Source organism: Dermochelys coriacea, chromosome 9 (genome assembly GCF_009764565.3).
Source record: "Dermochelys coriacea isolate rDerCor1 chromosome 9, rDerCor1.pri.v4, whole genome shotgun sequence".
In the NCBI taxonomy this organism is placed as follows: domain Eukaryota; kingdom Metazoa; phylum Chordata; order Testudines; family Dermochelyidae; genus Dermochelys; species Dermochelys coriacea.
The window spans coordinates 104,579,042-104,649,999 of record NC_050076.1 but is presented as its reverse complement, the minus strand read 5'-3'; the positions used below and the strand labels follow the sequence as shown (position 1 = coordinate 104,649,999).

Genomic DNA, 70,958 nt, shown 5'->3' with positions numbered 1-70,958 from the left:
GGCTGGCATAAAATACACAGTACAGAGGGGGCTTCCGGGGGGGGGTATAGCAACACTTCCTTCCCCCACAGACCAGACCCGGGCTGCAGCTGGCTCTGTCCATCAATCCCCCCCTCACTCCCCAGAGACCCACACAACCCTCTGCCCCCCTAGAAGATCCCCACCAGCCCGTGTCCCCATCACCCCTCTCCAGAGAGCCCCCCCCTTTGTGCCTCCAGAGACAGCTCCCCTCATTCCTGCTCCAGAGCTCCCTACTATCTCCCCCTTTGCCTGCTTTTGTAACTATTTTTTCCCATTGGTCCAAAAACACATGGAAGATGTTCAGATTTTTATTTCTGTGGGCCAAACCATGTAGAAATGTAAATGTCAGAGCTAGAAAAGCTCTGCAAGGGTATGGGTCCCTCAGGAAATTGTCCTCAAGTCATTCATTCTTCTGGGCATTCCATTCTATTGTTCCCTCTTACAGTGATAGAGATCAGCGTCTCCACCCTCAGGGGAGATGCAGAAGACTGGGCCAACCCTGCAACCACTCTGCCTCCACCCTTGTTCTCTGTCTGCTGCCTCTACCAGCCCCTTTGGTCTCCCTGGGATTCCCGCTACCATTACTCCCTCTGGGTCTTCTTTCTGTGGACCTTCTCATGAAGTAAAGTTGTCATTACAGGTTCTTAGCTCTGTAATGTATTTAATTTTGATGTATTTATTAAGTGTTAATTAATGCCTTATGGGAGTCTCCCTTCAGCCCGCTGTATAAATTGATCCTCTTCTTTCCATATGTTTTGCCCATAGGGTTTTCTGCAGCCCTAGGGCAGCCAGCAATAACACCTGTGCCATGGCAATGGGATGAAGGAAGGGGACCATGAGATCCCTATTTATGTGATTTGCAAGAAGTGTTATCATTACTTAGGGTACCAAATGTGTTTAAATGATGTAAGTGCCTTGTAAAATCCCAAAGCAAGCTCATTTTCATGTCTCATATAATAATCTCATATACAGTATACACACATTTTTCATTAATTATGAGTTGGTTTTATTATTATTTTATTATTATTAATAATTATTATTAACTATGTTACTGGGGTTTTTTCAGTGTGGAAAATTGTGTGCTATTTTACAGGTTGAATGACATAATACCCCCTACGTCCATCACTAAGTCCGATAACTTTGTCAAGTGTCTGTCGTGCAACATAGTGGTGCCTAACCCTGTCCCATTCTTCAGGGGGACAAGGGGTCCAGGGCAGCCTGGGGGGTTAGTGGGGGGGCCTGGTGCTGGCAGCAGCAAGTGACCTGGCCTCAGCCCGCTCTGCTCCACCCCATCGGTTCCCAGTGTTGAAGGGCAAGGGTTTAGGGGAAGGGGTGGAGAGGTAGCGGGGGTGGGGGAGAAAGAGGTGGGGCGTGCTGAGGGCGGGGTGTGCTGGGGCCTGATTGCTTGCTGGGGCCAGGCCCCCCGCTAAGCCCCCAGGCTGCCCTGGACCCTCTGTCCCCCTGAAGAATGGGACAGGGCTAGGAATCAGATCGGTCTTCCATGTTCCAGGCCTTTTACAAATCTATTCAATGCTTTGCAGTCTTACCCATTACAAGCTGCTCATGTGAAAGAGACTTTTCGAAACTAGCACATGTAAAAAACAAACAAAGAAGTACAATGTCCCAACAGCACCTTGACTCATTCATGATTTTGTACATTGAACAAGAATTGGCTTCGTCAGTTAATTACAACGATGTGATTGAGGAATTTAAGTCCATAACACCTGGTGAGCAAGGTTTCATTCTCTAGGACAGGAAGATGAAGAAAACTTAATCTGTTTTGGTCAATTTGGGTTAGCTCATTATCTGGTTAAAGATAATGAAAATTGAATGTATCTTTGTATACACCTGGTTATCACTACAGCAAAAATTTGGTATTTTGTGTCTCATTTTTTAAGTTTGTATTTTTTAAGTAAGGTTTAGTTGTTAATTTAAAAAAAAATAAGTTTAGGTTTCTTTAGTTTGTTTGATGAATAAAAATAATGTCCCTTATGACTGAGTATTCAATAAATGTTCACCTTTTTAAAAAAAATAAAATAAAATTCCCTAGGTACACACCTATGGGCAGGCCATTCATCTGGTAGCCAAGTACCTGCCTGGAACCAGGAACATCTTGGTGGATCACCTCATGTGACATTATGGACTTGAACAGGGACCATATAGAACATGGTTGCAACCAAGGTCCTGTAGTGGCACAATATCTTTTATAAAGGGGGTCAAATAAGGTGTTTTACACAAGGTTATGGTTTGCTGGTTATGATTATACTGTCTATATGTGTGGATAATTTTTGTAGTTAAAATTATGAATATTGGCTCTATAGTGTCTGTAGTTCAAACTCTGCTTCTGGGTGACACCCCAGACAAGCTGGTGTCAGCTCTGCCTAGCCTGCTTGATGGCGCATTAAGGACCCCATCAGCTATACAATTGACCCATTGAAAGAAGGTAGATACGCCTTGCGACTCAGCAAGGTATGCAGGGACCTGCCTATGGACAGAACTCTGATGGACATGTGATGGACAGCTTGTCCTTGGGACAAAGAAAGCAGAGACCACATGGCAAAAGACTATGAGAAGCTGCTGCAGCTCCTCCATCTTGTCTTCAATCCTGCTTCTGACCTCTGGAGGGACTTTGCTACCAAGAACTTTGCCATTCCTGTATGTAATTGATTCCATTTAACCAATTCTAGCTCTCATCTATATTTCCTTCCTTTTTTGAATAAACCTTTAGATTTTTAGATTCTAAAGGATGGGCAACAGTGTGATTTGTAAAAAGAAAAGGAGTACTTGTGGCACCTTAGAGACTAACAAATTTATTAGAGCATAAGCTTTCGTGAGCTACAGCTCACTTCATCCGATGCATTTGGTGGAAAAAACAGAGGAGAGATTTATATACACACAGAGAACATGAAACAATGGGTTTATCATACACACTGTAAGGAGAGTGATCACTTAAGATAAGCCATCACCAGCAGCAGGGGGGTGAGGGTGGAAATCTCTCCTCTGTTTTTTCCACCAAATGCATCCGATGAAGTGAGCTATAGCTCACGAAAGCTTATGCTCTAATAAATTTGTTAGTCTCTAAGGTGCCACAAGTACTCCTTTTCTTTTTGCGAATACAGACTAACACGGCTGCTACTCTGAAACCTGTCATTATGCAAGGCACTGAATTTAGCCGTATAGAGTGGAAATCTGTCCTCTGTTTTTTCCACCAAATGCATCTGATGAAGTGAGCTGTAGCTCACAAAAGCTTATGCTCTAATAAATTTGTTAGTCTCTAAGGTGACACAAGTACTCCTTTTCTTTTTGCGAATACAGATTAACACGGCTGCTACTCTGAAACCTGTCAGTGTGATTTGTGGGTAAGATCTGATTTGTATATTGACCTGGGTCTGGGGCTTGGTCCTTTGGGATCGAGAGAACCTTTTTTCTTTTACTGGGGGACTGGTTTTCATAACCATCTGTCCCCATAACGAGTGGCACTGGTGGGGATACTGGAGTGTCTAAGGGAATTGCTTGTATGACTTGTGGTTAGCCAGTGGGGTAAAACCAAAGTCCTCTCTCTCTGGCTGGTTTGGTTTGCCTTGGTGTGCACAGAAACCCCAGCCTTGGGCTGTGACTGCCCTGCTTTAATCAATTTGTCCTGAATTGGCACTCTCCATTGGGTCCTGCCAGAACCAGCATCATTACATGTCATCAGAACCTTCTCATCTCACCACAAGTGGTCACTCAATCTGGATACGGTCAGCCTGATCTTCCTGAGGTGGAGGACTCCCTAGGTGGACCTGTTCGCATCCAGGCAGAACAGAAAATGCCATGTGTTCTGTTTGATCCGGGGGATGGGCAGGGGCTTCCTATCAGACTCCTTTCTCATTCCGTGGTTGGGGGTGCTGATGTATGCCTTCCTGCCAGTGCCACTGACACACACAGTCCTTTTGAAGATCAGGCAAGTCAGGATGAGAATTATCCTAATAGCCCCCGCATGGCCTCGCCAGCACTGGTTCGGCATGTTGCTGAGCCTTTTGGTAGCCACCTCGCTGCAGCTGCCCCTCTGGCCGGATCTGCTGTCCCAGAACCACGTCAGCCTTTTGCACCTGAAGCTGGCAATGCTGCCCTTGATAGCTTGATTACCGCATGGCTAAACACGGATGAACGGGCATGCTTGGCCTGTGTCCAGCAGGTCTTGCTGGGTAGCAGACAACCCTCCACCAGAGCGACTTACCTGGCCAAATGGAAAAGGTTCACATGCTGGGCCTCGGAACAGCATATTCGGGCTGAGCAGGCCCCATTGCAGGAAATTCTGGATTATCTGATGCCCCTCAAACTCCAAGGTTTGTCCATGTCATCGATCAAGGTCCACCTGACTGCTATCTCAGCTTTCCATTCTCTGTTCCAAGGCAGGTCAATCTTTGCTCATATCGTGACGGCCTGGTTTTTGAAAGGTCTGAAGCATGTCTACCTCATGTCTGGGATCCCGTTCCTCCCTGGGACCTGAAACTCGTGCTGTTGAGACTCATGGGGCCTCCATTTGAGCCTCTGGCTTCTGGCTCTCTCCTGCTTCTCTCCTGGAAGGTCTTGTTCCTGGTGGCGATAACGTCGGCCCGCAGGGTGTCCAAGATCAGGGCGCTCACTTTGGAGCCGCCCTATACGGTCTTCTACGAGGATACGGTCCAGCTGCGACCTCACCCAGCGTTTCTGCCTAAGGTCGTTTCCCAGTTTCATACTGGCCTGGACATTTACTTATCTATCTTTTTTCCAAAGCCTCACGAGTCAGCTGAGGAGCACAGGCTACACACCCTGGACGTCAGGAGGGCGCTGGCCTTCTACATAGATAGAGCAAAGCTATTCCGTAAATCAACACAGTTGTTCGTTGCAGTGGCAGACAGAATGAAAGGTCATCCAGTGTCTGCTTGGAGGATTTCACCCTGGATCACGGCCTGCATCCGCTACTGTTATGAGCTGGCGAAGGTGCCTCTGCTGGTGACCGTGATGGCTCACTCGACTAGGGCACAAGCATTGTCAGCAGCCTTCCTGGCACAGATGCCAATCCAAGAGATCTGTAGGGCCACTACCTGGTCGTCTGGCCACACGTTAGCGTCTCATTATGCGCTTATCCAGCAAGTTTGAGACGACACTGGCTTTGGCAGAGCAGTGCTGCAAGCCACACGACCGTAAACTCTGAGCCCACCTCCAGGGATACTGCTTGTGAGTCACCTAGAATGGAATCGACATGAGCAAGCACTCGAAGAAGAAAAATCAGTTACCTACCTTTTTCGTAACTGTTGTTCTTCAAGATGTGTTGCTTATGTCCATTCCATTACCTGCCCTCTTGCCCCTCTGTCGGAGTTGCAGGTGAGAGGGTGCCTAATATACCGACACATGAGTGCGGCACTCAAGGGAGCGCCACAGCCAAGCCAACCCTATGGATACCGCTAAGACAAAAATCTCCTATGACCGTGCACATGGACACACACCTAGAATGGAATGGACATGAACAACACATCTCAAAGAACAACAGTTATGAAAGTAACCGTTTTTTCTTTTGAAATGAAAGCAGTCTCACATGACTCCAGGAGCTGGGGGTTTAAGAAAACACCTCGGAGACTGGAGCTTATCCTAAAGGCGACGGCTGTAATCTATCAAGTAGATGTCTGCACTTGTAGGATGGGATAATCCAAGTGACTGGATTGCCCAGACCCTGCTCCACACCGGAGAGCTGAGACGGTGACTCATCAGCAGCTAGGGTTCATGGCTGACTGATTCATTCCTGTTAAAGATGTTTGTACCGCCAGAGGTGAGGGGGTGTGGTGGTTCTTTAAATCTTCAGGCAGGAGGGTGGGGACGGGCCTAGGCAGAAGCTCTGCAATGAAGCAGAGAGAGAGAAAGAATCAGCTTTAGGGATTTACGCTGGTTCCTTATTCTGCTAAAGCTCCTTGTTCAGGGGCACTCCGGGGGGAGGTGCACGGGGGTGGCAGGTGGGGCCGGGGGACGCTCTGGGGGAGGCGCGTGGGGGGCTGGGAGAGACACCCGGCCCCGAACATTGGTGAAGCCGAAGCCCGGGGGCCTGAATTTGCTGGAGCCCAGGCCCCCCAGGCCCATACAACTCACTGCCCCTGGCTGGACCGCCCTGCTGCCGGAGATTGGTGTATGAGCATTCATCATGTTTCTATGGCAACAACGGGCCCTGAATAGATTGATATCAATTTCCATCCGAGTTTCCAGTAGGTCACTAAAATAGCAGCATCTCTGCTTCCATGGCAATGGGGGGAGACCGTGCCCAGGGCCAGCGGCTGTGCCCGGGTCCAACAGCAGGGGGCGTTGCAGGACTGGCATGAGAGCGGGAACTGCAAAGTGAGGGTGCGGGCCAGTGGCAAGGCGGGGGGAGGGGACCCAAGAGCTGCAGAGTGGCGTTGGGGCCCTCCCCACCACTCTGCGGGAAGGGAGGTGCTAGGGCTGGGGGGAGCAGGGGGAGCAGCTGGTCAGGACTGGAGGCTTTGACAAGGATGGGAGGGAGCCAGGACGGGCAGCGCTACAGAGCCCCCAGCCAATGAACACGTTGAACACGTTGCTTCCAAGCCTGGCTCTCGGCTGCCTGCTGCGTGGCCTTCCTTCCACAGCCCGTGTCCAGGCTACTCCAGCCTGCTGCTCCCGGTTCGCAGGGCAGCCTCCGGCTCCCTCCTGCACCTGGTGCCCGCAAGGCTGCTAATTCCCTTCCCTCGTCCCTCTCCGGCCGGAGTCTGCACAGGCTACTGCTGAGCTGGCTAATGTAGTGCTGGGCCCTGGCCCGATCCCGCCCCAGCCAGGGCCCAGCAATGAGGGGCAGGTTGGCTGCAATAATTCTCCTCTCAGGCTGTGCTGTGGGAGCAGACAGACCTGGGTGGACCAAACCCAATCCAATGCCATAGGTACAGGGATAGACAATGTAGTCTGAGTGGGGCATGGTAAAGAGAACAGCCCCCAGTCCTGACCCCCACCCCATACCCCTCAGTCTCTCACAGCTGTGACAACCCCCAATCCTCCCAGCCCTAACCCCCCACCACTCTAATCTCCCAAGGCCCATAGCCCAGCATAACAAACCAGCCTTCCTGGTGCCCTTGCCCTGACCCCCCGACCCTCCAGCCTATTGTGTATCTGCCCACAATGGGGAAACACTGAGCCAGCCCTGGGGTAGACAAAGGCTGCTCTCTCTCGTGTGTCTTTACACAGGACACTCTGCCAGGCAGGACGTCCAGCCCACACGGGGGCCAGAGCCAAGATTCGGGGCACAGGAGGCTCCCTAGTGAGCAGTGAAATCTGGTGCATCAGGGCTCAGGGTTCATACCCAGGCTGCCCGGTGGCACCAGCACCTGCCTGTCCATGGGCTCAGCTGGCCTTGCACACACGTGACCGCAACCTTCTCTGGGGATGTGCCCTCATTTCCTTACACACCAAATTAGCCAGGCAGCCTTGAGCTCCAGGGCAGGAGTACATTTGCGTTAGGCTCTATTTTAATCCCAGAAGTCTCAGTCATTCTCCCTTGTGGGGGGGCCTGATCCCACACCCAGGGCTGAGGGAGGCACCAACGTCCCAGACTAAAGGAAAGGGAGAAATTGTGCTGATAGTTGCTGTGGCGAACTGCGGGGGGGGGGAGGGGGGGGTTAGCCTGTCTCTGAGGCTCCCCTTAGCCATGGCAAACCCAGCCTGTGCTCCCCGCTGGGGCCAGCCCCCCCATTCCTAGGGCTCCCCTCAACCATGGCAAACCCGGCCTGCGCCCCCTCGCTGGGGCCAGGCCCCCCCCATTTCCGGGGCTCCCTTCAACCACGGCAAACCCAGTCTGCGCCCACTCCCTGGGGCCAGCCCCCGCATTCCCGGGGCTCCCCTCAGCCATGGCAAATCCGGCCTGTGCCCCTCGCTGGGGCCCCGCAGCCAGCCCCCGCCGCTGTCCCTGCTGATTCCCCTCAGCTAACACCCTGATGCTGACACACCTTGTACACTTTCCCCAGGGGTGTATGGCTGTGGCTGGCTCAGGTAGTCAAGCACCAGTGAGTGTCGGGGTGCGGGTCTGGCCATGGGTCCTATTGGCACCGATGCTGGGCTCCCACCCGTCCTAGGTGTGCATGCCATAGCCTGGCACAGCTGCTTACAGGGAGGCGTTCCTAGCTCCGTCCTTTGGTAGTGACACCCCTGGTCCCACCACACAGTGCGCTGAGTGCAGCCTGGCTGCCCTGCATCGCTAGCCAGTGGTTACTCACCGATGCGTCCCTTACATCTCAGGCCCTCCAGCCCCAGAGCATCTGAGCTCTTTGGCTGGCATCGCTCATGGTGCAATGCAGCCCGGCCGGGCCTGGGGCAGGCTTTGGCATTAGTGGCACTGCCCTGCACAGCGCTGGGGCTAGCAACAGCAGGAGAAATAATGACTAATTGCTCTAGTCCACACACCCAACAAGCTGTCTCTAGCCCCCTGGTGCTGAAGGACCGGGGGGGGGGGGGCAAAGCCAAGGACCCACATGCCACAGCTGCATGGCATGCCTGTCCTCGCCCAGATGGTACTTGGTGTGTGTGTGTGTGTGTGTGGGGGGGGGGGGTTCCTGTCTTTTTCCTTTAGTGCATTGGCTGCCTAAGCACATTCTTATGAAATTCAGAGCTAAGCAATGCCCCGGAGATGGCTGTAGCCCCTCCCAGCCACATCATTAGTGCCGTAGTAAATCAGGAAAAGACCTGGACAGCCTGGCGAGCAGTAGGCCAATGAGATCTGCATGCAAGGGCCTGTGTCCCCCGGGCAGAGACACAGCCCGTTGCTTGGCTCAGGGCCCCAGCTCTGGCTCACCAGGCCTGAGCAATCGCTGGAGGCGAGACAGGCCCCCCCCATGAGTGGTTTCTATGGAAACCCTGTTTGAAATTACATTAAAAAGAAATTAAATTAGCGGCTTTTCTGCTTGGCAAGAAAGTGGGGGGCAGTGGAAGGAGGCAAACGGGAGTGGGGGAGGGGCGCAGGCATGTGATTTGCTATGGGGCTAGAGGGCAATTCCCCTCTCCCACCTTGGTTTGCCCCCCCCCATTATCTTTCATTCCCCCCCTCACCCAGCTGTTGCAGACGATAACATAATTAACTCTAATGCTGTATATGCTGGCACAATTCCTCTCCTCCCCCCGCCCCCGCCCATACGATTTTGTCTGACTGATGCCTAGGAGAGACGGGGTGATTGGGATAATAAATGGGGGGGGCAGTGAGACGGGTAGGGCAGCGCCAGTGGGGGATGGGCGCGCATGCCCACAGTTGCCTCTTCCCCAGCACAGAGCGTGATGCAGGAAGCTGCAGCCCAGCTGGTTGGTGCAGGGTGCTGTAGGGCACTGGCAGACCCTGCTTTACACAGTGCTCATTGTAAGGGGTGGGGAACAAACACCAGGGCCCATTTGGGGCATAGGAACATCCAGCCCTGTTCTCCCATGTGGGCCCAGCTCGCAGCAGGGAGATCTCAGAGAGCTGGAACTCTGTTGGCTGATGCCACCCAGAGGTGCCTGGGACTTCACTGCTGGGCCACATGCCCTGCCCCCACCCCAGAGATGCGCCAGGCCCCCAGCCAGCACGGCGCTGGCAGGTCCCTTCGCTAAGGATGTGACGTCACTGACATAACCGGTAACCGCACAGATCATTGCTGCAACCACTGTTATATATTCGCAAAAAGAAAAGGAGGACTTGTGGCACCTTAGAGACTAACAAATTTATTTAAGCATAAGCTTTTGTGCATAAGCTTTTGTGAGCTACAGCTCACTTCATCGGATGCAGTCAGTGGAAAAAAGCTGAAGTGAGCTGTAGCTCACGAAAGCTTATGCTCAAATAAATTTGTTAGTCTCTAAGGTGCCACAAGTCCTCCTTTTCTTTTTGCAAATACAAACTAACATGACTGCTACTCTGAAACCTGTTATATATTTGCAGCAAATATTGTACAAAGGTTGTCATGTAAGGTGTCTATGGAAAGGTTATAATTCGCTGATTACGATTATGCTATCTGTATGGGTATATCAGTTTTGTAGTTGAAGTTATGAATATTGGCTATGTACTTGTATCTCAGTGTGTTTTTATTTCTAAGTAGCTTCAGTGAAGCATTTGGTCAGCTTCTTGAGAAGGGACCAGTCTCAGCAAGTCCCCAGTCAAGAAACACTTAGCTGACAATGAACTCTGGGAGACGCCAATCCACATCTGAGCTTTCCACCTAACATGTAAACAATGGTGTGGGCCTGTAATGTACTGAGTCAGGCATGGACATGTGACTTGCCATTGTGACTCCAAACTCCATCTTGCTGTGATCCTGCAGGGGAGAACCAAGGGGTTTCCACCCACAAAAGAAAGACTATAAAAGGCTGCTGCAGCTCCTCCATTTTTGTCTTCACTCCTGTTTCTTGCTTCTGGAGGAACTTTGCTACACCCTGCAGTGCTGAACAAAGGTCTGATGACCCATCCCAGCTGTGGAAAGCCACTTAGCAGCTTCAGCACTGCCTCGGATGCCACCAGTGGGGCCCTGCCCAATGGCCCTAGGGGCTGCTGCGCTGCAGGGCTTTGGAGCTGGGCTGTCAGAGGACGGATGGGCCAGTGGGCTGGGCACTAGCCTTGAACTATGACTCCCGGGGTGCCCTTGGGCCTCTGGGCTCAGGCCCCAGCTGTATGGTGGAGAGGGTTGCCCTGCCCTGAAGGGTGCAGGGGATGGGCTCAGCAGAGTATGGGAGTCACCTGGGAACCGCCAGCAAAGTGCCATAGACAGACACTGCCCCTGTTGGGCAAAGCCTGGTCTGACCCTGACCACTGGGCTGTAGCCAAGGCTAGGGACCCACCCTGCCCGAGCCGTCCACCTTCTCTGAGTTGCCAGTGGCCAATTGCCTGATGCCTACTTACCCAGGACCCGTGATTGCTGGAAGTGGTGGGGGGCAGATGCCAGGGTGGTGGAATGGGGGGGAGGAGTGGAAATATTGTGGCATGTTGCTGGATGGTTACACCCATGCTGGGGCAGCAAGAAGGGACCTGGAGGGGCTGGAGCAGCTGCAGTGGTGCCTGGGAGTGGGCTGGGGAGTGTATGAGATGTAAGACACTGGACCCCTCTGCCCCAGCCTGCAGCCAGCTGCCACCCCATGGCTCAGTAGCTCCCCTCACGCCCCATGCAGAACCCCCACCCGCTGCCCCTCTTAGCCCCCCCCATGCAAAGGGAGCATCTGCTGCCAATGGCACTATCTGAGGGCTGCTCCCCAAGGCTCCTGGTGGCAAACCAGGCACAAGGCCTGTGTAGCTGGTGCTGGTAAATGCCAATGAACCCCCATGTTGGGCTGTGGTTGCCCAGTCCCTTACCTGGCTTTGGGAATCCTGCCTTCCCCCCCCCCCGGCCAGCTGACCTTTGAGACTCCTCCCCTGGCCCCCCACACAGCTCACAGGATGCCACACTATTCAAAATAGCATTTGTTTTATTTGGAGTTTGTTACTCTGCGCAGGTGATGGTATAAATACATTCTGCACTCAGCACAGCTTTGCCCAGTCCCCAGCCCCCCTCCTACCCGAGACCCCCACATCGCCGGTTCTCCCCTGGTGTCCTGCTCTGCCCCCACATGCCCTCCCTGCCCCAAGGCCCTGCTCTGCCCCTCTCCGTTTTTGGGGAGATCCCCTACATTGCCCTCAATGGCATGAAATGGGGAACACACACTTGGCCGAACATCTCAGAATGGGCCTAGCCTGGCTCTGGTCTCCTTTGACCCAATTGGCATGGGGGGGAGGAAACAGGTCACAGAGCCCTGGGGGGAGGAGAGGACTCAGGCCCTGGGGGGGCGGGATCAGGTGGCAGAGCCCTGGGGTGGGAGTCAGGCTGTGTGGGGGAGGGGCAGGGAGCAGAGCCCAAGGGTGGTGGGAGGGTCGGGGGCAGTCCCCGGGGGGAGGGAGGCGCATGGCCGCAGCTCTGGCTTGGTCCTGTGGAGCGAGCGAAGTGTGCCCATGTCAGCCAGCAGCCGTGCAGGGGGAGGCAGGAGCGGCCTAGCCATTGGCACAGAATCTGCAGCCCCCCATCCTTAGTCTGAGCCTGCTCTGCGGAGCTGCTGGGGGAGTGGGTTAGCCCCTGGCCTCTCACTGGCTCGGGCCCCGCTCCTGCACCCTCTCCCCAGCTCTCTTGTGTCCAGACACTGATGCCTGGAGCCATGCAGCATCAGCTCATATGTGGGCAGGTGCTGCCTCAGGGTGCCTCTGCCAGGGCCCTCCTCCCCATGGCACCCTAGGGGGGTATCCTCAGGCACAGCCATGATGTACAGTTCAGTGCTCCGGCGCATGGAGGGAATGGCCAAGGGCAGCTTGTGTCCAACAGCCCAGGTTCATCGCAGCCATGGGTCTCTCCCCCTCCAGGGCGATAGCTGTGTTTGGGCTCAAGGGCTGCTCCCCTGGTGCTGCCCCATGCAGAGTCCTCCAGTGCTGAGAATGGAAGAAACTCATATCACCCCAACTTTACCCAGCTGTGCTACATGTTCCTGCTAGCCCAGCCCTGGGCTCCCCCACAGACCTGACAGTGCCCCTCCATCCTGCCCCACAGACCTGGCCACTCCTGAGTGGTGACTGCTAGAATATTGAGGTCTTTCTGGGAGGTAAAGAAGTGTCCAGCAAGGACTGAGCTGAGATGTCAATAAAACTTACCCTGAGCCCCACATACTGTGTGACCCCCCCCCACCATTCACTGCACTACCCAAGTAGGTGGCCCCTTCCCCCTGGCACGAGCTGAGTCCTCTCCACACCAGGTTGGGTGAGCCAGGGCTCTCCTGTGCAGCTGGCTGACCCTGTGTCCCTGCACTGACCAACAGCAGCTCCCACAGGTGCAGAGTGGAGCCAGAAGCACAAGGCAGGGACAGAGGCAGAACGTGGCAGGCAACAGGGCTGGCGAAGGATGGGAGCAGCAATGGGAATGGCAGAGGGCAGTAAGATATGGCAATGGCAGTGGTGAAAAACATCAAGAATGGCAGAGGATGGTGGGGGGGAGCTGGCAGAAGACTGGTGTGTGTGGGGGGAGCTGACAGAGGACTGGGTCAGGGATGTGGGGGAGCTGGTAGAGGATGGGTGTGGGGGGGCTGGCAGGGGGTGGGGGAGCTGGCAGAGGATGATGGGGAGGGGGCTGACAGGGGACGGGGCGGGGCCGGCAGAGGACAGGGGCGGGGGAGTTGGCAGAGGATGGCAGGGAGGGGGCTGGCAGGGGATGGGGCAGGGGAGTTGGCAGAGGAGGAGTTGGTGGAGCTGGGCAGTGGGGTAGCCAGCAGATGACTGGGATGGAGGGGCATTAGCAGGATTTAGTAGTGAGGGTGGCAGTGTAGCAGGGTATTAGTGAAGGGGTAGGGGTCCTAGGCCATGTGGTGTGCTGGGGACGAGGCGTGTGACGGGTGGCAACGGCTGTTGGCAGAGAAGTGCTGGCAGCACAGAACGACGATCACAGACTTGGGCCATAGCACACACGTTATTTGGCTGAAGTACACAGACATGAACAACTGGGGAGGGGAAATATCAAAAATAGAAAAGAGGGCTGCATGGCAGCCCCACGGGTATGTGCCCTGCCGGCCCAGGCTGCTGGTTTGGTGGCATGGCACAGATGGTCTCTCTTGGGAAGGCAGCGGGCGGGGGCCTGGCTGATGGGAGCAGCGTGGCACACGCTGAGATTCTAATTGGCTTTTTTACTTTATATCAAGAACACCTGGTTTAAAATCTTTACAAAGGACAAAACACAGCAACTCTGTTAGTGTGTAAAGAACTAAAGATCTGCTTAAAAACATCTCTGCAAAGAGACACGACCGACACAAAAGAGATTCTCTGCAGAAAGAGGAGCAGAGGTGTTGACCCCACGCTAGGGTTGGCCTGCCAGACTGGGCACTGAGCCCTCGCCCTCCCCCCCGTGCCAGACCAAGCACCAAGCCCTCACCCCCACCCCCCCCAGCACCAGACCGGGCACCGAGCCCTGCCCAAACCCCAGCGCCAGACTGGGCACCGAGCTCCTCTGCCCAGTGCCAGACCGGGCACTGAACCCCCCCCCAGGGCTGGGCTGGACACCGAGTCCATCTGCCCAGCAACAACCCGGGCACAGAGCCCACCCACCAGTGCCAGTGGTCCAAGGCAGCTGCTTCACACCACAATTTGATAGAGTGCTGGAGCTTTTTCCATGGCACTTTGAATGGCAAATTTCAATCAACCCCACAGATCCAATGGAAAGAGAATGCCAAGGACAGATCCTAGCCAGTCCCCAATGTACTTGGGCGGTAGGGAAGAAGGCTCCGGGAGGCACCACCTCCCCAGGGGTGCAGAGTCCTCTAGTGCCATGTATAGGCCAGGGGGCAGGCACGCCATCACCTCCTCCCCAGGCGGGTCCTTCTCACTGTCCTGCAAGGGGGTTTCCAGTGGGATGCAGCATGCAGGGCTGCATGATGCTCTCTGCACCTTCTCTTCTGTCCGTTCTCCTGCACCGCTCTGGCTGGGCCTTGCTGCCCTGGCGTCAGCCCTCTCTGCACATGGAGAGTCAAAGCACTTTACAAAATAAGAACAACAAAAGAAAGAGCGAGCCGGAGGGGCGAGCAGCCCACCTGTCTCGCACCAGGGGTCCTGCTGGCCCTGGGGCTCTGCTCCGCCCTGCCCTGCCGGGTGGGTCCGTCTGTGTGTGCTGCCCAGTCTGCATCCGTCAGCTCCTGCAGCCCCAGCCTGTGTCCCCGGTGTGCGTGGGTGTGTGCGGGCATGGGTGGGCACAGCCCCTGGAGCTATACCCTGGTGGTGGAGTGTGAGTGCGGGAGCCCCGTACTGTTGAACCCTGCTGCAAAGGTGTTGTAGGGGTGCAGGGTCTGCAGGCCCACCAGGGAGTTGGGGATCATGGTAATGGTGTTGGGGGTCATTAGAGGGATGTCATCTGGGGAGCGGCGCAGGGTCAGCGTGTAGTCAGGCAAGGAGGTGAGACGCAGGGCATCGTGTGCCTGCCCTGACTCGCATTCGTGATGGGCCTGGTTCATCTGCAGGGAGGGGATCTCCTCCTCAGGCGTGTGGCCAATGTCGTTGGGGGTGCTGCGCTGGGGGCTGGGCTGGCGGTGTGTGTCCTGCCGGCGCTTGTCCTTGCGGTAGTAGAGTGCGGCGAAGGCCAACACGTTGAGGAAGAGCAGGGAAGCGCCCACAGCGATGGTGACGCTCAGCTCGGTTGAGTAGTCCCGGGGGTTCTCGATCAGCAATGTTCCAGCCTCCTGCTCCGGGCTCCACTTCTCCCTGGGGTTCTCGCTGTTGTAAGCTGGGGAGATGGCTGGACGCTTGGTAGTCCAGATTTTGCCGTTGGGCCGGCGGGTGATGTGTGAGTTCTGCGTGGTGTCTGGCGGTGGCACTTTGGTGGTGGTCGAGGTATAGTGGAACATGTCGTGCAGGTTGTACAAGTGGGGCACCAGGTGCTTCCAGAAGGCCACCTTGGTGGCTCGGTAGTGGTCTCGCACTCTCGGCTTCAGGCCAATGTGCAGGTACAGCTGGTCGCGAGGGTTGTACTTGGACCACGCCACTTCCTCAAAACGGTTGGCCTTGGTGTGAATGAACTTGGTGTCCTGGGGGACAGGCTTGTTGGGGTCCCTGGGAAACACAACAGAAACCATCCATGTGGCACTGGAGAAGCACGTAGAGACAGGGCGCTGCACAGAGCTCTGCGGGAGAGCCACACACAGACGGTTCCCAGCCCCGGCTTGGTTTGCCCATAGGAAGAGGCACTACCAGTGCGTTAGAGCCCCGGATAGCGCAGAATGGCCCTTGCTGGTGTTCATCAATCCTGACCCCCAGCCCCCTGCTGACCCAGCTCTGCCAGTGCTCCTTGATTCTGACCTCGGTTCTCATGCTTCCCCCTCATTGTCATAGCTGGGCACCTGACTGTAGTAGGGGACTCCTGCGCAGAGACAGTGAAAGGGGTGAATGAGTAACATGGGCTTAAGCTAAACCCACCCCCATCCCGGCTCTTGTGAAATCTCCATTGGATCAGCCCTCCAGAATGGCAAGTAGGTGCCTGACCCTGCTGAGCACTAGGCTGCTCCAGTCAGAGCTGAGTGGGCTACACTAACCCAATGCAGTGTAGCAACCCCCTCCGAATGGCACCCATGTCTCTGCTAGTGGGATTTCCCAGCATCCTCCCAGTGCCTCAAGAAATTACACCCCTCCAAGGCTCTGCCTGTGCAGAAGGCTCTGCAGTGATGCCCTTCCCACTGAGGAGTTCCTGTCAGGGCAGGATCCTCACCCTAGTGCCTGACTCCTGGCCCCAGAACATGGTCGGGCCCCACATGCCCCAGAGAGAGGGTGCGCACACATAGGGAGGGAGCATGTGGGGAGGGAGGGCATGCACACACACACACATGCACGCACAGGGAGGTGTGTGACCAAATGCACCCCTGCATTCACACCCTACACATCACTTTAATAATCTTCATACAAAATATGCCTTGTGAAGTATCATTTGAAAACTAGTAAGTAACTCACTGGTCAATAATACCATGGTGACGTGTACAGCCATATTCTATGTAAAGTTAGGAACATGAGATTAAAATTACAACTGAAATGTGTTTACCAGACAAGTCTGGGGAGGTGGTAAGCCTGTTTCTCAAAGACACTCTTGCCAGGTGTCATCAAAGTTGATTGGCCATCACCAGTGACCTGGCCATTCTTTGGCCACAAGGGGGGAGGGGGAGGACAGGAACAGATTGATCTGTGCTTTAGCAAACAGCGTGGAACCTCTTTCACCACAAGACTCCAGGTCTCCATCCTCACGGTGGGAAGGAACTTTACCTAGGGGAAACCCTCAGGAAAACACATTTCAAAGGGGGACCAGACTACACAAGTGAGATGCAAAAATACCCCAGATATTTGCTCTCTTGCTCTCACTTCTCACATCTTTCCACTGCATGCATCCGATGAAGTGGTGTTTTAGCCCACGAAAGCTTATGCCCAAATAAATGTGTTAATCTCTAAGGTACCACAAGTGAATGCATCCGATGAAGTGAGCTGTAGCTCATGAAAGCTTATGTTCAAATAAATTTGTTAGTCTCTAAGGTGCCACAAGTCCTCCTTTTCTTTTTACAAGTACTCCTCGTTCTTTTTGCTGATACAGACTAACATGGCTACCCCTCTGAAACCTGTCACCTAAGACAGTGGTTTTCAACCTCTGGGCTGCAGATCTTTGGAAGTCCGCACACTATGGCTAAGATTTCCAAAGTGGTCTGCACCTCCATTTGAAATTTGTTAATGGCCTGCAAACAAAAAGAAGTTGGAAGCCACTGCCCTAAGAGGGCAAAGGAACCAGGCTTTGGACTTTGGCAGGGATTGTGACATGAACATTTAGTGTCCGCCCTGTTGCTGGGAGCACGAGATAGGGAATTTACCTTGAACCATGTCTAGCTCATTAAGTCTTAGTTACTGGAAAGTGTTTTAGCTTTATTTCTCTCATAACCATTTCTCATGTTACTGCCTTACACCTGTATTCTTTCTTAAAATCTAGCTCTCTGTAGTTAAATAAATAGGTTTGTGTTTTTAAGCAGATCTAATTCAGTGCTGTGTTGACACTGAACGCCAATTAAAGTAGCAAACAGTTGTGCACTGACCCCTTACAGGGGCAATGGACCTCTAATATCTGAGCTGCCCGGGAAAGAACTGGACGGTGCAGAAGACACGTTTTGGGGGAAAATTCAGGACTGGCTGTGTGTTGGGGTCACCCTACAGGTAGCAACCAAGGCTGTGGCAGACAGAGTGTAACTTGGGGATGAGTGCTGCTAGACCAGGGCTCCAGCTACCCACTGTGACATTACTGACATAATCTGGGACCGTATAGAACATTGTTGCAACCAAGGTCCTGTAGTGGCACAAAATCTTGTATAAAGGGGGTCAAAATAAGGAATCTAAGACAAGGTTATAGTTTGCTGGTTATGATTATGCTATCTGTATGCATGTATCATTTTTGTATTTAAAGATATAAGTATTGGTTCTATACTGTCTGTATTCCAAACTTATGCTATGCTTCTGGGTGACACCCCAGACAAGTTGCTGTCAGCTCTGCATAGCCTGCTTGATGGCCCATTAAAGACCATCAACTATACAACTGACCCACTGAGAGAAGGCAGACACACCTTGCGACTCAGCAAGGTATGCAGGGACATGCCTATGGACAGAACTCTGAGGTTTTTCCAGGCCATGTGATGGACAGCTTGTCCTTGGGACAAAGAAAGCAGAGACCACATGGCAAGAGACTATAAAAAGCTGTATTTTTCCACCAAATGCATCCGATAAAGTGAGCTGTAGCTCACGAAAGCTTATGCTCAAATAAATTTGTTAGGTTTCAGAGTAGCAGCCGAGTTAGTCTGTATTCGCAAAAAGAAAAGGAGTACTTGTGGCACCTTAGAGACTAACAAATTTATTAGAGCATAAGCTTTCGTGAGCTACAGCTCACTTCATCGGATGCATTCGGTGGAAAAAATAGAGGAGAGATTCCAGGTGCCACAAGTACTCCTTTTCTTTTTTGCGAATACAGACTATCACGGCTGCTACTCTGAAACCTAAAAAGCTGCTGCAGCTCCTCCATCTTGTCTTCAATCCTGCTTCTGACCTCTGGAGGGACTTCGCTACACTGAAGCTTTGAAGGAAGGACTGATGACCCATCCCAGCTGTGGATGTTCTTTAGCGACTGCATTTGAACCTGTAGTTTATTTCATCACTGCTACAAGCCTGAACCAAGAACTTTGCCATTAATCACAGGTTTCAGAGTAGCAGCCGTGTTAGTCTGTATTCGCAAAAAGAAAAGGAGTACTTGTGGCACCTTAGAGACTAACAAATTTATTAGAGCATAAGCTTTCGTGAGCTACAAAATGCATCCGATGAAGTGAGCTGTAGCTCACGAAAGCTTATGCTCTAATAAATTTGTTAGTCTCTAAGGTGCCACAAGTACTCCTTTTCTTTTTGCCATTAATGTATTCAATTGATTCCATTTAACCAATTCTAGCTCTCATCTATATCTTTTCCCCTTTATGATTAAACCTTTAGATTTTAGATTCTAAAGGATTGGCAACAGTGTGATTTGTGGGTAAGATCTGATTTGTATATTGACCTGGGTTTGGGGGCTTGGTCCTTTAGGATCTAGAGAACCTTTTTTCTTTTACTGGGGTATTGGTTTTCATAACCATTTATCCCCATAACGAGTGGCACAGGTGGTGATACTGGGAAACTGGAGTGTTTAAGGGAATTGCTTGTGTGACTTGTGGTTAGCCAGTGGGGTAAAACCAAAGTCCTCTCTGTTTGGCTGGTTTGGTTTGCCTTAGAGGTGGAAAAACCCCAGCCTTGGGCTGTAACTGTCCTATTTTAAGCAATTTGTCCTGCATTGGCACTCTCAGTTGGGTCCTGCCAGAACCAGCATCGTTACACACACAAACACTCTGGGTGTGTCTTGCATGCTGGTGGCTGGTTGTGAGAGGGAGCTGTAACAGCAAAGCATATTGAGACTCCCCCAGGTTATGGGGCAGATGGTAACACAACCCTTATTAGTCTGGATTGCACCCCAGAGTGTGACTGTGCAAACACACACACACAGAGGGAAGGTGTGCACACTCTCCTGCCACACTAATACACAACCTAAATAAGGCACATGCACACACACACGGGAGGTGTATGTGGACACACATACAGGGAGGGTGCACATGCCCACACACAGAGGGATGGCATGCACACATCCACATCGCCTTCCCTCCTCACCCGGGGGAGGGAGGTGCACAACCAAACATGTGCAGGGAGACGTGCACGCACACACACAGGTCCAGGGAGATACACACAACCCCCTCCACTCACAGGAAGGATGCACATACACACATATGGGGAGGGCATGCACACAAACACATACATAGAGAGGAAGGTGCACACACACACACACATGCACACACACACAGAGGGAGGCGGGCACACACACACACACACAGGGAGGCAGGTGCACACACACATAGGGAAGTGTGCAGACACACACAGAGGGAGGAGCATGCACACACACGTGTGCAGACACACACAGGGAGGTGGACAGACACACACACAGGCCCAGGGAGGGCACAGCATCCCTCACCCGGTCTTGGCAAAGTTGGTCCAGTATGTCATCACCACAGCGCTGAGCATGACGTCATTCTTGGAGAAGTTGCAAGGGAAAAGGTCAGTGGGGCCAATCATGGGGATCCCGAAGACATAAGGCACCTCATCTCCATGGGCTGCATCAGACCATGCGGGTTTCATGAGGCTCTGGCAGTGGTGGTAGAAGGCGTAGAAGTAGGTTGGGGACCCGTAGCGGGCATGCAGGTCAGCCGTCACCACTGATGGCTCCACCCACTGGTGGTCAGTGAATAGGGCCACCAGGGTTTTGCGGCGTGTCTCGGGGTTGTCCCTGTCTGCCCAGTCTGTGTACATGAACTTGATGGTCTCCCGCAAAGTGTCCTTCCCCTCTGGGTAGCCATACAGGTTATCCACAAAGTTGGAGACGGAGTAGTCAAAGTCACTGCCTGAGACACCATCCTCAGGATCCACCACGCCCTCCACAAACTTCAGCCCCTCACCCTGGTTCACCCCCAGCATGATGTCATAGTTCAGGAACTCGCCCTGCTCCATCAGGATCTCAGGGTCATCCGGGATGACATCTCCATCGATGACGGGCCCAAAGGCCACGTGGTAGCGGGCTGGCTGGATATCTTGCTCCACCAGCTCCTTGGCACTCTTCTGTCGCAGACAATCCACCATGTCCACGGTGTCCAGCACATTGCAGCCCACCTTGTCGGCCAGCAGGCTGGTATACTTCACAGGCTGGTAGTTGACTGCCCAGCTTGAGAGGGCAGAGCCGCTCTGGATGATGGCTCTTTGGAAGAGACCTGCAGGCAAAGAGGAGCATGAATAGCAGCTCTAGGCACAGCACAGAACGGGCTAACCAGCTCCTCTGTGTAGGAGCCCCCAAACACACAATCATCTCACACGGTGGGATAGAAGCAGGAGCGCCGGCTTCAGGAGAGGCCCTTGATGATGCAGGACTGGACCCTGGGGGGCATGGGACATTGCCTGCAGGCCTCTTCCTGCTGTCCGTCTCTTGGGGCAGGCAAGAGTGAGATGCGAGTCTGACTGATGGGCACCTAAAGGCTCTCCAATGCAGAGCCCCATGGGCAGCTTGCCTCAGGGCTACATCTAATGCAGTGTCTCCCAGGCCCCAACAATCACAGGAACTTCTCAAAAGTCTAAGTCATGGGTTTGGTCTGTCCACCCCCCCGTGCCTGAGACAATTTCAGCACTGCCACTGATTTTGGTCCCAGGCCCATTGCGCTAAGTGCTGTAAAACACAGTCAGTGTCTCCTCTGCAACAGGCTGAGTTTATACAAACAGCTAAAAGAGTAACTCACCGCAGAGGGGAAACGTGCACCTCACCAATTCCGCTGTAGCACAGCCAGACAAGCTGCAGCAGGGGGCAGAGCTCCCTGGGGGGCTGGGCACAGACACACGTCTACACTGTCTCTGCCTGCGTTCGTTAGCACTTCCCTTCAAAGCAGCAGGAGTACGGAGTTGCAGGTACGCAAGGTACAGTGGGACCATGCCAGCGACCTGCAGCAGCAGCATGCTCAGTGCTACACAGCTGGGGCTTGACCCCACTGAACCTACAGGCAAAGCAGAAAACAGAGCTGCTATGCCCTGGAAGGGGGTGATGCTCCTGCCCTGCCGCAATCCAGCAGCCTCCCGCCCACCTGTCTTGAAGAGAGCTCGTGATGGCACCAGAGCATTCCTCCAGCTGCTCTGCCCTGGCACGACCCTTCACAGTGTTGGTAGCTGGCAGAGCTAAGCCTGTCCTAGGGCAGCTTAACCCTGCATGTCCCATTCAGCTGCTCCCTCTTGGTACCATCACTCTCCCCCGCCTCCCGCAACATACTTCCTGCCCAGCTGGGCCCAGCTCTCTGCCAATGCAGGCCTCGCAGGGCACAAAGGAGGCCTTTCTGCTGGAGGGAACACAGGAGGGAGTGGACTCTTGCCCTGGAAAGCAGGGCCACAAAGGCCCTGGCCCAGGCATAGGAATGCATGGCCAGACTCCAGCGTCACGTCAATGGAACTTGTGCTCAGAATACAAAGGGCTCCCAGGAAATGGAGCCTGCGGGGGCTGAGATGGGACGAGACGGGGCTCGGAGTGCACACCCTGGGGCTCTCTGCTCCTCAGCCTGCTCAGGCCACGAGAGCCCTGGGGGAGCTGAGAGCTCAGCCCTTCTGGGGCCTGGCCCAAAGGGGATCTAGCTGTGTCCCAGGTGCAGAGGCCTGTACAAGAAGTGCAGCCAGTGCTGCCAACCCAACTCTGTCCTGGCACCTGCCAGCAGCGCAATGGCTACAGGACTAAGATGACATGGCAGCTTCCTTACACCTGTCCTACCAAATACCATTAACTTCCCTGGCCAGCATATCTTCTGTGTGGCACCAGGGAACTGTCCCAGCTCACCTTCTCTGCCAGGGGAGAGCATTGGGATTGGGAGCAGCAGGAGGGAGCAGGGCTGGTTAGACTACAGGGGACCCTTTGGACACTGGGATTCCCACATGGGATTTGCCCAGGCACCAGACTCTGACACTATCAGCAGCTGCTGGTCTTGACCTTTTCCATAGCAGGCCCACCCCCACCTAGCTAGGACCTAGCCAGCATGCCCTCCATTAGGCACAAAGGGAAGGGGACAAGGGGTTGTGATCCCTTGACACTTGTTCCCTAGCTCCAGCACAGAAGCCCTTCTATAGCTAGTTCTGGAGGAAGCTGCTTCCCAGCCCCAGCCAGGCTGAGCTCTGGCTGAGGCTGGACGCTGGAGGGTACCAGGTCCATGATGCCCATCCAGGAGCTTGGGTATGTGTAAAGTCATTGTGACCATCCTTACCCACGCCAACCCCAATCTTCATCTTGCTCTCTGCGGCTCCAGCAGCCCCACTGAGTCTCTTGCAGGCTCCTGATTGTTATGCGCTCAGAAAATAGATTTATTTTTCTTTCTATTTGTGCTTCACAACCCCCTACACACAGATTTTTGTGCCAATATAATGGGGGGGGAGTAACTTTTTAACAACATACTTCTACCGGCATGCTCCCAAGGGTGGATCAGTTAGCCATAGGCAGCTCATCCCCTGCCCATCCAGGAACAGCTATCCCAGGACAAGGCGAGTGGCTGTACTGCTTACACTGGACAGATACAGCGTAGGCACCTTTGTGTGCAGACAAGCCCTTAGCCTTCTAATGTCCACCATTCCTCTGCCATCATTTATGCCTTCCTCTTGGCCCCATCTGGGCTGGATTTCCTGGTCTGCCCTTTAGCCAGACTAGGTTATCTCTTGCCTTCCTGCGTTCTTGCCTGGGCAGAGATTCACCTGTTGCTGCAACTCCCTCCTGGCTGTGGAAACACTTTCCTTGTGAACGCTGAGGATTTTAATGTGTTTTCTGACGTGCTCTCTCCCGGTTTGAAATGCTCCACTGTACGGCCAGTGCACAGGGGCAACCCAGCTCCCAGGATACTGAGCTGCCGTATACGGAATGCTACCAATTCCTCCATTCCCGCTGCACCTCCCCCCCTGCACTGAGAGGGGTGCAGTCTCCAACCCCGGGGGGATGGCTACACTGCAGTCCCAGCTGCCATTGCAGCAGAGGTAACAATAACAGTGAAGACGCAATCCCAGGGTCTGTAGCACCTGCGCCCTCACTGCTCTGTTTAGCCGTGTTAGTGCAGTTACATTGGCAAATGCTACAGTCACACGTGGGCTGCAGCCCCTACACAGTGAGAGCAAATTTACAAGGAAAATAGTCAAAATGTCCTTTGGGAGAACAGAGGCAGGTCTGAGACCAGAGCTGGCTTCCCTCCCCTACGCACCAAGCCCCTCCCTAACCTCAGCCATATGAATGAACCACATCGCTGTGGCCTACTGTTAGCTGAATGGGAACTCAGACAGTGCGCAGCCCAGAGTATTTTGCCATCCTCCCCAAGGCTCACAAGCACACGCAGCATTCTGGCACGCAGCAATTTGCATTGTGGGAACAGATCTCAACAGGTTCCAAGAGCCTGGGCGGTGAGAACTCACTCAGCAGGGCAGCCTGGGCTAGTGCCCAGCTCAGCAGACACTGCTGATGGCGGGAGCTTCACGGTGGCAAACAGGAACAGGTTTTCTTGGAATTTCTTTGGGTTTTTTAAATTACAGAAAGAAAAGTCTGAATAAGTGGAGACAAGGGTGTCCAGAGCCTCAGAGCAAGGGACTGCTTCCCAGGACTCTTAACCACAACCCAATGGATTAGGGCTGGGCTTTCCCCCACTCGTGGCATCTGCAGGGGTACACCGTGCCATCTGGTTAGTGAGCAGCTGGCTTTCAGGGTCCACACGCAGAGTTAGGAGGGGCCTAGGCATGCAATTGCTCTGGGCAGGGGGACCGGAACCGTCACTTCTGGGATTAGTTTTGCATGACAAAAACATGTATTGGTGTTTGGGGAACAATGACACATGTGGACACTGGGACTGATTTGGTTGAGCTTCTGACCCTCTAGTGCTTTGCAGGGCAGGGAGCATTTACTGCTTCAGATGACTTGGTGCCAGAAGTTGAATATTGTTTTCTATACATCAGTGGGCAGGGGAACCACTCTGGTGCTCAGTGGCTATCAGCACTGGAGCCCCTGGGCACATAAAGGGTTCCTTTGCAGGGGAACCAGCCTGGTTCTGCTCAGCAGCTGTTGGTGCTGGAGGCCCTGGGCACACAGGAGATTGGTTCATGAATTGCCAGGGGACTGTGCCAGTCAGCGTTACTGGCTGTTTACTCCCATAAAGCTGAAGCAGTGGGCTTGTGCTGTTGAATGTTTTCAGCTGTACTTCTCTGGAGGGCTGGCTCAAACTCATGGTTTCTTTATAGCTTAGAGGTCTACGGAGCTTCCCCTTGTAAAGCCAGCTCGAGGCCCCCAAGGGATTGTATTTGGAGAGCCAGGGATGTCTGATTTAGGATATGTTCAGTTACTGCCTTGGTAAGAACATGGGGGTTGGGGATTCTCAAGATGCGCGGACGGTCACTGTCAGTACATCTCAGCAGTAACTGTCTTTCCTTGGCAGGAGGGTGTCAGGGGCTGGGGCTGGAGAGGGGGTGGAGCACAGGGAGCGGTAGGACAGGAGAATTTACATTATTGAAGACAAAATGAAACCACCCCAGAAGTATGTGGGCAGTGCCTGCTAGCCCCTCCCCATGCCACATCCATCTTGGGAGCTTTAATGCATTGGCTGGGCCCTGGTGAGCTGCTGCACTCGAAACACTAAGGCTTGGGCTGCACTTTGAAAACAATAGGTTTCAGAGTAGCAGCCGTGTTAGTCTGTATTCGCAAAAAAGGAGTACTTGTGGCACCTTAGAGACTAACAAATTTATTTGAGCATAAGCTTTCGTGAGCTACAGCTCACTTCATCGGATGCATTCGGTGGAAAATACAGTAGGGAGATTTATATACACACACAGAGAACATGAAACAATGGGTTTTATCATACACTCTGTAAGGAGAGTGATCACTTAAGATGAGCTATTACCAGCACGTAGGAGGGGGGGAAGGAGGAAAACCTTTTGTGGTGATAATCAAGGTGGGCCATTTCCAGCAGTTAACAAGAACGTCTGAGGATCAGTAGGGGGTAGGGTGGGGGGAGAAATAACATGGGGAAATAGTTTTACTTTATGTAATGACCCAGTCACACGATTACAGACCTGAGAGTGGCTATCCTTCAACAAAAAAACTTCAAAAACAGACTCCAGCGAGAGACTGCTGAATTGGAATTAATTTGCAGACTGGATACAATTAACTTCGGCTTGAATGGAGACTGGGAGTGGATGGGTCATTACATAAAGTCTCTAAGGTGCCACAAGTCCTCCTTTTCTTTTTTGAAAACAATGCCAACCTAGCTCTGCTGCTCAGAGCTGTGATAATATCACGCTGAGTGCTGTGGGTTAGGGCGATCTAGTGCCCCCGTGGAGATGTGGCTAGGTTGACAGAAGGGTTTTTCCATCACCCGGAGGTGGGTCACCTACACTGACAGAAACCCCCCTCTGGTGCTGTAGGAAGCATCTACACTTCCGCGCTACAGCAGCACGCTTGCAGTACCGTGGTTTTGCCCCTGTAGTATAGACAGACCCTAGTTCTGAACTCTCAGGCTGTTGTTTCCAGGAGGTGTAACCCTCGTGTGGGTGATGGCATCACCATATCAGCAGACTGCAGGCTCTTTATCTTGGTGCTGGGGGGTTGGGGTGGGGTTCCCAGGCTGTGGGGGCCATTCCAGGGGGACTCTCAGGTCCCTGACTGATGTGTATGGTGCAGAGGACAGGGTGTTTTACTCCTCTGTGTGCATGGCTGCCTGGAATAGCTGCTGTCTATTTTCTCAGCCACTCTTGTTTGCAGCAGCTTTAAGGTTCTGCTGCCAGACCTTGGGAGCGGTTTTAAAATCTATGCAGCAGCAATTACCCTCCTGCTTGTTAATGAGTGTCTGCTGAGTAAAGACAGTGCTGGTGGTTTGTTTCCTGGCAAGGAATCCACTTTGATTTCAATGTATTACATTGGGGGGTGCTTTCCCCAGGGCAGCCTGGTACAGCGCATGTCCCTCCACCTCTGCCTTCACAGTGCTGGGAGAGGATGCACTAATTAGTGATTCATTAACAGCTCTTGATCACTTATCTTATTAAAGTAACACCTAGGAAGCCTATACCCACCTGATCTTTGCAGCTCTGAAGCCCATCCCCACGTGGCCCCTCCTCTCCCCCCACCCTCCTGCCATGTCTTGCCCCAGAGTCTCTGGGGTAGGGTTATTGGTAGCGCAGTGCCCAGCCCAAGGGGGCCCTGATCACAAATACAAAGAACAATGGCAGCAGAAGCACCAGTCTCCAGGGCCAGCACAGTTCCTCGGGGCATCCTCTTACACAGTGTTGGGCACTGCACCCACATACCCCGGCCCCAGACTAGCTGCCTTGGGTCTCCTGTGTGGGTATGGCCTGACCACAGGACCATGAGGGGGGAGGGTCCCAGAGCCCAGGCTCCAGCAGGTGAGCCCAAACATCTACACTGCCATGTTTAGCCCCAGGACCCTGGGTCAACTGACCCAGGCCAGCCGTGGCCAGACCGCCTGTCTTTTACTCCAGTGTAGACTGTCCCCTCAGAGCCAAGCCCAGGATTCCTGGCACAGGTGGGGCTCCTGCAGGGGGAGAGGAAAGGCAGGGCTGGGAGCAGGGCTCTGCTCTGCAGCCTCTCAGGCAGTTGCTTCCCCTTCAGGGCTCTCTCCCCTCTTCCATGCTGTGCTTTTAGTCTGATTACCAAGCAAAGCAAGCGACCTTCAGTAACCCTAGCTGCTGCTGAGGTTTCCATCCCTCCTGGGGATTGCTGTGTGGCAAGGACAGGAGCAGGCACAGACAGAACGCCATGTCCGGGGCAGAGAGCTGGCAGCTGCAGTCCAGGGCCCCACAGCCAGTGACTGAGGCAGCCCCCTGCCATCTTTCTCCAGGTAAACAACTCCCCATCTCCAGCACTGCGGCCGCTGCTGGCCCACTGGGCACGTGCAGGCTCTGGGAAGCCCAGGGGAACGAACGGGGAGGAGCTGGCTGGGCACCATCTGGGCAGACGAGCGGAGCATCAGCATCCCAAGCAGGTGTAACTGTTTTGCTAGGAAAAAACCCGAGGCCCTGCAGCGGTGGATCTGCCCCGCCAGAAATGATCTCTGCAAAGAGCACGACCCCGCCCTCACAGCCCATCACCAGCCTGCCCCTGAAGCATTCCTGCAATGGAGAGAGCCAGCCTGCACACTGCTGGGTGCGTGCACATGCACACTCACGTCCACAGGCTCCTCGCCCTCCTGAGGTGCAGAGAAAGCCATTCCCCCTCCCACTGGCATTCACCAGCTCCAGAGAAATCCATATCCTGCACACACATTACACACACCTGCTCCTACATGTGTGTGCACATGCACTAGGAACACACCTGCTCCTACACACACATGCACTAGGAACACATACCTGCTCTTACGCATGTGTGCACATGCACTAGGAACACACACTGCTCCTACACGTGTGTGCACATACACTAGGAACACACACCTGCTCCTACAAGCAGATATGCACCAATATATACACACTGACACCTGACTATATGTCCAATAGCATGCACACAGACTCCTGCAGGGACGCACACACCCACTCTCTACACCAGTGGCTCTCAACCTTCCCAGACTGCTGTGCCCCTTTCAGGAGTTGGATTTTTCTTGCATACCCCAAGTTTCACCTCACTTGAAAACTACTTGCTTACAAAATCCTACAAATATACAAAAGTGTTATGTATGGCACAGTATTACTGGAAACTTGCTGCATATTTCCATTTTTACCCTATAATTATAGAATACATCAATTGGGATATAAATCTTGTACTTATTTCTCAGTGTATAGTATATAGAGCAGTACAAACCAGTCATTGTCTGTATTAAATTTTAGGTTGTACTGACTTCACTAATGCTTTTTATGTAGCCTGTTGTACCAGTAGGCAAATATCTAGGTGAGCTGATGCACCCCTGGCAGAGTTCTGTGTACCCCCAGGGGTAAGGGTACCCCTAGTTGAGAACCCCTCTTCTCCACAAACCTGCACCTCCACAGATGTTGTACACATGCAGAGACAGTTGCATGCACGCACACGCTTCTGGGAATACACATGAACACACGTGCTGCCTCGTACACCCAAGATGCAGACCCCACCCCCCCTTAAACACACCTTGCCAGCATCCAGAGGAGGAAGAAATAGCTTTTCCATGCATCCGATGAAGTGAGCTGTAGCTCACGAAAGCTTATGCTCTAATAAATTTGTTAGTCTCTAAGGTGCCACGGGTACTCCTTTTCTTTTTGCGAATACAGACTAACACGGCTGCTATTCTGAAACCTTTTCCATGTAGCAGCTCCAGCAGGGGCAGCCTAGGGTTTTCCCCAACCAGCTCACACACAGGGACACTGCAGCTGCCTTGCCCATGCTAGGAGTCACTGTGCTGAGTGAAGGCGCTAACCCCACCGTCTTTCCTCGTGCAGACAAGGCTTTTGGCTAGTAACTGCTTCAGGTGCCATAAGAAATAACGTCCATCTGCAGCTTCATGGAGCAGGGCTGAGCAGAGCCAGGCAGCTGGCTGCCATCGCCTTTCCAGAGGTGCGTGCCCAGTTAGAGTCCGTTCTTGAGGATGGCTGCACAAGGAAAGAACTGGCCCAGCAGAGGGAGAAAGCTGGGTCCAGCCTTAGGGACACGCACCACGAGGCAGCGCTCACCTGTACAGTGAGGGGTACAGTGCACACACCTCTTGAGAAGAGAGGTTATTAGAGGAAACCAAGGCCTGTCCCAAAGAGGAGCGCTTCCCAGACATGACAGCCCATAGCATGAGGTGCCCTGGGAGGTGCCATGTCCCATGTGGGGACTGGAAGGGCAGCAGGAAGCCTGCAGGCTCTGGCCTTCACCTCATTTTGAACTCAGACCCCTTTGGACAAGCTCACAGCAGGAGTGCAGGGCTGCTCCAGCTGCAGAGCTTCAAGAAAGTCTGCAGAGAACTTCGCTTGATGGACCTGCAAATTTCCTGAACAAAAATGGACCTGAGGCCAGCAAACATGACACCCATGTCCTAGGCACACCTGCGTCCAGGTGACCTAAGGAGGGGAGTGAGACACACAGCCAGGCAGCTGCTGGATCTAGGGCACAGCTCAGCCACAGTGCCAGCATTGCATGCAGGCTGGACGGGCAAAGGGTTTTCATGTTCTGAGATAACCTCTTCCACTCCAGCTTGTGCAGAATGGTGCGGGGGTAGGAGGGGCAGAGTCCACAGCACCACCATATGCATCCTTTGGGAAGCCAGCCACCAGAGCCTGAAGCCGCCTCGTTTCACCAGGGCTACAGCCATATCCAACCAAATGGAGGCCTTTCAACAGGGGGCTTCAAAGCCTGGTCACTAGGCCCTTGGCAGAGGCTGGGTCCCCTGCCCTGAGTGCACGGAGAGCTCACAGAGCTGCCAACACATGATGAAGGAAGATGCCTGAGCCAGTAGCCTCTCACCACCCCAACTGAGCTGCACAACTGAACACCCTCCACATCCATTCTTGTCCCTCTGCACCCACTGGGTAGGAACCCACTTACTCAGCCAGACCGTCCCTCCTCAGAGAGGTCTGTCACCACAAATAAAACTCAGACCCAAGCAGTTCTGTGTGCAGCCAACACCTGAAAGGCAAAGGAGATTCAGCACCCAGCATCTGGTAACATGCTCAGAGCGTGGCTCAAGCTCTGTCTTGGTGCAAGCCTCTCAGGGACAGGGGAGGAGTCCCTGGGGCATCACTGCACAGGCAGCAGGTGACAGAGCCTAGAAGACAACTGTGTGCATCAAAGAGTTAAACTAGGCCAAACCCAGCCCTGGGGACCTGCAGAGGGCTAACCCCCGGGAGGAGCATGGTGGCTTCCCCGTGCCCTGGAGTGCTGACTGCAAGGATGTGCACGTCTGTGTGCAAAGAGGTGGGATTGGAAAGGTCTACGGAGAGCAGTGGAGCGGGCAGGGCACTTAGCTGAATAGGGATTGGTCCCCGCTTTTCAGCCTGCTCCAGGATACAAAAGGAAAGCCTGGCTCCCAGCTGCAGAGGCCAGTTACTCTCTCCCTGGCCTCTGATCTGGAGATTATCTAGGGCCTGCACAGTGCATGTCCATCAGTAAGAGCCCTGCTGGGCACTACGGCCCCTGCACCCAAGTGGAATCTCCTAGGCGTGAAGGAATCTGACCCTGCTAAGGCATCATGAAACTGACTGAGTGAACCAGGGGCTTTCCTGCCTTTGGCAGCGCTGGTTCTAGGAGCCAGTCTGGCTCTCTGAATCCCCACACTGCGTGCTCATGAACATCCCTCCTGATGATCCCTGGGGGCTGCGTAGAGCAAGAGCAAGCACCGCTCCCATGGGGAGGAGAGGGTACAATGTGACAAGATGTGAGGGCTGGCCTGCACTCTCTGGGGCTTTGTGCCCTGTCTCTCTGATCCTTTCTTTCCTTATGCTAAACTGACCCCATGGTCCATTATTCTAAAGGACCCACCTGTCTAGGGTTCATCAGAGGCAGACAGCTGCTGAGTTTCCTCCACCAGCAGATGCTCAGGGTGGGACCCCAATGCCTAGGGAGCCAAATCTGCTGGGTGGCACTGAGCACCCGCTACTGGAGCTCAGCACCCAGTTCTTTGAGAATCTACCCTTCACCTGTACCATGTGTGCAGGCCTGCTCCTGCCCCTCCCGAGGGCTTGCTGGCACTGCCCTCTCATCCACCTTCACCCCCCATCACACACCCCCTTGCTTCTGCCGCAGGGCTCAATGGAGCCCAGCAAGGCACATCTCAGCACCCACCCAGAGGGAGCTACATGAGCCCCAGGGCACTAGGTGCTGGCACCCTGCCATTTGCGACTCACTCAGGCTAAAGCTGGGGTAATAGGCGGCCTGGGAAGAACAGCCAGGAGGACGTTGCCAAGAAAGCGAGCACAGCTTTGGAGACAGCACCGAGTCTCAAATGAGCAGCTCATGAACAAATGCGCAGGGCACCTCATTGGCAGCACGGGAGAGGGAACCAACAGGGCAGCATAGCAGCTTCATCCCCCTGTCAGAACACGGCAACACCGAGGGAGAGACCAGCTCCTGCTCCCGCACAAGTGGGACCGTAGTCCCTCTGGAGAGCCAGCAACGCACCTCAGAGAGTCACTGGCACATGCCCACACCCTGTACCCCACTCGAACATGTCCCTGCCCCAGATAGTCACCCCACCATATCCCCGCCCTCACCCAGATACCTGCACGCACCCCTGTACCTGATCCCCGCCCCCCCAGATACCTGTCACACACCCGTGCCCCACCCCACCATATCACTGCCCCCCCACAGATACCCGCATATACCCCTGTACCCCACTCAAACATGTCTCTTCTCCACACAGATACCCGCATGTACTCCTGTAACTCACCCCAGCTCCCATACAGATACCTGCATGCACCCCTATAGCCCACTTCCACCATATCCCAGCTCACAGACACCCCCATGCATCCTGTACCCCTCCCCCACCATAGGCCTACCCCTTCACAGATGCCTGCACGCACCCCTATATCCCACTCCTGCATATCCATGCCCAAACACTGGTACGCCCATGCTCCCATTTCCGAACCTCACATATCCCCCCCCATATATACCTCTAACCCTCCCCAGGTACCTGCACCCACCCCTATGCCTCAGCCTCCCCACCCATTTCTCAGGTACATACACACATTCCTGTCTCTCCTGCCTGTCCCCCCCGCCCCCCTATACACACACCCTATGCCCCAGCCCCCAGGTACCTGCACAGAGCCCCATGCTTCACCTGTTACATCCCTCAGCATATGCACACTCCCCTAGAGCTGTTCCTTGTAATGTCTCCCTGGCAATGGGAAATGCTCTGCAGCATTAGGAAGCAGCCTGTGTCAGTGTGATTAGGCTGTATTCAATGTCCATGCTTCTATAATGAAATGTAATTGATTGGGGCTTTTCTGGAAATCACCTAATTTCTGTTGTTTCCAGGGGCCCTGCAGAGCCTGTGTGCTGCAGGGGCTTTCTAGGTAGTATACGGTCCTTTGTAGACACCCGTGTGTGGGTGACAGTATGACCAGATCATCAGCAGGCAGCTGATTAGTGGGGGTCCCTGGTGTAATACAGCCAGCCATGCCCAGACAGGTAGATCACACCCCTGTATTCTACCAACTTCAGAACAGCTTCCTGAGGGGGCCGCATGCTCTCTGCCCAAAGCTAAGAATTTGCTGAGTGGCATGGTTATTGCAAGGTGTTTGTACAGGAACAATTTCAGCACTGTGCAATATGTAGAAGATTGTGTTTGTAGGATGCTGGGACTGAAAGCTCTCACCTGAGGAGGGGAAGGCGGAGAGTTGACCCACTCTGCATCAGTGGAGACAGCCTGCATTTACTGGCTGGACTGGATGCAGGCTGCAGATTTACAAAGACAAATGATTCTCCCTGGGATAAGGAAGAGTAGCTTGAGACTGTCTGAGAGGAGAAGAAATGGCCCAAATGGTGCGCCATTACAAAGGAGTGACTCTGCCAGTGGGCTCTCTGAGCTGGAGATGCGCTGCAAGAACTAACCAGCGGGTGAGAAATCTCTTATTAGGCAGGAAAGGAGCTTGTTATTAAGTGCAGGCTCTGGATTGCATTTAGTGTTTTTCTCCTAACTGTAACCTTATGGTTCCACATTCTTTTACTTGAATCTTTATCTCAAGCTCTGTTCAATAAACTTCAGTTTGGTTTGACTATGAACCCTGTCCAAGTGCCTTGTGCTGAGGAGACCATGGAATTGAGGTGAAACCAGTGAACTGGGCTGCACTGTCTCCAGCGAGGCAGCGGATCGGCATGCAGTGTGGGTGTTCAGAAGAAAAGGGACTGGGCACTTGAGTGTCACAAAGCGGGGTGTGTAAATTGCTAGCCAGCAGAAGTCACGGAGCTGTAGCACAATGCCTGTGTTGGCAGCAGCTGGTGGCAGGTGAGTAAGCAGGTAGGAGTAATTCATCCCAGACAGTTCGGGTACCCCCAAAAAGGGTCACAGCAGATTGATGTAGGTCACTGATGTCAATGTTGCAGAGGGTTGAGTTGAGGTTTTATCCCCATTCTGGCTTGGAGGCCTTCCTGCATTTGCATGTTAGTTTTTATCTTGCATCTAATGGATTGGCATGTGGATTTAATGAGGTCACATTTTTCCAACTGTTCCATTTTGCAGCAAGTTTAAAGTTCAATTCTAGGTGCGGGGCTGAGTCTAAAGTGGTTCTGTGATCTATGAAGCAGGCAAATCACCTGCCATTTGTTGTTTGTCCATTTGTTAACGAGGGTGTGTCGACCTTCCAACGGGGAGCGAGCTTCCCAGCCTGGCTCCACAGACTCATGATAGCAGGGATTATGATAGCACTGTGGGCTGGAGCTCTCAAGCTCCCTCACTCCCCTTTAGCTCCAGTGCAAGCTGGAACATCAAAGCATCATCTACACAGCTCTCTGTAGAGCCTTAGTGTGAGCTCCATTGGTACAAGGCTGTGGTTCTGGCCTGGGAGGCTCTCCCAGATGCAGTGTGGACCCATCAGGAGTGTCTGCAGGGTGGGGCTGGGAAACTGGTCACAAGATTTGGGAGACTTTAATTACACAGGAAGTTGGGAGAGTCTGTGACAGGACAGAGTTAAGATGACTTGGGGGCCCTAGCTCTGCATTTCCAGCCCTTACCACGTCTGGAGTACCGTTAAACTTCCCCTGAACTGTGAATTTCCCGGGCTCATGCTTCAGGGCTTGGGGATAATGACATCTCGACAATGTATTTTACCCTCAGGTGCTGACAGGTCCTCTCAGATCTAACCCATGTAGCACAGCTCCTGTCTGGGGAATGGGAGGAAGCAACAGAACAGTCTGCAGCTGCTGCTCCCCAGCCAGTTCTGACCCATCTCTGCTTTGGAACTGTAGGGTAATTAGTCACCAGAGCCCATTGCAGGGAGGGGCTGGATTGGCGGGTCAGATTACACAGTTCAGTGTCATTTAACACTGCCTGGGCCAGGGATTCCTGGGGCTGAACGGCTGAAGGCACCCTTAAGTCCTGCATCAGGGGTCTGGGGAGCAGTAGTGATATTTTCAAGGGTAATTCTGTGTCCAGTTATATTTCCATGACCTTGCATCCGGGGGCCAGGATGAAGCCCCTTGTAGAGGTCCCAAAAGTGTCTGTCCACATCCTACCAGTCTGGATTGGCGTCTCTGATCCTGATCCCAGACCCCAAAAAGCTACAGACCTACAGATCCAGGCCAACCCCACATGTAGGGTGACCAAATGTTCCAATTTTATAGTCCCAATATTTGGGGCTTTGTCTTATACAGGTGCCAATTATCCCCCACCTCCTGTCCCGATATTTCACCCTTGATATCTGGTCATCCTACCTACACATGCTTTCGGACACTTCTCTACTTTTGTTCTCCTGGGGACAGCCCATGCTTGGCCCATCTAGCACCAGCCACCCAGGCAGTTCAAGCCTGTTAGTTGCTTTCCCCTTCCCTGGGGGGCCAGTGTTACACTCTTCATTTAAAAAGAAAAGGAGTACTTGTGGCACCTTAGAGACTAACAAATTTATTAGAGCATAAGCTTTCGTGAGCTACAGCTCACTTCATCGGATGCATCCGATGAAGTGAGCTGTAGCTCACGAAAACTTATGCTCTAATAAATTTGTTAGTCTCTAAGGTGCCACAAGTACTCCTTTTCTTTTTGCGAATACAGACTAACACGGCTGCTACTCTGAAACTCTTCATTTACTATGGGGAAATGCAGGCCTGGAGAAGGGGGACAGAACCGGGAACAGAACCCTAGTGCCTTGCCTGTGTCTCTGTTGCTCTAACCACTAGATTCTCATTCCCTTTGCTAAGGAGTGCTCGGCAGCCCCTTGGCTCAGCAGCAGCACTGGCTGGGGAGTGGTTCACAGCCAGGCTGGGAGTGCCCACACTTACCTTCCGAGTGGTGGGAGAGAGTGAGCAGACTGACGCAGGAGGCGCCGATGCCGGAGCCAAAGACAGTGATTCGCAGCGGGTCCCCCCCGAAGAAGGCAATATTTTCACTGATCCAGCGCAGCGCCTGGATTTGATCCAGCAGCCCATAGTTCCCCTTGGCTGCCTGGTCCCCGGTGCTCAGGAATCCTGCGGCCAAATGCAACCCTCTTAGGACACAGCAAGCAGCCGGTCTCCTGACCTCCCGCAATCCCCTCCAGCCCCAGCCAGTGTGGGAGCCCCTCTCAAACCTCTGGCTGCGAGCACCTGCGGCCAAGGCTGTGCAGCAATCCTCTGGGATCTCCTTTGACTGTGAGCCTCAGGGTTGAGGCCAGGGACCCCACTGTGAGCCCCCATCCCTCTGCCAGCCCCTAGCATCTCCTCACCGAGAACCCCCAGGAACAGGCTCTGAATCTCTTGGGGCCTCCATACCTGCTGTGAAATGGGGGCGCAGAGGAATGGGCCTGCATGGGCACTCGGCTGAGCCATCTGCTCACTGAGAGCCTTGGGCACCATTAATAGAGTGACTCAGGCCCTGAGCCCTGTCCAGCACAGGCTGCAAGGAGCCATCCTGCTGGGCTGACAAACCCAGGAGTCCCCCAGCCACCTCCCCATCGCATGACAGGGCACTATCTCTCTCTGCCTGCAGACACTCTCCCATACACGAGCCAGGGTCCCTGTGGCTCTCACGGCTCCAGCAGGGGGCGGCGGCTCACTTCCCAGGAGTGGTGGGGCTCAGCCATCTGCAGGGGAGTGGTCAGCTTCTGCCCTCGGTGATTTCTTCAGGCCAAACCATTGGCTTGGGGCATTAGCTAAAGAAACGACCAGGCCCCATAGTCCCTGACTCCAGCACCAGCCCAGAGAGGCACCTGTGCTCAAGGGCTCCAAGCACAGAGCAGTATGACCGCTGCTCATGGCAGGGCTCACTGGTCCAGCCCCCAACCCAGCCTTCACCAGACCTGCAGCAGCTGGCAGAGCCGACCTTCCTCCATTCTGCAGAGCACCTGGGCTGAGCATCCTGCCATCAGCCTTCAAACGCCTCCCAGAACCCAGGGGGCTCGACCAGCACTGCTTTGGGTGAGGCTGTGGGAGGGGAGTGGAAAGCCCCCAGAAAGCCGCTGTTCACAGACTAGTTGGGCTGGGGCAGAGGGAGGGTTTGGGGCTCCAGGCATCAACAAGGGGGCTCTGGATGAACCTGGCCACAGGAGAAGATTCCCAACAAGGCAGCTTCTCGGCCTACCTCAGGAATGCTCCAGCCCAGGCTCTTGGAGCTGGGGCAGGGCAGGAGAGAAGCTGTTGCGGAGCTGGGAAGAGGTGCCTGGTGCCTGATTTTGAGAAGCCCATGTGTCCCTAGCCCCAGCGGATGTCAGTGTGAGCTCTGGGAATCATGCCCCAGGAGTCTCAGGTCAGCACACTTTGCCTAAGTGACTCGGTCCCACATCTGCAACTGGCCTGCCAGAGCCAATCCTCCCTCCACAGGACAATCTGCCAAGGGAAAGGTGGAAGTATACACACACTGCAGGGACCAAGCCCACAGGCTGCCCTGGGGGAGAGGGGCTAGACATGGCCTTGTCCATCTGGAGCGGCCAGCTCTGCATGGCTCCAGCACTGGCAGGCCCACTGGCCATTGCCAGGAGCAGAGCTGTGCCCTGCAAGCGCTGACATAGCCTGGGTCTGGGCTCTTCTGTGGTGCACCGGAAGGGTAAGCCATCTGCCCTTCAAGAAAGTTCCCATCGATCTGTTTCCAGAGGCAGCTTGGATGGGACATGTCCCAAGGGGTGGCTCATTAGTGTTGGCCAGGCAGCTGCTGCTCCCAGCCCACGGAGGAGGAGCTGGATAAATACATGTATTAATTATTTAACCGCAGATCAATATTTGCTTTCAGCTGAGCCAGGCTGTGTAAATGAAACTAAACTCCTCAGCCCAGGGAGCCTCAGCAGTCCCCTAGGGCCCAGCCGCAGACATGTACAGAGCTGGCAAAGAGGTCAGGAATGGGCAGCAGGAAGCACGAAGGGCCAGCTAGAGGCCCCAAGACCACTCCCACCTTTCTCAGGTGATGCTGACAGGACTGAACAGTCTCGATGACATCCTCATCCTGCTGCCCCAACCCTTCTGGCCATAACCTGACCCCCCACCTTGGGCCCCTTCCCTGAGCCATGGAGAGACATGAGGGTAGGGCTAGAGAGGCCTGGGCTGAGGTTCTACCCCTACCTCTGTGAGCAGAACAGGATCTGCAGCTAGAGGAACTGCAGGGGAAGGGCCGAGCGCAGCCTCCAGCAGGGATACCAAACTGGCCTCCTCATGGAGCTCCTGATCCCACAGGGCGCAGCAGGACCTCCTTCCAGCCCGTCAGCTCCTCCCTGAGCAGGCCACTTCCCTTCCTAGGCCAGCCTGAGCAGAGTCCCCCTAGAGCTCTGCCCTCCCGCAACGCCCCTGGGCCCTAGACCCTGTCCCCGGACCTTGGGGCTCTGCCCTCTGCCCCCTTGCTCCCTGCCCTTGGGGCTCTGTCTCCCACACTCCTGATCCTCCCACCTAACAAGAGATGAGTCCCTCAGGGCTCTGCCCACAAATCCTTGCCTCCCTTTTGCCCCCCGCCTGGGAGCTGGCCCTGCTGCGCCCATACCTAGCACACCCACGCGGTAGTTGAGGGTGATGACGATGACGTTGCCGTAGCTGGCCAGGATGCTCCCATCAATCATGTTCCCTGTGCCCTCCATGTAGGAGCCGCCATGGATATAAACCATCACGGGCTTGGCCCCACTGTCGCGAATGTCTGAAAGAAGAGGAGGTTAAACACAGGACTCTGCCAGGAGGGGCGGACCGCAGGGGAGGGGAACAACACCAGCTGCCAGGACCTGTGGAGGGGTAGCGCTGCAGCCATGCCCACGCCAGCTAGGGCCTTGGCATCTCACCCAGAACAAACAGAGCCCAGCCCACCACAGGCCATGCAATCACCTGCCCTCTGGGATTCCCAGAGACCTTACAGGCCCAACCCCCGCGGTGCCAGATCCTGGCACTAATTCTCTCACCAGGCCCATGAGGCCAGCTGCCCCAGGTGGGTCAGGGCTCTGCAGGCCACAGGCCCACTGAAAGGGATTCCTGGCCTACCAGCCCAGGTGGTGCATTTCCCTGGAGATGGGATATTGCTGTACATCACTCAGCACTGGGCCCATCCTGGGGCTCCTTCCCCAGCAGCCTGGCAGAGAGTGTCCTGCGTGCACAGGGGCTGCAGGAGCCTGTAAACACCCCAGCTGCAGCAGGCCGGTGGCTAGCTGAGTCCTGGAAGCTGACATTGCTTTGGGAAGGAGGGGGGATGTGCAGGACCTGGGGCAAGTGGAGAGAGATCACAGCTCGCAGTTCTGACCTTGTCATGGAAGGCAGGAACTCCACTGTCTCTTGCCACGTCCTCCTAGCTCTATCCCCAGTGCCCAGACAGACCATGGTAATGAGGGGCAGATAGACTGACCAGAGGGGCACAGGGAATGGGGGAGATGGAGGAGCAGGGAATGAGGGGAATACAGGAGAGTGGGGACTAGACTAGGTCCTGTGGAATGGAGTGCCAATGGAGGGGGAGCTGGATAGCGAGGGGTCATAAGGGGAGAAGCGCTAGATGATATGGGGATATGGGGAATGGGAGGCAACAGGTGCCCTCTCTTCTCTCAATGGAAGGTCCTGCTGCACCCCCGGCCCTGCCCCTGGCGTGCCTGCCAGAGGAGCGGGCACAGGAGCCCCTCCATCTCTGGCTACAGATCTCACTCCTTATGCTTGGCCTCAGCATCTCTCTCGCTCCCCTCAGTGGGCGCTGGGGGTCCGGCACAGGTAGGTCAGCCCTTTGCTGACTCCTGCACTGTTTTCTGGCTCCCGAGGCAATGCCTGAAGGGGCCAGTGCTGGCCACTGGCAATACTTTTGCGCTGGCTGAGTAGAGGGCACACAGCCAGTGTTACAGGTATGCCACCGCTGCCTGGCCTAGCCCTCTGACCACAGCGTCCCCTGAGGCTGGGACCCACTTCTCTATAACTGCTCATTCGCCTAGCTCCCCTCGCTCTCCCTGCTGAGTGCCAGCAGCCAAGAGCCCCTGCGGACACACAATGATCCCAGGCCAGGCAGGCTCAATTCTGAGCAAGACAAACCTTCCAGCACTCTCAGCAGGGCAGGGGCCCACAGGGTAGTGATAAATGGACAGCGGCACTGGTTGGCCATGGATCCCACTGGGCTACCATGCATGCATTGGGCCTGGGGTCTTGGTCTCTCCTTTGGATGGCTGCTCTGGTGAAAGAGATGACGTTTCATACCCCAGGCTGGCAGCAGCTAGCAGCACACAAACAGGGCAGCATCACCCCAGGCCAGAGGGCTGATGGGGCTCAGACGGGTCTGCTAACCTCAGCTCTGAGTTCTCTGTGGAGCCAAGCTGGCTGCTGCCACAGACACCAACAAGTGAGTCCTTCCCAGCACTTCTGACAGATGCAGGGGCATCTGGCACTGTGCAGGCAAGGCCAGCGCACTCAGAGGCTGTAACCAAATTCCCTCATCTGGTCCTTCCTCACCCCCATCTTCCCGGTCATGGCCCTTCTCCCTAGAAGGGGCCTACAGGTCAGTGTGCCTGTGAAAAGAGCATCTCCTGAGGCTACAAGCAGAGCCCACCTATTAGCCCTCTACATGTGGCCATAAGTGTCCCTCTCTGCAGGCCCAGAGACTCCCAAATGCCTCAAACTCCCTGGTTGGCTGGCGCTGAATCCCCTTTGAGCAGGCAGAGGCTGGGCAGGGCTAAAGGCCCCCAGAGGGAAGTTCTCAGGCTTTCAGCCTTGACTTGGGAATGCATTTGGTATCTAGCTTAGATCTCTTGCCAAGGAATTTACCGTGCCCCTTCACCACACTCGCCGCTGAACCCACCCCCACACACCATGCTGGGCAGGGTGAGGACATCCACCCCATTGTACATCTGGAGGCTGGGGCCTGGAGCAGCCCAGGGTCATGCAGAGCCTGCGGCACAACCAGCCTTGAACCCAGGACTCCTGAGTCCCAAGGTGGCTCCTTAACCACTAGACAAAACTGCCCTCCTCTGATGCTGTGATTTGCTTTTGTCAGGCACACAAACCTCTCAAGCCCTGACCAGCATACAGGAAATGGTCACTGAGGCTCCCAGCCTGAGTTCCAGTTGTTGGAATGGCCTTTTGGTGGCTGCAGCTGGAGTCAGAACTCTGAGGGGAAAGCCCAGAACTACCACCAAAGCAGTGTGTCCACAGCCTGTCAGGTTCATTGGGAGTGGTTTAATTACGCCAAAGGGCAAGCACTCTCCCAGTGGTATAGAGGGGCTACACAGGAGACCTTACAGCGATGCAGCTGTAAGGTCCATAGTATAGACGTAGCCTAAGGGGATTGTCTGTGACTCCATGTAAGACTGTTGTAGTGATCCAGGGGTTCACATTTGTTACTGGCTTGATGAAATTTAATTATAGAGCATACTGCCAGTTTGGGGTGTCTGTCCTGTTTTTGACAATCTGCCCTGAGGAGGCACTTGTGGCCATGAGGCATTCCGGACAGCGTGACAAGCATGACTTCCAGAAAAGCACCCTGTCTGGATCTGAAGACATCAAGAGATGGAGAATCCCCATTCCCCCTGGGTGTTTGTTTCAGTGGTTAGTCACCCTCGCTGTTACAAATCTCCAGGGCCAGATTAAGTCTCCTGTGGGTCTAAGGCTATTAGATTTTATGGGGCCCCTGTATACAAGTCTGTTTCCTGGGAGAGAGTTTGGTGCAGGAGGGCGCTGGGGCAGAGGACTGGGGTGCAGGAGAGGGTGCGAGGTGCAGGCTCCGGCTGGGAGGTGCTTATCTTACAGGCGGTTCCTGGCTGGCAGCGCAGTAGGGCTCAGGCAGGCTGCTTGCCCTAGTCCCACGCTGCTCCTGGCAGTGGCTGGCTCCTAGTACGTCTCTGCAGCCCCTGGTCAGAGGGGGACAGCATGTCTCTGTGCGTGCAAGCACTGCCTCCAGCCAATGGGAGCTGTGAGGACAGTGCTGGGGGTGGAGGCAATGTGTGGAGCCACCTCTCTCCTTGCCAGGGGCCACAGAAATGTGCAAGCAGCCAGCCGCTTCTGGGAGCGGTATGGGGCCATAGCACGCAGGCAGCCTGCCAGAGCATCTCGCTGCACTGCAGGACTTTTTGCGGCCCAGAGTTGGAGATCGCTGCCTGTGATTTATTTTTGCAGGGCCCCCCTTGAACCAGGGCCCTGGGTTGTAGCCCCTAAAACCCTGCCTTAATCTGGCCCTGCAAATCTCTGCCTAATTTCTAATTTGAATTTATCTAGCTTCAGCTTTCAGGCATTGGGAAGGATTAGATTCTTAGTCAGTAAATGTTGTTAAGTGTCGATTTCACCATGCACACACAAACTAGTGAAAAGATATTTCCATTGATAATTAACATCATTTACTGATAGGCAAAGTAAGAAAAATGCTGCTTCAGAAACTACTAATTTGATTGAAAAGTATTTAGTTAGCAGAATTTGACATGTGATGTTGACAATGTGTGTTTTAACAATTATAAAGCTTTAACTTTTGAAATCTCAATGTTTACTGTCATTTAATTATTGTCTGACACCCCCATAATTTTCTATGACTATGAACATTTAAAATGATAAAAAAATCTTTAAAAATACTTAAAACCCAGAATTTTGTGCACTCTGAAAATTTTAAAATCAATACAAATCTAACAAATGCTTAGAAATAAACATTGCTATTCTCCATTAGACATGATCAAAAACTTTAATTAGGCTTGGCAGAATTCAATTTTACAAACCCTTTAGAACCCACTATTTCTCCCTGGGAAGGAATTTATATGCTGTGATCAAATCACCTCTCAATCCTCCTTTTGATGGGCTAAAAAGATTGAGCTCTTAAATTCTCTCACTGTCAGGCATTTTCTGCAGCCCTCAAATCATTTTTGTGCCTCTTTTCTACACCCTCTCCAATTCTGGACTACTGCAGGGTCAGAACAGCCCCTGGTGTGTAACTTAGAGCAACCCTGGGGCTGCTCTAAGTTACTGCAGCCTACTCAGTTGCTGCCTGTCACTTGTGGCACAAGCAACTATGGCCACAGCAGCGTAGGCTACACCTCCCAGCCCAGCCCACTCCTTAGGCTGAAGCTCGCCAAATGCAGTGGGGCACCAAAGGGATTCTCCCTTGGCTTTTACAAGCAGCTTACAGTCCCTGGTAACTGTCAGAGCAGCATACCGGTTGGTGCTGAAGGCAGAACCTTCTCCTGCTTTGTCACCAGGTGGCAGCAAGTCCCGCGACTGCACCTGGGGTGGAGAATTCTTTGAGGCAACTACAGGGAGGAGTTGCTACACAGAGCATCTGGACATTGTCCTGTGGGTGGGCCGCACAAGGTGGAAAGGCTACATGTTCTGGACCCTTTCTCGTTTAAATCCCTCAGACTGGGTCCCTCTTCAGACCTTTCGCATCTCAGCCCCAGTGGAGCTAATGCCTCTGGCAGCAGCTTTCTCAGCACAGCGATTTTTCAGTCCTGCACATGGTACTGCCATCACCAAGCCACTCACCCCCTGGTGCCTTAGTGTAGCTAAGCCAGTGCAGCATGGGAGACATTGTGACACAAGGGGGAAGCTGCTTTCCGGCCCCCCTCACATTTACCTCCCCCCCATCTAAGCATCTGTGTGTACATACATAGACACCCCTGTCCCCAAATGCCACAGCTGCAGTGAGGAGGCTGAGGGCCATGCAGTGCCAGGGAATGTGCAATCCCCAACATTGCATCCGCCAAGGATATTGCCAATGAGGTGAATTTATCACAGTGATGTGCATTGAAGACAAACACCAATTTAGGTCACAGTACAAGGGTTCTGGGATGGTGCAGGGATCACAGGGGCAAAAGGCTGCAGATGGAAAGACAGGCTGGTTTTGCCAAGTTAAATTCCATCTGCCAGAAAGGTGCCCAGAATGCCATAGGACTCTCACAATTCACCAGTTTCCACTGACATCAGTTTACAGCTGTGTCCTCTGCAAACTTCCCCACAAACTCTCCCCTCCTGCCAACATGATAGGCCAATTGCCTTTTATACTGAGTACCAGCCAGCTTTGCAGCTTCCTTAGGCCTGATTTACATTCCAAGTTGCTCCAGATTAAAATCACACCTTCAGTTAAAGTGATACAAGACCATACCTGGATGCTGGGAATTCAGTTTAAACCTGGCTTGTATCCATTTAACTTCACTTGATTCCCTGTTGATACAAGCCAGGCTTAAACTGAATTCAGAGCATCCAGACAGGGTGTTGGACCAATGTGACTCAGTCAGCTTAAAAGCCCATCTTCAGTTATGTTGCTGCAACTGTGTAGGGCAAGGCATTGGCCTCTGGGCACAGCAAGGTCCTTTCTGATCTGCAAATTTTGGGGCCTATTGTTTACTCCCACTTGCTCCACCCTCATTTTTGTTTTCACTGTCAGCAATCTGGGCTCTTTGTGATTCAGGGGGAGACACCTCCTTGCACTAGCTCCTCCAGGCAGGAAAGGACCACAACCCCCCCTTTCTGCCCCTTCCAGGGACTGAGGCGCCCTAGGGGGAGCCGTGCTCCATGGTTACTGGCAATTGCACATGGAACCAAGAGCATTACAGAAACTCGAAGGCAGCAGCGGCAGAGGCCATGCCTAAGCCGTTGATGGACCAGGCTCTGCTGCCTCAGCTAGCCACATGCCCCCCTTCCGGAGGACATTGCCCAGTGCAGGAGGTAGGACTGTCCATGTTGGGAGTCTGCTGGGAGTCACATCTGCCCTCTAGGGTGTGGAACAGCAGCTCCTGTCTCTGACAGGAGAGCCGCAGAGTGGGGAAGGACTGGAAGGGTGCTCCCCTAATGCAGACCTCCCCACTATAGCCAGGCTGCTATATGGAATTGAATATTTCCCAGTGCCCTGGGGCTTGAGCCCAACTTAAGGCACCAGAGCTCCCGGGGGTTTGAAAATATTTAACGGATCTCTGCTCCGGCTGATTTTAAGCCCTGAATCCACAAGACCAAGTGCAGCGTAGAGGCTCAGAGCTGAGAGGGCAAAGATGGAAAACCCCAGCACTACATTTCTTTCTCTAAATCTCACAAGTTTTGGGGGGCTGGCTCGTGACTTCTGACCATCTGGGGTTGGCAATCTCCCCCTGGTCTCACATACCAGATCTCCAGAGTGGCGTGTGGCTTGACCCCATGGATGCGTGAGTATCCATCAGGGACCCTGATGGCCCCAGGGAGCAGCCATGGGCCCTGAGATGGTGAGAGAACCTGGCTATGCTCTGATGTGACTGCTGGGAGCAGGCTCCCCCTTTCCTTCCTAGGCTTGTCTGAGCCTCTGGCCAGGAGCTGAGCAAGGCCAGCCCTGACAGTGCTGTCTCACTACCGGGGGCGTATCGGGACACGCAGAGAGGGGCAAATGACTGGCCTTTCGTACCAGCCAAGGGAGGCTCCAGCAGGCAGGGCCACATCCTCCTCCATGCGTCTCTGGTCTCTAGTACACCTAGATACAAACTCCAGAGCCCACATCCACCCCACTTTCCACCACCATCCCCCCAGTGCCTTGGGATCACCCTTCCAACACAGTTGCTGCTAGCCCAGTCATTTCCCATCCAGCTCTATGCCTTGGTGATCTCCCATCTAGCCTGCTGTGCTACTCTCCAGCCCCACTCTGACCTTGCAACCCTTGAGCCTGTCCAGACGCTGCTCCTGCCACAGCAAACTCCAGCTGCTCTTTCTCTGAGGTGCTGAACAGCTCTGCCCACACAGCTGTTGCCTCCTGCTGCTGCCAGATGAACTGAGAAAGGGCCTCTTAGGCTGAACAGCTGGAAACCACTGCCTTAGCACCCCCGCAGGAAGAGCCCCACACTCCTTGCCTCGGGGACAGTGCTGGCTGGGAATCGTCCCCTGCGGGGCAGGCTGGGAGACCCGTGGCCACCACATTGAACATGAATGTACCACAGGGAACCCTGCACTGGCTGAGATCGAATTGGGCTTCTCCGCCTCTAGATTCTGAGCCTCACTGATTCCTTAGTCCAGACCTGCTTCATCTGAGACATCAGTGCCTTATGTTCCAGGGACTTGATACCAGGGGACTGGCATGATACAAAGCATCTGGTGCGCACTGACCCCCAGCCAATCATCACATGCTCTGCCCCAACAGCAGCAAAGCATCCCTGGCCCTGAGTGGCTGCTGCCCATGGCTCCACCTCCAGCCGTGGGCTTAACTTGGGGAATTCTTACCTATTCCTTTGTGGTGGATCTAATGTTTAACCACCCAAATGCCAAGGTCATTAACTCACAGTTAATCAGGCTGCCATCGCAATGACCACCACCTGCCACGGGGCAGCACCACTTCTCCCAGTGCCCCCTGCCGACTCAAATCAGAGCTGCACAGAAGGGACTGCACCCTCCCATACTGTCCAGGTCCCAGTTCTGCATTGGACATGGCAGGCAAAATCAGATATTCCTCTCCACTCTGCTGAGAAAAGCCACCTGCCAAGGCTGATCTGTCCCTGGCCACACAGAGTCCAGCTCCCCGAGAGGGGTGGCCAAGCCACTGAAGTAATGCTTGCCTTCCCTCCCGTTTCCACAGCCAGGCCCTCACGAGACCAGCTTCCAAATTCACCAGCTCATTGTGACAGCGTGCAGACAGTGCCCCGGTTCACTTCTGCCAGACAGCCCCATCCAGCTCAAGCATGTTCATCACTCACCCACAGGCTCTGCCATACCTTCAGCAAGCAGCATAGCCAGCATGCCTGTCCTTACTTTCACCTGGGCAGTATGAGAGCTGCTGCCCTCCTCGAATCCACTCACATGGGGCTCGGGCCCAGAGCTGGCAAGTTACTGACTCATGAGCATTGTGTTGTGAAATGCATGGTTGCCCTTAACAGCAACTGTGCAGCAAGCACAACCAGGTATTTAAAGCAGAAGATCGAACACCCAAATGGGGGACTTCTGTCCCCCTCAAATGTAACCCGCTGAGCTAGCCTGGGTGACGTTAACCCGACACTATGGCACAGCCTGCAACAGAACACTCAGGGCTACTCTCTGTAGGTCCAGTTGCCCTTCACTGGACAGGTGACGAGTATCCCTGCTCCTAAATGAAGATGCTAACCCTGGAGAGAAAGCAGAGGCTAGTAAAGTGACAGTGCTCTCTTCTACATGTCTCCAGAGCTCCTGACAGCTCTGTGCTCCGCATATTGCCTTCATCCATATTTCCAGTTTCCTCTGCACCTGTAGTGGGGAGTGGCAGTGGCAGAGCGCACACGAGTGGACGCATGAGAGAGAGAGAGCGAGAGAGAGCGAGCCGGACTAGACTCTAGATAGCAAATCCGGACATGGGTTAAAGCAGGCCTGGACTGCATTCTGCCATGTGCATGCTCCCTGCAAGCCAGTGGGGCCCCAGAGGGAATCGCACAGGACACAAGGGGATGAGGACAGGTGCTGCCTGCTCTGACACTGTGCACGGTGGGGAGAAGGGAGGTGGGGTGGCAGCATGGGGGTGGATCCAGAAAGGAAAGTCTCTTAGTTGACACAGGAAGTCTGAGGTTCAGCGAGAACGGAGGCTGGAGGTGAAATGTGACTGGGCGTGGGGTGAAATCGACCCAGGCTCCCTGTGGCTCCTCTCTTGTTCACATGTCGCCATGCTTCCTTAGAGCCTTTTGCTCATACAGAGGCAGACTGGACAGCCAGCAAACTCCTTCTAAAGCAAAACCCCCTGAGCTTTCCCCAAAGGAAAGGTATGCGTGCCCCCTGCACAGCCGGTCACCCCACCTGGCCACCCCGTGCAACTGCTCAGCCCAAGGGAACAAAGACACAGACAGACAGGGCTCCCTGGAAATGGCAGAGAATGGAAAGCAAACAGATTTGCTTTGCGTGTCATGCAGCAGCAGCAGCCTTGAGCACAGAAATACCTTCATCTTCATCCCCGTCATTATCCGCTAAGTCCTCGCCCTGTTTCTTAGCGATGGCTCCTAGGGACCAAACACGAGGAGACAGAACAAAAAAGAAAAACAAAAAACAAAAACAAAAGAGAATTCAAAAATAGCATGATAGCAGAGAAGGAGGCCAGGCCCACAGCACCACCTGGCTACTCACACTGCATCTCTCCATGGGCTCGGCCAGTGTGGCTGGCCAAGCACAGCCACAGTTCAGAGCAGACAGGGACTGCCTCTCCAGGCTGCCGGGCCCCCGCCCACTGAAGTCTGCCCTGGGAACATGTGGTCCTTGGTCTGGGAGCCAGGAGAGAGAGAGAACAGGCCTCTTTAAGCAGGACAGCAGAAGAGCTTGTGTGCCCTCCTGCCTTCCCCTCCCCTGCTACATCCTCAGCATCCTCTGTGGCCCACACTTTGCAACTCATTCTTGGACTGATTTGGGGTAAGCTCCGTGCCCTGCTCATTGGCAGAAAGCCAGTAACACTAACTCATCATCCTGGTTCCACTAAACTGGTGCAAGTTAGTTTGTAGCCCAGGCCTGACTCTCTAACACCTCTGCCTCTCTTTTCTCTCCCCATCAACCCCCCACCATCCCAGGGGTGTGCATGCTGCTCGGTGGAAGGGGCCGCTCTCCTGCTGGCACCCCCTTATTTTCACAGTACTGCAGGCAGGGTTTGAAGCTGAAGCTTTGTCCTTTCATCTTAAACCAATTACAGGCACAGTCAGCCACAAACGCCCAAAGCTGCCAGGAAGTCTGTATGCCATCAGACCCCAGAGCCACTGAGACCCCAAGACAGTGTGTGCCCTGAGCCTTGCTTCTCCGGACTGTAATAATGCAAACAGGCATAGATCTGAAACTTGCAAGGGCTGAAAAACTGGCCGAAGGATGTAAACAGAGGGCAGCGGATGGCATGGGGGAAAACAGCTGCCAGGAGGACTCCAGTAAGACTGGCCTGATTTAGCATGTTAGCGATCACAGACACAGTGGTGAGCAACATGTGGGTGACATTCCCAGGTGACACTAAATTGAGAGAAAGCCAGAACCTCTGGGAGACCAGAAGCATGATCCAAAGGGGCCAGAGAGGTTGGAAAACCTGAGCAGGAAATAACAGAATGGGATTCCGCTGAGAGAAATAAGGTTAGTGGGTCTGGGAGAAAATAACCTAAAACTCAAACACCCAGTGGGAAGGGCAAACTGTGGAGACAGCAGAAAGGAATGACAAGAGTAGGGAATTAAAGTGTTATGGAAACAAAGGGCAGGGCAGCTCTGTGCTGCAAATGGAAAACACGGCCCAGCCCATGAAGTGGGAGCCCCTCTCTGTCCCACTCTGGAGAGACACCCCCCCAGGATCCTGTGCTCACCTTCCAAGCCCAGAGGCCTTCCTTCCACAAGCTGGGAAGGAAAGGCCCTTCTGTGCATAGTTTTGGTGAGGCCACATAATTTACTAGATGCCCCAAAAGCCACAATTTCATAATTGAGGAAGAAGGTCATAGTGGTTAAAAACCTAACCTGGCTCAGAGGGGAAGTGACGGCAGTTATAAATATATATAAGAAGAAGAAAGAGGAAGTCAATAGTAATGAATATAAATCAAAAGCTAGGAACTGTAGAAAACAGATAAGGGAAGCCAAGGGACACAGTGAGAAATCTATGGCCAACAGAATTAAGGACAATAAGAAGGAATCTAAGTATATTAGGAACAAAAAGAATCTTGACAATGGCATTGGTCTACTACTAGATAGAAATGATATAATTACCAATAACAACAGGCAGAAGTATTCAATAAATAATTCAAGAATAATTAAATTAATAGAGGTAAATAGTAAAGGGGATGTAATGCAACATGCGTTTACCAAAAATAAATCACACCAGACTAACCTGATTTCCTCCTCTGAAAAAGTCACTGATTTTTTAGATAAGGGAAGTGCAGGAAATCTAATATACTTGGACTTCGGTAAAGCATTTAACATGGTACCACATGGGAAATAATTAGTGCATTAGGGAAGATGGGATCAGTACAAGCATTGTAAGGTGAATAAGGAACTGGCTAAAGGGGAGAAGGCAATAGGTTGTGCTGAAAACTGAATTATCACCTGGAGGGACATTATTAATGGAGTCCCTCCAGGATACATCTTGGGACCAATATTTTTCAATATTTTTATTAATGACCTTGGCAAAAAAAGTAGGACTCCGGTGATGAAATTTGCTGATGATAGAAAGTTGGGAGGCACCATCAATACAGAAGAAGATCGGAATAATATACAGGAAAAACTGGATGACCTTGAAGACTGGAGTGACAGAAATGGGATGAAATTAAATAGTACAAAATCCAAGGTCACACACTTTAGGGTCTAATACAAGCTACAAGCTGGGGGCTCATCCATTGGAAGTGACAGAGGAGGAGAGGGACCCTTGTGTGTGGATTGATTACAGATGACTATGAGCCATCAATGAGCTGCATTCAAGAGTTTCAAAGAGCTGGCTGAGGAGTTTGCTGGACTGTTAATGTTGATTTTGAATAAATCTTGGAACACAGGGAAAGTCCCAGAAGACTCACAGAAAGCAAACATTGTGCCAATAATTAAAAAGGGTAAACAGGATGATCCGGGTAGTTACAGGTCTGTCAGCCTGACATCGATCCTGGGCAAGATAATGGAGTGGCTGATGCAGGGCTTGATTAATGAAGAATTAAAGGAGAGTAGTATAATAAATGCCAATCAACATGGGTTTCTGGAAAATAGAGCCTGTCAAACTAACTTGGTATCTTTTTTGATGAGATTACAAGTTTGACTGATAAAGGTAAGTGTTAATGTAATGTGCTTAGACTTCTGTAAGACATTTGACTTGGTATCACGTGACATGGTGATTAAAATATTATATCAATATAAAATTAAAATGGCACACATGAAATGGATTAAATGCTGGTTAACTAATAGGTGTCAATGTAATTATAAAAGATGGTTACTTACCTTTATTGTAACTGTTGTTGTTCTAGATGTGGATGCAGACATGTTTTTCATTCAGGAGAGAGCACACCCAACACACCAAAGTTGGAGAATTTTGCCTAGCAACACTTATGCCCCATCCCACATATATACCCAGGGGAGAGGCTAAGGCCAGCACTGCCTTGCCCCCCCTCTGTTCCTTCACACCAAAATCCCAGGTTGGAGTCTTCAGTGCAGAGGGGTGGAGGGTGGGACGCAGAATACATGTCTGCACCCACATCTCAAAGGACAACAGTTACAATATAAGTAGGTAACCGTCTTTTCAAGTTTGTATAGGAAAACACCCATAAACTGGTGAATATCCTCCAGCTATCACTGGGATCTGCCCCAGGTCTGGTCCCAGTCACTATCTTCACAAATGATTTGGATAATGGCACAGAGAGTACACTTAAATAGACTCTGATCCCACAAGCAGTTCCAGCAGGCGATTGGCTCAGAGTCTATTTAAACTGTGAAAGCCAAACTGCCTTCTCAAAGTTTGCATCCCTTCTCAGTGCCGTGATAATAGCATAATGTCTAGTAAAGGTATGCAAGGAGTACCATATTCCAGCCCTGCAGATATCCACTACAGAGACATACATTAGGAATGCATCCAGTGTCGCTTGAGCTCTTGTCGAATGAGCCCACAATGACTGCAGAGGTATCAACCAAGTCAGTCTAGAAGGTGTGGTAATGCAGGCAGTTACCCACCTGGAAATGGTCTGAGCAGCAACTAGTTGTCCCTCCAACCACTCAGTGAAGGACAGAGTCAAGGTGATGAACAAAACGGCTCGGTCCTTTCTCACTAAGATGCTAAGCACTAGCTGACATCTGAGATATATAGGTGCTGCTCCTCTGAGCTTGAATGTGCTTTGGGAAAAAATATAGGTAAGTAAATAACCTGACAGGACAAAAACGTTGGGTGTGGTCTTAAAGCCTCCTTGAAGACTTGAGTGTACAGAGAATCTGTCATTAAGGGTTGCAGTTCACTAACTCTTCTTGGGGGTGTTACAGCCACAAGGAATGCCGCCTTTTGAGAGAGGAGAGCCCATTAATATGTTGCTATTGGCTTGAATGGCAGACACATCAGTGCCCCACGACCATATTATGGTCCCACAATGGTGCTGTAACCTTCACTGGTGGAAAATGACAGATAATTCCTTTGAAAAACCTCACCATTATACGGTCTGAGAATACCAAGTTTCCATGAATGGGAAGGTGGAAAGATGAGATCGCCACCAAGTAAACCCTCAGGGAGCTCAGAGTGAGACCTGAAGATTTCAAATGCAACAAACAAACCAAAATGTCCTGAATCCATGCTAAGTGCAGTACTTTGCATTTGTCCTTATTGAATTTCATCCTATTTATTTCAAACCACTTCTCCAGTTTGTCAAGCTCATTTTGAATTCTAATCCTGTCCTTCAAAGCATTTGCAACCCCCAACCCCAGCTTGGTATTGGCTGCAAACTTTGTGAGTGTACTCTGTGCCATTATCCAAATCATTTATGAAAAGAACTGGACCCAGGACAGATCCTTGGCTAAAGGATATCCACCAATTTATGGGTGTTTTCCTATACAAACTTGGCCTGAATCTCTAAGGCCAATGCCATGCGCCTGAGCAGGTCCTGATATGAACTGAAGTCTTCTGGTTCCAGAGAGGATGACTAGGGTATTGCTGCATTATCTGGTGATGAAGAGGAAGATGTAGTTGGGAGCAATGGAATCCCTTGAGGAATGACAGCTGACTGTTGTAAAGGTTCAGGATGCTTCTTCGCAGAGGGAGCCTACTAGTGGTTCCAGCAAGGAGTGCACTGAAGACATAAAAAGAAAAGGAGTACTTGTGGCACCTTAGAGACTAACAAATTTATTAGAGCATAAGCTTTCGTGAGTTACACTTTGTGAGTGAGCTGTAACTCACGAAAGCTTATGCTCTAATAAATTTGTTAGTCTCTAAGGTGCCACAAGTACTCCTTTTCTTTTTGCAAATACAGACTAACACGACTGCTACTCTGAAAACTGAAGACACAGGTGATCTCCCCCTAGGGTGAGCAGGTGACCATGATTTTGCTGAATGAGGGAGTACCCTGGGATTCCATGGAGGTCACTGTGGATGAGGATAGTGCATCAGCACCCAGAAAGAACTAGGCCAGTGTCCCGTGTCTCTATTGCAGGAATGGTACCAATCCCAGCATTGACTATGATTTTCGCTGTGTCTTGACAACCTTCAAAAGCAAAATGGGGAAGGGGAGGGAGATGCCTCTAAGCTCAAATTTGAGGATGCCTCCAAATAGTTGATAGTGGCAGTGAGGCCACCAAACATCCAGCATTATCCTTGGCCCAGCCCAAAGGTGCCATCGGCACAGAGTGAACAGTCAATATTAGCTTGGATACTGGTAACAGCCTCGATCTCATACTCGGTACCAATGCCTCTTTTGGGACCCTAAATGAAGTTGGTCCCAGGCCAGCGATGCAGGCTGCATCGCTGTGAGCATCAGTAGTGAAGAGTCTCTGCGTGTGCCCACAGTGCCAAGCAGGAAGTCAACAGCTCCCCTGACCGAGGGTAAACCACAGTGCAGATGATGGTGTTGGCAACAACAATAAGTTTGCTACCAAACCAGGGGGAGCCCAGGATGCCAAGGATGATGCTAGAGTAGTCGGCTGGTCCTGAATGAGTGGTGAGTCAGGGATAGACAGGCACAGCAAATCTGCTGTTGGGGTGTAGACTGACAGTGCCACCGTCTCTGCCAAGGGTACTGGTCTTAATGGGAACCCAGTGAGTCAATGGTATAGGTGTTCCCTGCTCAGTACCGGAAAGCAGGTAACCTGAGCACTGGGAGACTCCGATGCTGGTCTTTATTTTTCTTAAGTAGGGAAGACGAGTCTCCCCTACCTCTGGAATGGCCCTGGTCTATTTTATGGGTTCTTTTTCTCAGGGGGCCCGATGAAGCGAAGCAGTCCAATCCCAGCTTGGTTGAGAAGTCCCATACTGTACTAGCTCCAGTGCTCTCTGAGGTGCCGGACTCTTCACAGCAGTCCTCAGGTCTGAGGAAGGCCTCATGGCCAGCTTGAGAAGATGCTGCTTCAATCGTAAGTCTCTAACTGTTCAAGTCCTCTTTTTAAAGGACTGACAAATAGAACACCTTTCCTTAAAGTGTCCTTCCCCAAGACATCCAGTATGAGGATAGCCATCCCAGATGAAGGGCAATGTTTAAACTCCAGGGAGGTCATTCTACCAGGAGAAACTAGTCAATTACTACTATCACTATCTAACTGCAGCTACTAACTATAACTATACTATCACTACATACAAGAAAATCACAAAAACCTGTGAAGACAAGTGTGGGGAAAGCTCACACTAAGCACTCCAGCACAGGCAGTGAGATGGAACTGAGGGAGGTCAAGGCAGCACTGCCCTTATATAGCCAAGGGAGGGGGGCATGAGCATACTCCATGGGTGCTGCTGGGCAAAATCCTCTGACTTTGGTGCACTGGGTGTATGCACAGCTGAATGGAATACAAGTTCGTAACCACTCAAAGAAGAAACGGAATCATCATCAAGCAGGTGCACTTTCATTGGATCCTGCAGGTATCAGTTCTTGGCCCTACACTAATTAACATTTTAATCAATGACCTGAAAGAGAACGTAAAGTCATCACTGAAAGTTTGCAGATGACACAAAAACTGGGGAAATGATAAATAATGAAGAGGATAGGTCATTGATAAAAAGCGATCTGGATTACTTGGTATACTAGATGTAAGCAAACAATATTCATTTTAATATGGCTAAATGTAAACATATACATCTCAGAGCAAAGAATGTAGACCACAATTACTGGATGGAGGACTCTATCCTGGGAAGCAGTGATTCCGAAAAAGATTTGGGAGTCATGGTGGATAATCAACCATGATAATGAGTTCCTAGTGAGCCACTGTGGTCGAAAGGGCTAATGGGAACTTCGCATGCATAAACAGGGAAATCTCGAGACGGAGAGAGGTTGTTTTACCTCTGTATTTGGCACTGGTGTGACTGCTACTGGAATACTGTGTCCAGTTCTGGTGCCCACAATCCAAGAAGGATGTTGATAAATTAGAGTGGGATCACAGAAGAGCCCTGAGAATGATTGAGGCATTAAAACATCCCTTATAGCAATAGATTCAATGAGCTCAGTCTATTTAGCTTAACAAAGAGAAGGTTAAGGGGTGAATTGATTACAGTCTACAAATACCTACATGGGGAAAAAATATTTGATAATGGGCTTGTCTAACACACAATCCAATGGCTGGAAATTGAAGCTAGACAAATTCAGATTAGAAATAAGGTGTAAATTTCCATCAATGAGAGTAATTAACCACTGGAACAATTTAGTGGCCGTGGTGGATTCTCCATCACTGGGAATTTTAAATCATGATTGGATGTTTTCTTTAAGATATCTTGTAAGAATTACTATTTTGGGGCAGTTCTCTGGCCTGTGTTATTCAGGAGGTCAGACTACAATGATTACAATGATTCCTTCTGGCCTTGGACTCTATCAATCTATGAATACTTTGTCATTTCTGAGTGCCCCATCACCAGAAGCTGGAGACAAATTCAGATTCTACTCTGAATTCCCAGAGAAACAATGAAGGACCTAGAGAGATCAGCGCGGCCACTGGTTACAAGAATCAGTTACATAGGACTTGGCTGAATGAAGAGTAAGAGTGGTTACAACAAGGAGCTACAAGTGTGAAGGGTACAGGGACTGGGCAGGGCCCTAAGCAGTTACTACTAAGAGCAACAAGATTAAGTTCAGCCAAAATTTGGGCTGAGTATCAGGAAACATCCTGCAATAGTGAGGCATTTGATTGTGAAAACAGTTTCACAGGGGTGTGGTGGCCAGAACCTGACTGAATGGAGCAATCCTGCCCTGCCTCCCAGAATTGGGGTATCACCCAATAGGTTTTGCTAGTTACCAGTTTATTTGCATCTAAATACACCAACCCACTTCAGGTCCCAAATCCTTAAACCTGACCACAGAAGCTCTAACAGGTCCAATCGAGACAGTCTTCAGGGCCAGGCCAAAGCTGCTCACCAACAGCTTGTTTATTTACATCCCTAGACATGCAACTGACAAAATTAAAGACACTTGGTTCCTCCTTTCCTCAGCTACCAGGAGCCTGTTTCCTCTGCAGGAAACCCTCTGCAGGTATCCCCAAAGCTGCACTGGCTTAATGTTAACCAGCACCAAAGGCTGCATGGATACTCATTTCAGTTTAGTGTAAGTGTATCAGAAACACGTTTAAGCTTAACCAAAATAAGCTACTCACACCAAAATACCAGTATCCACATAGGGGTTGCACCAGTTTAACTAAACCAGTGCAACTTTGTTGTAAACAAGACCTAAGGTACAGGGAGGATGGCAGCTTTAGGGGGTTAGCAACCCCAACAGCAGGAGAAGCACAGTACTCTGAGCCCAAGCCGGAGCATCTCCAAAACCAGCCCTATTCTCCTTCAAAACAAAGCAACCCCAAAGTGAGCTGGCCCCACCTGTTGAGACCAGCTGAATGTTGTGGCAGGTGCTAGTGTCATGTAGGTTCCAAATGGACCCAGTTTAGGGATGGCTAAAATAAAGGGAAAGTGGGTAGTGGGGTAGGAAAAGAGCCATCCTGAGAGCAGTGACAGATTAACCCTTCCTCTGCCCCTTTTACCTAACTGCCTAGGGTATCACAGACCCAAAGAGTTAAGGATGGAAAAGGCCTGAGAGCGCTGGGACCCACTCAAGGCAGGAACCCGACCCTAAGGACCAGCCCTGCCTGGGCTTTAGCAGGGCTCTTCTGTCCATTCCCTGTGATTCCAGGGACTACCGGGTAGCCACAGAAACCAGAGCCATGCTGGGGGAATGGGAGAAAGGGAAGGAGACACTGCAGTTCCCAGCAAGGCAATCTCCCCATGAGAGGCAGACAGACATGTCCTACCCTTGCTGCATTACAGTTGCCCAGGACACTGGCTCAGCTCTCACCAGCATGCACCAGTGCACCATTTCAATTAAAAATTATTTCAAAAAATCAGCTTTCATACAAACTGTCACAAATACAAACCAATGGTCCAAGTGCCCTGGGCAGCAATAGGCCACTTGGCCTCCAGGATGCTATTCCACCTGTCTCAGCACCTGGGCTTCAAGCCCATCAGGGCCCCTAACTCCTGCACTATGGCCCCACAAAGGGCCAGCCCTGGGACACTAACAGCAACTCTCCCAAAGACCAGAAATCTCCAAGCGCCTCTTAATTTTAATTAATAGATCTGCACTATGCAAATAAACGGAGGTGCCTGCATGCTGGTTGGCACCCCAGCAGAGAGCCACTCAGAACTGTCTGAAGTATGACAACAGCTCCGAGTTTAGCAGCTCTGCATCCAGCGGGCTTGGGGCCTGGGCTGCTAGGAGGGGAGGCAGCTCATGGAGGCGATTTGTGCAAAAAAGCCAAATGGCTGCGGTGTTAATAAAGGAGTACCAGCGCAAACCCCTCACCTCAGGGACTTCCTGGAGAAAGGCACAGAGAGAGCACCAGCTGTTTGACTCCCTTTGGCAGGAGCATCTTTTGTGTTAGTAAAGAGTCAAACAGATCTGTGGGGCTGTACAAATAACTAACCCTGTGGGGCTCTGGTGCCTCCCAAGGAAGAGTGAGGAGTCTGTGGCCATTGAGGAAAGTGTGTCTTCCCTCTTGTAGTGGGCAGAGATCTAACTAGGCACCACAAGGGAGCAATAAGAAACAGACACAATTCATATCAAATCCAGTGAGTTCCTCTACCCACAGCTCCCCCAGCCCCTTCCACTCTGCTGGTGCAGCTATTTCAGCAGTTTGGTCAGTGGCTGTTTGGTAACACCCACAAGTTTGCAGGCCTCAGGGAAGGAGGCAAGAGTTGTTCTAGAATAAAACCACTGCAATTCTCACAGAGTCAGGGTGGGAAGTCACCCCCACACTACCCTAGCTGATGCACTTCTGTAACCATTCAGGGGCTTGTCTACACACAAGGGGTGTAGCGCTTTAGCTGTATTGGTGTAGAAAAAGCAGGACAGCCCTCCCAGGACCGTCCTGTACTGGAAGGAAAATAAGCTACAGTGGTATAAGGCACCTTGATACTGGTCAGACTGTGTTCACACTAGGGGTTGTACTGGTAGAATCATATTAGAGCCCTAATCAACCCAGTTCTACCAGCACAAAGTCTGTGCGAAGGCCAGACCTTACTTCTCAACTATTCACATCCCCTCAGGGATCATGCTGGGGTTTGGCTCCCAAGGGAAATCAGACTTGGCAGAGGTGGAGACCGCAGAGGGCGCTGAGCAGGGCCTCCTATAAGCTCACTACTCTGGGTGGATGTGGTGTGTGCAGCTCCCAGATTAAGGTGGAGCAGAGCTTTGCATGTAAAGCAAAAATCGAGCCAGTGTGCCCTCCACAGACCACCAGGACTTACAAAGGACAGAATAAACTTCTGGAGGTAGGTGGGATGCCTAAAGCTCCCCAGGTGGCCAGAACTCCCTGACATCGTAGGAGGCCATATTCGAAAGTTGGTATGTTAGGGAGAAGGATCATTGTGTGCTGCTGTTTATTAGCCTGGGCCCATGAACACCCCAAAGAACTCCTCTTTCAAAATGGCTGCTGGCTCCTGTTACTCTCCCTGGAAGCAAGACTGAGGCTGAGTCCTTTTTCAAAATAGTCACCATTTCCCATTGGTTTCAGTGAGAATGAAGCCAAGCCAACCTGAGGGAAGGAGACGGGGACACCTTGGGTACAGCTTGACTTCCCTTCCATTGGAAACAAGAGGGAGACCACTTTGTTCTTCGGGATACCCATTGGCCCCTGCTGAAGGATACACTTGCAGTGAGGTCTATTACCCCTAACACTGCACACCATGTATACTGACCCGGGAGTGTGTCTGAGGTATATGCACACAGGGGAATGCGAGGAACAGCCAGGCTGTGCGTGTGTACAGGGGAATATGGAGGCCAGGCGCATGGGGAACTGGTTAGGGAGCTCTGGCTGCTCCAGAGTGGGGTGACCCAAATGTACAGGTTAATATGGACATAAATAAAAAGTTAAAATAAAATATTGATTTGAAGTTGACCCTTCCTATCTTCAGATCATTAGAAATATCCCACAGAAACCTGCTCCTTGGGTTTCTTTTCTTGTTTACCATTCACGGACGAAATTTTAATAACTTTGAAGTACATGGAAATTCAAAGACAAAAATCCACATTCTACTGAAGTTAAGGCTGAGTAAATAGCAGTAACTTATGTAAAAACATTTCAGAATGTTGCACTTATCCCAAAACCAAGAATTACTAACCCAGGAAGTTGAGAGTCAAGGTTGAATGTAAAGCAATCCAAACATGTTTAGAAATGGACCTTTTTCATTTTTAACCCCTCATGGCCTTCCTACAAGACACAGGTAAAGTTGCTTGGGCACCTTAACTGTGCATTTCCATTTCTTAGTGCATTTGGATTACTTTTATGTTTAACCAGAACTCTGAATATTCCTGTTAGGAACACTTGGGTAGGGATAATCACTGATGTGTACTAGGCCCCTTCACTATCCTCCTACAGGAGAGGCAGAGCCTCCTCTAAGCAGAGCCAACCCCTCTAGGCAGCCACTAGGGTCCCTCCTCTGCAGATGGAACATACCCAGGAATCAGCAATGGACAGCACAGAAATTCCTACCACAGGCAGAAGTGGTGGGAGAGGGGAAACCAGGCTGCATCTCTCCCCTAAGATCATTTATTAATGGCATGTAATAAACATTCTCCCCCCCACGCCCCCTGGACACCCAGTAACCAGCTGAAGTGCTGGCTTCAACTCCCAAAGCAAGGGGTCTGTGAAGCCCTGGCAGCCAATGGCAGGCTGGGAGAAGAGGACTGGGAGCTCTCTGAGAGGAAGTGCTTTGAAGTGGCTCATGAAGGGCCAGCTGCTGGCACAGCATGAGAGGGAACAGCCCACTCCAGAGGCAGCGTGTGGAGACTCCCTGATGCGCTGGCCCTTTTGGGGCAGCCTTGGCACTCACAGAGAGATGGCGTGTGAGTAGCCAGACAGCAACAGGGAAAGCAAAGCAAAGAAACCAAACAACAGAACTCAGGGAAATCTCTGGAAGGAAAGAGAATTCTCATCAAACCTCCAAGCTGTGCCGTACTGCGCCAGGCCTTGGACACCAAGCGGAATGCACAGAGAAGAGAACAGAAAGACATAGGACCCCAGGCCATGACAACCCCTCCCAGGGCAAGCAGCCCAAGGGCCCAGCTACACGAAGGGCTCCAGAGCCTGGGCCACACAACTACTTGAGAGCCACTGGGCTGGACCCCAATATGTGTGCTTGTGTGTGGCCAGAGTGGCAGTCCATTCACATAGGGGCTTCTCCTCTCTCCCCACATGTAGCCTTTCAGAAGAGCTTGGCTGCCCCACTGCCCCTTTGGGGGAGAAGGGGAACCCTTGTGCAGGATATGCAAGTTCTGGGCCTTTGCCTCACCAACCCAGTGCAGTGCACACAGATGCATGCAAGGGACAGAGGAGATACTCAAGGCCACTGGGACAGAGCTGGGTCTGTATTGCTGGTGTGCATAGAAAGCTGCTTTCTGGGGAAAACCCAAGTATGATTCTAGAGCACATTTCCCATCTCCTCCCACAATCCTGTCTGTCTCCAGCAGCTGCTCTCCTTCCCGCACACCGGGGTCTGTAACAGTGATGCAGGATCATGCTTTCTCAGGCAAACCCATTCCCAGAGAGTACTGTGATGTCACAGATTTTGATATCAGGAGGGGACTGCACACAGGTCTCCAAAGAAAAGATCCTGTTTTGTCCCTGCCTTGGGGCTGGAGACTCCAAGGTGGGGCTGTGGAACGTAGGCTAGAAGCAGAATGGTTTCTGAACTGGAACTGTTTCACAGCTTCCCAGGAGGTAGCCATGTGTGCAGGGATCCCAGGGGCAGTAAAGAACTGCTTATTAAAGGGGCTACAGAGCAGGTTTCCATGTGTGCCAGATAACCCAGGAGTAGGGCCTTCAGGGGCCAGCATAATGGGAAAGGAGAGGCATGTGTGTGTGCATGTGAGCACAGAGGTGGCATACCTGACTGAGGGAGCAACATGGGGGTGGAGGCACATTCCACAGCCAGCAGGATTTACATATTTGTATAGGGAGACATAGGAAATTAATGCAGCTGGAGGGCAGAGCTTTCACACACATGGTCCCAGTTCCCACAGCAACTCTACCAGGTCTGTTCACAATGGGGCTGTGCACACCCATTTACACAAACATGACCACTGGTGGTGTACATTTCAGTGGGACCTTTGACTAGGTGTCCCCACCTCAGAGAGACCAAGTGAAAGGTGCTTTCACCTGTCTTTGCTGCCGTAGGATGAAAGAATGGGATGTTTCACATTTAAATGTTAAAGAAGGTGAGAGCACTTCTTCCCTGACAGCAGCACTCCCAGGCCTTGGGAGCTGGGTCCTGCTGGAGGATTTGGGTGAATGGGATGTGAAGTCCATATTTCCCCATCTCCCATACATCCTCAATGGGAGCCTGCTGCACTGGCTCCAGCAAGTGAAAGCAGCTGTTCTGAAAGGCTTGGAAACACACCCGGGTCCTGCCCTGATTCAAACCCAGATCCTCCCACTGAGGAGCCCAGTCTGGCCCTGGAAAGGGAGGAGCATGTAGCAGGAGCATCCCAAAGGTTCCTCTGAGCAGAGGATGGATGAACGGACAGACAGACAGTATTCCAGGCTGCATGGAGGGCCCACCGTCTCAATCACATGGTACGAGAGGAAGGCTGAAGAAATATGCCGCAGGCCTGGAGAGAATGGACAGGTGCCCCCTCCCACTCTCTCTCTCTCTCTCTCTCTCTGTCCTCTCTCTGTGCCTCTCTGTCAGGTCCGGCTTGCTACATACCTCCTTTCCTACATATTTTCTTGTTGGGCTTTCGGGCGCATTCCTTGGAAATCCGTTTTACTGTAAAATGAATAAAAGACTACAAAATAACAGGAGGCTCCACCGGCTGGAGTGGGCATGCAATTACAACCACACTGTCCACCCTCCCGCCACCCCCTCTTGGGACCATGGGACGTGGGGAGGGGAGCATCGCTGTGGGAGGAAAACTCTGGGGCCAAGTGTACTGGGATGGAAGGAAGTTATGGTGCTGTTCCCTGCAGCCTGGAACCCCCAAGGGAAGAGAAGTAGAGCGGCTGGGCCTCCAGAGCAGCTGTCTTCCCACAAAACTGCTCAGGATATGGCCGGCTGTCCCCGCTCCAGTTCTCTTCCATCATAGGCTCTTGTGTTATCGAGAGATTCTTGCAGCTGGCACAGCCCATGGGATCCCACAACTCCCCCTTGTGGTGAGGCTGCCACAGGCCTGAGGAAAGGGTGCTGCCTCCTTGGCACTGCTACTTACAATTCAGATGGAATCCCCTATAAAAGAAAAAGATTAGAGAGTGAAGAGGCACCCTGAGGCACTTAGCCTCACCACAAGGAGCTGGGTCCACAGTGCTCCAGCCCCCACCCAACTCCACGCACTCAGCCCCTGGCTGGTCCCAGCGAAGCACATATGCTACTGCATTGTGCCATGCATGCTGACATCTCCCCTGACCTCCAGCAGAGCATGGCACCACAGAGAGGAGCCAGCCCAGCTCTCCTTGGTCCCTTTCCAGTCAAGAATGGCTGGTGATCCCATCCCAGCAAGAGAGAGAGTGTTCCTCCCAGCCAGCTGCAGCAACCCACGCTCCAGAACTAGCGCAAGAACCTGAGGGTGGTGAGGGTGGGCGAGGGAAGATAAACCCAAACCAACTCAAGACAGAACCTGGCACTCGGCACCTCGGGAACCCAAACCAGCTTGTCACTCTGTGGACCTGCGGTCAGAGAGTCCCTTTCAGTTTTGGCAACACAAAAGAGGAACCCGTGACAATGCCATGGAGGGGAAGGGAGAGAGCTGTGGGAGGGAGGGGAGAAGAGAGAGCACAAGAGACAGAGAGAGAGGAAAAATAGCTGGAAGGCAGAGGGCAAGCTGAGTGGCCAGAAAAAGCTTTTCCACAGACAGACAGCATGCTGCAGGTTCCACAAGCACATGCTTCAAACACAACATCCAGAGGAGACCAACCAGAGCTGAGAAGGAGCAGAATAACCCTGGGACCCCCCACCCACCCAGAGAGTGCACGTCTCCTCCTGGCACCCTGGACGGACTCACCATCCTCGGTGGGAATGTAAATGTTGAGGTACAGGCAATCCTCATTGGGATCCTGAATGTACGTGGCAACTATATCCAGATTGGAGGTGAACCAGATGGGCAGCATGATTTCCGGGACTGCACTGTGGATGTTCTGAGGGCAGACCGGTGAGAAGTGGGTAGCATTCCTTATTCCAGACCAGGAGGAGGGTGGCTCAGGGGGCATGAACCTCTTCTCCCCAGTGGGAGGGGCTGCATAAGGCACCCCCAGATATTGATCCACAGGACCCAGAATCTCGCTAGGCAGTGGAACCCGGACCCCTCGTAACTTCCCATAGTGCGTGTTGACAGTCGGGGAGTAGACCTGGCCATCCATCTGTACAATGGCCAAGCTTAGAACCCAGAGCACGAGGCAAAGGTCCCGGCCTGCAGCCAACTCAGGCACTTGGAGAACAGGGGAAAAGGACGGGTTTCTCTGAAGTATCAGCCACATTGTCTGTGATGAGCAGCACCACCATCCAAGCCTTAAGTATGCTCCTGAGGGCTCAGAGGAACCCCATCACGGCAGGCTGCTGCTATTTGTCATGCAGAGCCAAACACCAAGGGAGGACAGAAACTGGAACACAAACCCAGAAACGAACTGCGAACAGTGAGCCAGGGAAATTGGGGAGTGTTCCTCTTCAGAGCCCCCAGCCTGCCTGCTGCTGTTCACCGTCAGACAGAGCAGCCCTGACGGGATTGACGGCTCTGTGGAGAGAGGGGGAGAGGAATTAACAGTCATGGACTCTCTCACTGGTGAGAACGGCAGCTCTACCTGACTGAGAAAATCTGCAGCACAAAAGGACCTTGTAACCCACCAGCACACCCCTGGCCCCCTGATTCCAGAGCCTGGCAGAGGTGGGGAAGAGATTTTAATATCTTACCAGAATGCTCCTCACCTCCAGCCTTAGAGAGAAAGAAGAGCCCCTGGATAATCCACTGCTGCTGTCTCCCAGTTACTAGTCAGCCCTACAGTCTGGTCATGCTAAGTGATGCCAGCTGCAGAGAAGGACAAGAGATTCCTGGAGATCTGGGGGAAAAGGGGATCGGAGGCCTTGTAGAAGTTGGGTGTTCAGACTCCAGAGCAGGAGGTATGTGTGCGTCAACTGCAGAAGCATGGGTCAAGCACCCAGGCTTGAGACACCCAGAGCAGACAGATAATGCTAAGGAAAAGGGGCTTCAACCACAAACTGGGGAAGCAGCTTGCACACCAGCTACTGGCCTTAGGGCTGGAGCAAGGTTCACAGAGAGACAGCCCATGCTAAAGGTATCCCAGGGCTGCAGGGGAAGCGAGAAGGCCTGTGTGTAGGGGAAGGACACCACCAGAGAAGAAAGACGAACCACCTCTTCTCCTCTCCTCGGGTCTGAGGAGCACACTAGCAAGAACGTGACTGGAGCAAGAGGCTGCCAGACTTCAGGAATAGTCAACAGGCCAAGAGAGCACTTAGTGCTTCGAGCTTGGGATGGGGAATCAGTACTGCTTGGTTCCATCCTCAACTCTGCTCCCCATTCCCTGCCCAACTTGGAGAAAATGACTTGCTTTCCCTTCCTGGAAAGAACAACACAGAGCCGGGTTCTCCTCAGAGCAGCCTGAAACCCTGAGATGAAGTGTGTGACCATTGACCAAACTAAGTCAAAGCCCCATGGTGCTTTGCAGCCAGGCCAAAGGTGAAATGGAAAAACTGCTTGAAAAGTTTGTTACATATATTGCTGAATGCTGTGGGGCAATTACCAGATAAGGATTGGAACTTTATAAAAGTTTGTGAAGCTGACTCGTCAACAGATATATTGGGAAACCAGCTCTCACAGACAGGACAATTAACCAGGAATGTAAATTGCTTTATTGCTAATTACCAGAAAACAGATGATGTCAGCTCTCACAAGCAAAATGGTATTGATCAAAACATGGGAAAAAACAGTTACTCACCTTCTCGTAACTGCTGTTCTTTGAGATGTGCTGTTCATGTCCATTCCAATCAGGTGTGTGTGTGCGCGCGCACAGCAGCTGGAAGATTTTTCCCCTAGCAGTATCTGTCGGGTTGGTCCAGGCACCCCCTGGAGTGGCGCCATCATGGTGCACAATATAGAACCCCACCAACCCGCCTCCCCCTCAGTTTCTTCTTGCTGGCTACTCCGACAGAGGCGTAGGTGGGTGGGTATTGGAATGGACATGAACACCTCGAAGAACAACAGTTACGAGAAGGTGAGTAGCTGTTTTTTCTTCTTCGAGTGCTTGTTCATGTCATTTTTGAATCAGGTGACTCCCAAGCTTAAATTCAGGAGGTGGGGTCAGAGTTCAGGTATCCATTGACTAGAGCAGCGCTCTACCAGACATCGCATAGTCTCTGGCCTGCTGGGTAATCGCATAATGCGCGATGAAAGTATGTATGGAGGACCTCGTCGCCACTCTGCGTATTTCCCAGGTCAGGACTTGCGCCAGGAACACTGCTGATGAAACTTGCGCCCTAGTGGAATGCACAGTGAGCAGAGGGGCAGGCACCTTTGCATTCATGGATGCAGGACATGATCCATGAGGAAATTCATTGGGAGGAGACTGGAAGACCCTTCATCCTGTCTGCCACGGACACAAACAGTTGAATGGACTTCCTAAACAATTTCATTCTCTCAATGTAAAAGGCTAGCGCTCTGCGGACACCCAGTGAGTGGAGCCTCTGCTCCCTGCCACTCAAGTGTGGCTTAGGAAAGAACATTGGGAGGAAGATGTCCTGGTTGATATGAAACTGGGAGACAACCTTCGGGAGAAAAGCTGGATATGGCCTGAGCTGAACCTTGTCCTTATAGAACACTGTGTAAGGGGGCTCTGAAGTCAGGGCCTTGACCTCAGACACCCTCCTCGCTGAGGTTATCGCCACCAGAAATGCCACCTTGTCTGATGTTACCAGCGGTTCAAAGGGTGGACCCATCAATTTGGAAAGGACCAGATTGAGGTCCCAGGTCAGGGTCAGTTGCCTGATGTGCAGATATAATGGCTGACCCTAGGGTTGGCAAACACCAACCGGTCCTCTGATCCTGAATCAGGGATGGGCAAACTACAGCCCGGGGGCCACATCCGGCCCTCCAGATGTTTTAATCTGGCCCTCCAGCTTCCGCCAGGGAGTGGGGTCCGCGGCTTGTCCCACTCTGGCGCTCCAGCCGGGGAGTGGGATCAGGGGCTTGCCCCGCTCCACGCGGCTCCCAGAAGCAGTGGCATGTCCCCCCCTGGCTCCTACACATAGGTGCAGCCAAGGGGCTCCACATGCTTCCCCCACAGCTTCCATTGGCTGGGAACCGTGGCCGATGGGAGCTGCAGAGGTGGCACCTGTGGACAGGGCAGAGCAGAGCTGCCTGGCCACACCTCCGCATAAGAGCCCAAGGAGGGACATGTTGCTGCTTCTGGGAGCTGCTTGAGGTAAGCGCCGCCTGGAACCTGAACCCCTGACCCCTTCTTGCACCCAGCCCTGTATCCCAGCCCTGATCCCACTCCTGCCCTCTGAACCTCTCGGTCCCAGCCCAGAGCACCCCCAACCCCTCATCCCCAGCTCCACCCCAGAGCCCGCATCCCCAGCTGGAGCCCTCACCTTCCGCACCCCAACCCCCTGCCCCAGCCCAGAGCCACCTCCCACTCCCTGAACTCCTCATTTCTGGCCCTACTCCAGAGCCCTCACCTCCTCCCACACCCCAACCTCCAATTTCGTGAGCATTCATGGCCTGCCATACAATTTCCATACCCAGATGTGGCCCTCAGGCCAAAAAGTTTGCCCACTCCGGTCTGGATGGAAGGCAGAGATGGTGGCCAAGTGAACCCTTATTAACAACATGGACAGTCCCTTCTGCTTGAGATAGAGAAGGTAGTCCAGTATGAGTGGTATAGAGGCGAGCATTGGGGACAAGTGATGCTGCACCAACCAGAATGATAATCTCTTCCACTTGGCAAGGTAGGTAGCCCTGCTGGAGGGTTTCCTACTGCCAAAGAGGACTTGTCTAACCAGGTCTGAGCAGGAGAGCTCCATGGGGTTCATCCATGGAACTTCCACGCCATGAGGTGCAATGACTCAAGGTTCAAGTGCTGGAGATGACTGGGATCCTGAATTAGTAAATCTGGGAAGAGTGGCAAGGTAACTGAGGCTTCCACAGACATCTCCAGGACAGATATGTACCAGTGTTGGCAGGGCCAGGCTGGAGCTATCAATATCACTGAAGCCTCTTCCTGCCGGATCTTGAGGAGCACCTTGTGAACATGAGGGATGGGTGGGAACATGTAGAGAAGAAGGCCTCCCCATGGGAGGAGAAACGCATCTGCGATGGAGCCCGGGCTGTGGTTCAGGAAGGAGCAAAAATTGTTGACACTTCCTGTTGCATCATGAACAGGTCCATCTGGGGAAAATCCCACCGTTGAAAGATGGAGGTTGTGATGTCCAGGCACAGGGACCACTCGTGGCCATGAAAGGACCTGCTGAGACAATCTGCCAACTCGTTCTGTACTCCAGGGAAGTACGATACTTGTAGGTATATTGAATGAGCTACACAAAGGTCCCACAGCGTGAGGGCTTTGTGGCACAGGGGAGAGGAGCGTGCACCCCCGTTTGTTGATATAGAACATCGCCGTGGTGTTGTCTGTCATGACTGATGCACATCTCCCCGTAAACTGGGCTCAGAAAGTCCGGCATGCCAGATGCACCGCTCTCAGCTCTCTGACACTGGTGTGGAGAGCGAGTTCCACCTTAGACCAGAAGTCTTGTGTCCTGAGGTCTCCAGATGTGCTTCCCAGCCCAGAGCTGACGCATCCATCACTAGTGAGAGGGATGGCTGAGGACCGGTGAAGGGGATCCCTGCACTCACTACCTGTGTGTCAAGCCACCATTGGAGGGAGTCGAGGACTGGGCAAGGCAGAGTCACGACCCTGTCCAAACTGTCCTGTGCTGGCCAATACACCGAGGCTAGCCACAATTGGAGAGGCCGGAGTCTGAGCCTTGCATGTTGCACCACATAGGTACAAGAGGCCATATGTCCTAGAAGCTTCAGGCAATTCTTTGGTGGTGGGAAACTGCATGAGATTTCAAATTATGTCACCAAGGGCTCGAAACCTCGCTTCCAGGAGGTATGCCCTGGTCTGTGCCAGGTCCAGTACCGCCCCATGAACTCTATCTGCTGAACAGGGGACAGAATCGATTTCCCCACATTCAGGAGAAGACCCAGTTCGTTGAAAGACATTCTTATGAAGTCGACTTGTGCCTCCACTTGTGCCCTGGAGCGGCCCTTGATCAGCCAGTCGTCGAAGTACGGGAACATCTGTACCTGGCACCTGTGTAGGAATGTGGCCACAACTGCCATGCACTTGGTAAACACACAAGGCAGGTACTGCAGATATGCCAAATGGGAGGACTATGAACTGATAGTAGTTGTTGCTCACCACAAGCCTGAGGTATCTTCTGTGGGATGGTGTAATTGCTATATAAAAGTATCCGTCCTTCAAGCTGAGGGCAGCATAGCAGTCCCCTGGATCCAAGGAAGGGATGATGAAGGCCAAAGAGACTATGCGGAACTTCAGTTTCCTCATGAACTTGTTGAGCTCTCGCAGGTCTAGGATGGGCCTGAGGCTGCCTTTGGCTTTCGGTATTAGGAAATATGAACTTCTTCCACAGCCCGCAGCGAGAGAAGCGAGTGCACCTCCTGTGTGAGGAGTTGCTCCTGAGAAGGGTCCCTGAAGAGGGACAGGGAAGGGGGGTGGATGGGCAGAAAACTGAAAGGAGTATCCCTTCTCTACCATGTGGAGCACCCAGCGATCCGATGTGATATGAGCCCACGCAGGGTAGAAAGGGGATAGTTGGGATGAGAAGATAAGGCGGGTTGGATCCAGTTCAAGTTCTCGTGTGCCATCCTTGTTCGTCCCTTCAAAAGGCCTGCTTCTAGCTAGCTAAAGGTTTGGACAGGCCAGAACCCTAGCCTGAGGATGGATGCCTCCTCTTCCTGCCGCTCCTGCTTCTCCTTCATGAGCGATCCTGCCGGTTCTGCAGTTGGTAGAAACACGGAGGAGGTTGCAGCCTAAAATGCTTCTGCTGCATGGCGGGGGTGTGGAAGCCCAGCAATATTTTAGGGTGGCTCTTGAGTCTTTTAGGCTATGTAGCCTTTTATCCGTCTTATCGGAAAATAGAGTCCCCTCAAAGGGGAGATCCTGAATGGTCTGCTGGACCTTGTATGGCAGACCTGATACCTGGAGCCAGGAGCCCCTTCTCAAGGCAATCCTGGTAGACATCACCTGAGTGGCCACATCAGCCCCGTCCAGAGTGGCCTGCAACGAAGCTCGGGAAATGAGTTTGCCCTCTTCCACCAGGGCCGAGAATTCAGCATGGGAGTCCTGCGGCAGCAGCTCTGCAAACTTTGCCACTGCCCCGCATGTATTGTAGCAGTACCTGATGACAATAGCCTGCTGTTTAGAAATGCGGAGCTGCAAGCCACCAGTGGAGTAGACCTTTCTACCAAAAAGGTTGAGTTGTTTTGCCTTCTGATTCTTTGGGGAAGGGCCTTGGTAGCCCTGGTGCTCTTGTTGGTTAGCAGCATCCACGACAAAGGAATCTGGTGGAGGATGGGTTTACAAGTGCTCGTAGCCCCTGGATGGCACAAAATAGCATCTTTCATTGCACTTAGGCAAGGGGGCAACAAATCCCGGGTCTGCCACAAGGTTTTTGTGATTTGGCAATGGTCTTCATGAGGAGTAGAGCAATACATGCCGGTCTGGAGTGGCCGAGGATATCCACCATTGGATTTGCGTCCTCCATTACCCTCTCTGCCTGAATGCCCAGGCCCTAGGCAACCATCCTCATCAATTGCTGTAGGACCCTGTTGTCATCCAGGGCTGGGGCTACCAAAGTGCCCACCAGCACTTCATCTGGAGAGGCGGAAGAGACCCCCAGCAAAGAGTGGTTGCTCTCTTCCCTCCGTGCCCAAGGGGTTCTGCGGTGCTTGGGGATCCTGGGCTGGAGCCGAGGTAAATGGTGCCGTGGCCCTCTGTGCCGGAGCTGTATACGTCAGCACTGAGGCCACCAGTGCTGAAGCTGGACCCAGTGTTGTTGGGGCTGTCAGTGCCGAGGATGTCGGCACTGATACCGCTGGGGCTGACATAGCCGGCGCCGGCACCGCAGGGGGAGAGATGGAGCTACCCCCGATCTTGCCGATGCTGGTACTAAAGTGGCTGAGGCCACTGCCACAGAATGCGACCCTTCACTCTGCCTTTGGCCTTGGTGAAAGACCCAGGGAGTCCAAACGGGCCACTGTGCAGGGGGCTGCCACTCCACGGGCCATGGTGCTGGGTAAGGGTGCCGGTCTCATGATGATCTGGACCGTCTACTTCTGCTCTTACGAGATCAATAGGAGTCCGACTCCGAGGTCTCTGAAAAGGAGGACCATGGAGGAACGGTACTTCAAGGCACTGAGGGTCTGCGCCAAGGACTCAGGGCCCGATGAGGCTGCTGACCCTGTTCCGGAGCCAGGAAGCAGTGCACCGGGGATGGAGATCGCTGGGTCATCATTTCGGGCTTTCCTCTTGACGCTGCTGGGGGAGCAACCTCTCCCGTCTAGGTGGGGAGAATGGGGCCGTGAGCTGAAGTAGATACCATGCTGCCTCAAACGCCTCCGGGGTTGATGGGAGGTGAAGTTGTCGGCTTAGCCTTGGCGAGCGAGAAGGGTCCGGACTTGACTGCCCTTCCATTGGGGCAGTAGTTGACGTAACCGTCTCTTACAGTGAGGTCGAAGTAGTGTGGACCAGCTCAGGTCTCACAATGGCTGGCTCCTTCAGTCTACTTGGGGAGGGGACGGACACAACCCCTCTCCGGCCACCGCTTCTTCTGCGGCACCGGCGATTGGGACTGGTGCCTGCCCTGCAGCATGTGAGCCGTGAGTGGAGCCATGACAGTGCCGACAGTCCTTGTCTTTACTCAGCACTCATCCCCATGCCGAGGGTGCTGGGGCACTGCGTACCAAGGAGGTGGTACTCTGTGCCGGATCTGCCAACACGGAATCGGACTGGGGCCAGAGTGTCACTTCCATTAGTAGGATCTTCAGGCGCTGATCTCTATCTTTCAGTGTCCTGGGGCGAAACCCCGTGCAGATCCTATAGCAATCTTTTTGATGGCTCTCCCCCAAACACTTCAAAAACGAAATGTGAGGATCGCTTCTCGGCATACACTTGCCGCAGACCTCACAGGCTTTGAAGCCAGAAGACTGTGCTCGAGGGGAAACCCTCCAAAGGAAACTT

At 52.8% G+C, this 70,958-nt stretch overlaps 1 protein-coding gene across 4 annotated transcripts; it reads right to left on the bottom strand.

Moving 5' to 3' along the window:
* Positions 1 to 11,431: 11,431 nt before the first annotated feature.
* Positions 11,432 to 63,416, bottom strand: NLGN3 (neuroligin 3). 4 transcript variants are annotated; one of them, XM_038415934.2, is made up of 7 exons: positions 62,690 to 63,416; positions 61,402 to 61,461; positions 47,492 to 47,551; positions 38,200 to 38,349; positions 35,541 to 35,726; positions 20,094 to 20,883; positions 11,433 to 15,589 (listed from the first exon to the last, which is right to left on the bottom strand). In XM_038415934.2, the coding sequence occupies exons 1-7, from the start codon at positions 63,159 to 63,161 to the stop codon at positions 14,749 to 14,751; spliced, it is 2,559 nt and encodes an 852-aa protein (XP_038271862.1). In that variant the 5' UTR covers positions 63,162 to 63,416; the 3' UTR covers positions 11,433 to 14,748. The 4 variants fall into 4 exon arrangements, with proteins under 4 accessions (XP_038271864.1, XP_038271862.1, XP_038271863.1 ...); XM_038415935.2 differs by lacking the exon at positions 61,402 to 61,461; XM_038415936.1 differs by lacking the exons at positions 47,492 to 47,551; positions 61,402 to 61,461 and having other exon boundaries at positions 11,432 to 15,589.
* Positions 63,417 to 70,958: the final 7,542 nt, after the last annotated feature.

Bases quoted from the DNA above. Each gene is read 5' to 3' on its own strand.
- NLGN3 (XM_038415934.2), bottom strand. From the start codon at position 63,161: ATGTGGCTGATACTTCAGAGAAACCCGTCCTTTTCCCCTGTTCTCCAA. The intron at 61,462-62,689 runs GTGAGTCCGTCC...TTCATTTTACAG, and splicing joins TTACATTCCCACCGAGGATG to TAAAACGGATTTCCAAGGAA. The intron at 35,727-38,199 runs GTATGGGCGCAG...ATTTGGCCGCAG, and splicing joins CTACCGCGTGGGTGTGCTAG to GATTCCTGAGCACCGGGGAC.